Here is a 72,089-nt window from a genome sequence, read left to right on the forward strand (position 1 = left end):
AAGTTTTTAGAAATGAAGGATCACGCCCTACCACAGACCTATTGAATCAGAATCTGCATTTTCACACATACATGCTAGTTTGAGAGGGACTGTGTTAAAAGTCAAAACGTCCATTGTTTGTGTACAAAGTAAAAGACCTTTCTAAAGGCTTGGGAATAAACTGGACATGGGTTATACCAATGAGAATACAGCTTCTCCCCCCTCCCTCCTCACTCAAGTCTTAACCTAATAATTTTAACTGATCTCCCTAACTATTATTGATAATAAAGAACACGAGATGGAATCTAGGCCTTTCTTACTGGATTATCAAGTCCAAGTTGGAAGGCATGGCATTAAAGAAAACGTGACCCGACCCTCTAAACTCCTGTTCAATTTCAACTAAGCCAGCTTTTAAAACAGCACTTATTTTTTTCTCATTCCCTTTACCATTAAAAAAAATTCTACTTGTATACTTTACACACACACACCTTCTATTTTCCACTAATTTTGTTTCTTGTTCTGCCACTTTTTAGGCAATATATAATCTGATTCTTAAAAATATAACAGAATCCCTGACTACCTTCAAGCTGTACAGAAATAAAGAATCCATGGGTAATGCCATGAGCTCCCATGCACTTAGTGTTCAGATTTAAGTCTTATTTTTGACCATATTATCCAACAGCATTATTACTAAACCTGATTCATCCTTTACTGTATGGAATTTAGAGCAAAAGCCACACGCCATTCAACAATGGCTTCCAAACTTGTTCAAACAGCAGAGCACTTTTAATGGACTCAAATATTGAAAATTTAAATCCACTATGAAATCCATTTTGGAACATAAAAAATTATGCTATGTTTTTTGCATGCAACTAGATTCTTTAAATAAATAAGAAATTACATTTGAGTATTATTGATATTTGTCGTGTTTTATTAGCCATTAGAAAATATTTGAAAAACCTGAATTTCTCTTTAATAATGAAGCAACACAATGGAGCTAATCAAGGAACATTAATGCATTTTGCAATTCAGGAATCATTCAGGAAAAATTTTAAGGCAAGAATATTGAAAATAAGGTTCCCCAAAGATACACTTACAACTATGTCAACAATGAAGACTTAGCAAACTGGTTTTTGCCCTCGAATATTTTTAAACATATCCTTGTTGAATCGCAATGTTTTTAAATTAACACTTGTGCTTGTATCAAATTCAGTGAATTAAGTAAATGATAATCATTTTGGTCTCATTTCCTGCTATACTGTTCACTTTCCAAAGAACTTCATTTCACCAGCAAGTATGTTTAGTTCACACGAACAATAAAATATGTAGTCGGGAAATGAGATAATTCTGACTCCTCCAAACACACATACCCATCAGTCCACTAAAAATATATGCCCCTTTACTGTCAAATATTATTTGAGAAATGACAAATACAAAAATATTCCTATATTTCATTAGTTATTTCTTCAAGCTACAACCCTCAGTTTAATAGTCCCAGAATTTCTTTTAAAATCCTTGGTATGTAAATTCAAAACTTAGACCCCCAATATATTTGTAATAATAATAGATTTACAATTATAAAGACACTTAACTTTTATTGTGGCTGGCTAGTGGTCCCCTTCTGAATATAAAAGCTGATTAGACACAAGGATTAAACTTTCTATGACTTGAAGAACGTGTGCATTTTCAAGTTAAGTGTTAGTTCTGAATAAAGTTTGAAACAGGTTGCTCACTCATTCTATTCAGAGAACAAATGAGATCTTCTCATTAAAAACAAAACAAATATGGGGAGTCAGGCACACTAATACTAGTTGGTAAAATTTACAAAAGTTTTAATTATGTACACCCTATTTTTAAAAAGTAGGCAAAAAACATACATATCTCAAAAGAACAGTTTTAAATTTCTTCCAAGTTTGCTTTAGGTGCAGGTGAAAAGAGCACATAAACTAGATCTCTTACAGTCCAAGTTGTAATGAAAATACTCTAACTCTCCTATTAAAAAGAAATGTAATGAGGCATGCTTTCTAGTGGCTGATACTCTCTTCCAAACCAAAAGGAAAAAACGTATAGGTATGAGTAGTAAAACTGCCAAAATACTTTATCATTTCTATAACTTTACTCATTCTGTTTACTTCAGAAAATAAACTTATGTTTTAACTAAGACCATTAACTAAGTACAAAACTATTTGCTGTTTCATTTGTAAATACAGAATCCTACAAACATCTGCAGCAAGTCCACGAAGCATTTCTATTTTCCATACTGATATCTCAGTACTTAATATATACAAAATGTTTCTATTAAACAAAACAAAGGTATTCACAAGAAGCTGCAGAAAAATTCACCTAATTAAAAGCTGAAATTTATAAATTAAAAACACTGTAATCTATACATAATGTACAAATAGTCATGCATTTTAAAATGAATACGTCTCATAAAAGTAAATTTTCACAGGCAAATGCTGCTGCACAAATATTTGCTAACGCAAATAAATGAATGGTATGTATTTTAGTAAATTCTGCTTTAATACTTTAACCCAAAAGCTGAAACTTTCGGTATTTTTCTTAAAAGCAGTCTAAAGTTAACAGCTGTGAACAACATTCTAATTCTTATCGCACATAAGGTATTCTACCAAGAAGAAATTTCTTAAACCTCAGGCACAACAAAGATAAATAAAATAAAATAAAATAATCAAGTATAAACACCTTCTATCAGTTCAGCAAAAAATTCAAATAAAAAATTTTCAATTTTACTTCAGTTAAGATATTTTATATAAAATGTTTCATCAGAATATGCATGAGTTTGAGTGAAATAAATGTTGGCTTGTGTCTAGTTTTTGCTTTCACATTTCAGTAAGATATTTAAATTTTTGGAACTATGCATAGCAGCCAAGAAAATATGTAACATGAGAAAAATGATCTTACAAAACTGAACTTATATAAATCATTGCCCTTCAGGTTCTGAAATGTTACCAACTTTGCAAACATTCAGTCTAAAATTGTGCTATACTTCAGAACTTATTTTATGAAACAACAAACTGTTATATTTTTAAAAACTTCAACTTTGTCTTAAAATACTAAACAGAATTGTCAGGGGATGGTGACCTCCAACGTGACTGCAGATTCTTTATTATAGAGTTTGCCATGCTACCAAGTTTCTCATGCATTTCAAATAGCTGGCTTCCTGAATAATTATGAAGATCCTCTGAATCCAGTTGAAGAGCAAGTGCACTGACCTGTGCCACAAGATTTTTAGATAATGGAGTTTCTAAAGCAACAGAATCAACTAAATCTAAAAAAAAAAAAAGAGAGAGAGAGAAAAAGCACAATTAGATGTATTCCAGATAAAACTTAAATTTTATATATTGCCTTTCAAGTTAATAAAAAGTTTAAGTGCCTAGGTTTGAAATTGAAAGTATAGGCTGAGGTATGTACCCTGTTCCTCAAGAGAACAGGCAGCGGGAAAACCTAACACAGCTTATTCTCTGACATTAAAGAAATCACCAGAATACTCCATTTTTATTAAAAGCACGACCAGAACACAATATTTAGTTCATATCCTCATTGGAGTAGAGTTGACAATTACAGAAAAGCAGCTAAACATACTTGAAGTAAAAACAATTATTTTTTCATGTACTTGGCAACTAGAACGAAAGAAAAACTTGTGTGATTCACAAGGTATGGTCAAATTAAAACTAAAAGCATAATAACAAAATAACTCAAGAAAGAAAGCTGATCTTATAATAAGGTTGTCCCATTTCGCTAAAATATACCTGAGGCAAGTCCTTCTTCATCAGCAAGGAGAGGCTTATTTGCTGCTCCATTTATTGTTTTTTCAGAAAGATTAAAAACTGGAATCTCTTCTAGTCCACGAGATTTCGCCTTGATTATACATTTAGGTCAGTAAAAACAAAACCAACAAATTGTAAGTTATCCTTAATAGAACTAACAACAGCACTAACACCAGAATAGAATCTGACAGCCAACCACCTGATTATTAGCTTAGCTAATATTGCTAAGAAACTCACAAAAAACACACAAAAATCTACATGTGAGCTTTAAAAATACTATGTTCAATGGAAGCCAGTCACAAAAGACCACAGGTTTATATGACCCCACTTTTATGAAATGTCCACAATAGGAAAATTATTGAGGAAAAAGATTAGTGGTTGCCTAGGGTATAGAAATGAGGAGTGACTGCTAATGGCTAAAAGGGATTTTTTCTGGAGTGATAAAAATGTTCTAAAATTAACCATGGTGATGATAGTATAATTGTGTGAATATACTTAAAAAAAAAAAATCAATTATGTGTGTGTGTGTAAGGGGGAGCAATGAATTTTATGGTATTTGAATGTCTTAATAAAACAGCTTTTAAAAAATTATGTAATTTTCACAGACAATTCTCAGGGCCCATGGACCACAGAAAATACTTCAGAAACTAAATTCTTGATCTATGAGACTAGAAATTGCTAGTTTTTGAGTTCTTAAAAACTAGCAAATGTTTCTAAGAATCACAAATAAATAAATATTAACTCTAGGACTTTCAAGTAGTTAGTAAACTCCAGTCTCAAAAATTCTAATCTAGAATGCTAGTTTTCATCTTTAACAGACCCTATTTTTTATTTACTCACAATTTTGAATGTTAATGAATACATAAAGTATCTCTGAATGGGTTTTAGAAAAGTCTCTGAACCCTTCTGAAATAATACATAAAATTGTCCATACATTTTTATAGGGGGCAGAATATTGGCTTTCATCACAAATTCTCAAAACATCCATGACCCAAAACATTTATGTGTAAAAAGGTCACAAAAAGAAAATAGAAAAAAAAGTCCACAATTGTGTTGGTTCTCAAAATCTAAATACTGTTAACTATAAATATGTACGATTTTTATAAATGTTTAGATTTTAACATCAAGGTTTTAAGAAAAGCAGCCATGAAACCAATAACCAGTTTTGTATAAATGAAAGAGAAAAGGTGGTAGTACAGAATTCAAAAATTGAGAAGTGCATGGCATAAGAACAGTTCAAAAAAAAAAAGAGCAGAACTTCTCTGTGGAATTATAAAAGTGATCTTTTAAGTTACTCCTGGCTGCGAGGGAAGGGAAGAAAAGGTGACAAGAAATGGGCTTTTCAGCATGTATAGTTTAAGTACAAACTTATATAATTGTATAGCTAGATAATTCACAGTTACGCACTACTTAAAAACGGGGATACATTATGAGAAATACAATAGGCAATTTTGTCACTGTGAAAACATCAGAGTGCACGCACACAAACCTAGGTGGTATAGCCTACTACACACATAGGCTATGTGGTGTAAGTCGAAAAAGTACACTCTAAAATAACAACAAAGTTTAGTGTAGTAAATACAAAAACCAACATAGTTGTTCATTAAGTATATGTACTGTACATACTCACATGCCCTACATTTTATGACAGGCAGCGTTAAGTGGGTTTGTTCACACCAGCATCACCACAAACACATAATGAATTTACACTATAATGTCAACAGGTAATAGGAATTTTCAGTTTCATCATTATCTTATGAAACCACCACTGTATATGCAGTCTGTTGTTGACCAAAAGATAGTATTGTGTTTATACATGATATATAACTGACATCTAAATTTTTACCTGTTGCTCATGATATACTCTAAGAGCCTTTTTAACATTGGACACTTTTGGAGAACGGATTGGAAGAGTTTTTATTTCAGATGCTGTAAGAGTACTCAAATCACCAATTGTTCTTATATTCTTGGCTCTAATGAGCTGTCCCAGTCCTCTAGCCCTGAACAGATGAGAAAAAGGTAGAATGTTATTATATAGCTTTATATTTACTCTATTTGTGAGTGCCTATCCAGGTGAACTTCCTGATTTAAGGAATTTATATAGGCCCACCTAGCCTACTATGAGGAAAGGCACATGTACATAAAATTTGAAACAAAAAATTTTAATTTGATGTGTATGCCTGGTTTAAGCAACAGCATTGAAATCCATCTAAGTCTAATGTGTGCCTCACGCTTCACTAACATTATGACTGTGACTTTGGTGGATCTTATAAGGTTCCACCTTATAAAGTGGAAAGTTCCTCACATAAAGTAGAAATACTACTACTACTCTTATATGGTTTATATTATGATTAAATAAGATAATGTATATACAAAATTCAGCACAGCACCTGGAAAATAAGCACATAATGATCTTAGCCACTGTGATGAATGCTTCTCTTATTGCCCTATCTGGTCCATCTTCCCAGCTGAATTTTTTATTTATTTCTAAAACATATATATAAAGGTGCATATGAAATCAATCCTAAATATGAGAACCTTGATCATTTAAACAGTCCTCTTAAATAAGTGGAAACTTTATGAATAAGCCAGAAGCCTAAATAACCACTTACCACATGTTTGATGTAATCTGAGGTAAAATGATGTCAACTGGTGCCATACAGTTCACCAAAGCTGGATAAACACTTTCTGTTGGACACGGTATGGATTCTTTACCCATTTCTGTAATCTTAGAATAAATTTCAAAAGCCATTAAACAGAGGTCACCTCACTAAACATGAAAAAAAGTTGCATGAAAACTAAAGCACTTCTTACTAAACATTTCTTTGAGCTCTTAAATTTAGGGCTACGTGATCCTGGGAAGAGAAATCCTTTGCTTGCAGTGGTATTATGCTAGATAGAAGGAGAGAGAAAAAAAAACTCAGAACCCTAGATAACTATAATTTTACAACTTTATTTTCACAACTTAGACTACAGTAATTTCCTAGTATTTTCAGAAAATCTAAAATGTAATAAACTACATAATCAAATACTTGCTGGATCATCATTGCCTCTTACCACCTCTTCTCTTCATGTCTGCTAATCAAGTAGCAGAAAAAGATTAATATATCCAAACCAAGTAAGTTTTGTTCCTTAGTTCATTTTAAGATAAACTATGCAATGCAATTCTGTGTCTGCATAACATATGTACATGTGCATTTTAAAGCCTACACCTTACCTTAGATTGTGCAGTAGGTGAAGTTTTAACACTTTTCACTATGGGAGAATTGTTTGAAGAATGGGCCCTAACAAGAGAACATCGCCTATCGATGTCATCTGCCAATCCTGCTTGATATATTGGATCTGCAAAGGAGACACGTCGAACCTAAAAATACAGGTCACAGTTTTATTTAACAAGATTAAAGTTTTAAAAAAATAACGCTATAAATTCTCATTATAAGGTTACCCAAAAACAGAATATGGGTTTAGAAGCTTAAATTATTTCACTAGAAACCACATATACACTGCTGAAGTTCTTCCGAATGACTGCTTTCACAAATAATAGCTCAGGTCATTCCAATGATCTATGTTCTATAGCAACAAAGACTGAAACAGACAGTAGCAGAAACTTAATGAAAGTACATGTGGCAGTTAAAATTGTATAATCCAATACTAACTTTATGGGCTTAACTGTTAACTACAGTGACTATAAAGAACAAGGTACAGAGATAGACACAGTACTAACTAGTATATCTACTTAACTCTTCTAAAATCTGAGGGTACCAGACTCACAGCAATTGGGTGGCAATTTTTATTTCTTAGCTCCAGCTTGAAGTCATTTTAGCCTATTCTAAACTCTTACAATATGTTCCCTCATTCAGCTATTTGATATAAATACACAACAGAGCATTCACTTTATTAAATATGTATCTAAGTGTTCCTTAGTTTTAATTTTTAATAAACTGGAAATACTCTGTACACATCTGCTATGGAAGACTACACTATGTTGTACTGTTGCCTAAATAAAAATGAAATATAAAATACTATCAAATAAAATATAATTAATTTGTATTAACAATCTACAGCATATTGAAGAGCCAAAAACCAATCCTCACTTATATGATCAATTAATCAACACCAAAGGAGATAAGGGTATTTGATGGGGTAAAGGCAGTCTCTTCAATAAGTGGTGCTGGTAAAACTGGAGAGATATAAGCAAAAAAATTAAATTGGACCATTTTGTTACACCGCATAGAAAAACAAACTCAAAATGGATTAAAGACTTAAATGTATGCCCAGCAGGTGTGGCTCAGTGGCTGACTGTCAACCCAAGAACATGGAGGTCACAGTTTGATTCTGGGTCAGGGCACATGCCCGCGTTGCACGTTCAATCCCCAGTAGGGTGCATCCAGGAGGTAGCTGATCAATCATTCTCTCACCACTGATGCTTTCTCTCTCTCTCTCTCTCTCTCTCTCTCTCTCTGAAATCAATTGGAAAAACAAAAAAACCACCACACATATTAAATATAAGTCCTGAGACCAAAAAACTCCTAGAAGAAACCATAGGCAGTGAACTCTGTAACATCAGTCTTAGCAATATCTTTTGGGTTGTATCTCTTTCGGCGAGAGCAACAAAAGCAAAACTATTCAAATAGGACTACATTAAACTAAAAAGTTTCTGCACATCAAAGGAAACCACCAACAAAATGATAAGACAACCCACTAAATGGGAGAAGATAATCACAAATGATACATCTGATAAGGGGTCCATATAAAGGAACTCATACAATTTAACTCATCCCCCCAAACCTCAATAAAAAATGACAGAGGACCTGAATAGACACTTCTCCAGAGGACAGACAGCCAACAGACACATAAGACACTCAAATCACTAATTACCAGAGAAATGCAAATAAAAACCACAATGATATACCACCACACACCTCTCAGAATGACTACCACAAAAAAAAAAAAGACAAATAACAAGTGCTGTTTGGGGGAATGTGGAGAAAAGGGAACCCTCATAACACTGCTGGTGGGACTGTAAATTGGTGCAGCCACTATGAAAACAGTATGGAAATTCCTCAAAAAAATTAAAAAATATAGTTGCCATATACCCAGCAATTCCAACTCAAGTATTTGTCTAAATAAAACAAAAACACTAATTCGAAAAGATATATGCAGCCCTATGTATACTGCAGTGTTATTTACAGTAGCCAACACCTAGGTGCCCCCCCATAGATAAGGAGGTAAAGATGTGATATATACATAAAAGGGAATATTTGTCAGCAATAAAAAAGAATGAAATTGTGTCCAGCCAGGGTGGCTCAGTGGTTGCGCATTGACCTATGAACCAGAAGATCACGGTTTAATTCTCTGTCAGGACACTGCTCGAGTTGCAGGTTTGACTCCCAGTAGGGGGTGTGCAGGAGGCAGCTGATCAATGACACTCATCACTGATGTTTCTCTCTCTCTCCCTCTCCCTTCCTCTCTCTGAAATCAATAAAAACATTAAAAAAAAAAAAAAAGAATGAAATCTTGCTACTTGCCAACAACACGGATGGACCTTAAGGTTGTTAAGTGAAGTCAGACAAAGACAAAGATCGCATGATTTTGCTTATATGTGAAATCTAAAATAACAAAACAAACCTATAGTTACAGAGAAAAGGTTGTCAAAGAGGGGTGGAAAAGAAAAATGAAAAAATTTTAAAATATGAATTAACAGAAAGAATGCTGAGTAGTTCATAGAATTGATAGGAAGACTGGTGGGCAAAGCTTGGAAAAGGCAAAGGAAACATAAGTAAATAAGTATACTGAAGAAAGACATAAATCTCAATGTACTGCTATCTCCATAAACTTTTCAAGAATGTCTATGGCCTATTTAATTAAACTTCAGACACTGAAAAAAAAATAGTAAGAGCTTTGCCCTGGCTGGTGTGGCTCGGTTGACAGGGCACCATCCTGTGTAACAAGAGGTTGCCAGTGCGATTCCTGGTCAGGGCACATACCATGGTTGTGGGCTCAACTGATACCTGGCAGTGGGGGCATGCAGGAGGCAGCCAATCAAGGCTCTCACATCAATGTTTCTTTCTCTCTCTACCTTCCTCTCTCTCTAAAAATCAGTTTTTAAAAAATCTTTAAAAATAAAAACTAGTAAGAGCCTCAAAACAAAAAACTCAAAAGAGGTGTTAAATCTTTCCAAGGACTAATCTCTGAATTCTCAGTATAAGAATTTTTGCTGACGAAGTACTCACAATGTGCTTGCCAAAGGCAAAATTAAGTGTATCTTTATATCTACATACATGTTTGTATGTATGAACACGTCTTCTACTGTAAATGGTAGGCTCAATTTAAGATTTTGGCGTAGGTAAATGCAGCACTTGCACCTTCCTGCAACCACATCAAAAATACATTCGCATCATGGGGATGCCGGTACGAGAGAGCAAGAAATTGAAAACCGATTTGAAAAATGACAGAAAACTTCCCTAACCTGGTGAAGGAAATAGACATACAAATCCTAGAAGCACAGAGGGTCCCAAACAATATAAACCCAAAGAGGTCCAAACCAAGACACATAATTATAATGCAAAAGGTTAAAGACAAAATCTTAAAAGCACCAAGAGAAAAGCAGTTAGTTACCTACAAGTCTTACCCATAAGACTTCCAGTTGATTTCTCAAAAGAAACTTTGCAGGCCAGAAGGGACTGGCAAGAATTATTCAAAGTGATGAAAAGCAAGGGCCTACAACCAACGCTACTCTACCCAGCAAAGCTACCATTTAGAATTGAAGGACATAAAATGAGCTTCCCAGACAAGAAAAAGCTAAAGGAGTTCATCAGCACCAAACCATGAAATGCTAAAGTATCTTCAAGGAAAAAAAGATAAAGAATATGAACAATAAAATGTTAATAAATGTATTATCAAATACATTTATAAAATGAACAAGCAGAACATACTCAACAGATACAGAGAACATTTTGATGGTTGCCAGATGAGGAGTTGGATGGATGGGTGAAAAAGGTGAAAGGATTAAGAAGTACAACTTGGTACAGCACAGAGAATATATAGTCATTAATATTCTAATAACTACATATGGTGTCAGATGGGTATGAGACTTATCAGGATGATCACTTAGTAAGTTATATCTAGTTATGTCTAATCACTGGGGTGTACACCTAAAACTGATATATTGCATATCATCTATAATTAAAAATTTTAAATGAAATATAGTCAGTCACACTAAAAAGAACTGGTAGGATCGATTTCAAAATTAAGAAATGCCCACATCAGACTTTTACAGAGCATCTAATTTGCTAAATAGAGGACAAGTTAATCTATGTAGGCACATGTAACTTTCCTTTTGTAATTTATTAGTTCAAAAAATTACGTGCAACTTACAAGGCCAGGAGGTGAAGCACATATAATAGATAACACACGTTTATAACTAAAAGGGCTGTAGTTTAGTGAAGATGGGAAAAAAATTATAAATGAAATCATATCCAGAAACTGATGGTCGCACAGCCTAAGAATTTTTTTTAATGATCAGGTATAGAAATAAGAATTTATACGAACACTTAAAATATTGAAACAGACAGTATAATGTTCTAGTATACACAACAGCTAACTAAAGTTGCTTTATTCTTCATATATTACGGTATGAGGAACAGAAAAAAATCGTTGTGAGAAATTTTCACCAATTTTGAAAAAGATAATGTTCATGGTTGTATCAAGATCTTTATATTGTCCTGAAATAATGGAATATCTAAGGCCCTCAGTCTCTTCTTCTCAACATCTTTCCTTCTACCTGTCCTTTTCCCTAGCTACCATGGTAAATATACAAAACAAGTGGTCAAAAACTTAATATTCTGTAATTCACCAGGTATCACTATGTGGCAAAAATATTCCAATTAAATCACATACAAGAAAAGGGTAAAGGAGTTCATCACCATCAAAAATAGTATTGCATGAAATGTTGAAGCTTCTTCTTTAAGCTTTTGAATAAAATAAAGTGACAGACAAAATAGACCCAGAGACACTGAAGCATGCAACAGAATGACGTATTTCACAAAGAAGGGGGTGGGGAGGGAAAGTAACCAGAACACTTATAGGCATATATGCAAATTCCACGGACACAAACAGTAATATGGTGAAAGCCTGGGAGGGGGGAGCGGGGTGGAGGGGGTCAATGGGGGGGAAAGGGGGATGTAATACTTTCACCAATAAACACAAATTTAACAAAAAACAAAACATGGGTCATTAATATTCAGCCTCAAAACCCTACCTTGTGAACAGGCGATGACATCTCATCTTCTTGAGGTCTCTTTAGTCCTCTCTTTAAAATGCTGTTGGATGGAGAAGCCAAAGGAGACCAGAAACAGCGGGCCTGCATGCCACTAGGACTGTCAGTTGTTGACAAAAGTAAAGGATCAAATTCGCTTATCTTTTGAGGAGATAGATTATTGTCTTCTGTTATCAGTTCAGAGATATCTCTTTCAGATGTCTGAGATTGTGATGTTTCCTTCACTTTCTCTGAATTATGAACTTCCTGTAAAATGTCACCATCATTTCCCACTTTCATTTGACTGTCATCTAATTTTGTTTCTTCGGGTTTATTAAGTACAATGCTTGTTTCAGTTTTATCACAGTTAACCTTCCCTTCTTCAGTGCTAATTGTGTTAAGAATGAAGTTGTCAATTTCTATATTCAATCTGTCTGTTTTCCCTTCTGTAGGCTTTGATGCTTTGGTAGTCAAGTCTCCATCCTCTGTTTCACTGACATGGTCACTTTCAACATTCACCTCACCAATTACTCTATCTTCATAATTTTCCATTTCAGCATTCATTTCTTCAGATGGGCCTGGATCAGATTCATCATTTACTCCATCTAGTCCCCCAACTGCTATTTGTTCAGAAACTTCTATCTGAGCTCCTACTTTTATAGGTGTAATTTCATCAGTATGATCAATAGCTGAACTAATTTCCTCAGTTACAGCTTCTTCAGCATTCAGTACTTCAGCTGCATCTGCTTCAGATTCATCACTTCTTGTACTGTTTTCCTCTGGTGCCTCTGCCTCAAAAATACCAGTTGTGGCACTCTTTTGTTCAGAGAAGCTAGCTTCAGATTTGTCACATTCTACATCCAATTCCATAGCTTCTACATCTTCTGGATTGAATTCTGCTTTTACTTTACATGCATCTGCTTCAACATTAACAGTGTTCTCTGTATTTACTTCCATTTTTAGTATAGCTTCTGACTTTTCTTCTTTGGTCTCCAAAGTAGAACATTCCAGCGTATTATCTTTGGAATCACCTAAACATGGACCAACAGTCTTACATTTTTTATTAGATGGCTCTTGGCTTTCAATATCTATGGCTTTCTTTAAATCCATATCACACATTTCTTCTTTAAGATTTACTATTTCAGAAGGAAGTGAGTCTTGAATATTATTTTCTTTCAACTCTGTTTCAGGTACAATTAATGAATCAATAGTATCATTGTCCTCCTTGAGACCCAAATGAAAACTCACACTATGCAGCTCATCTGGAAGGTTAGCCTCAGAGTAATTAGCTTTAGAAGTCTCTGGTATAGTTACAGGTGTTTGCACATCAATCTTTTTGGTTTCATTGACCTTTACATTGTAATTTTCTGTATTTGTAAACCCAAGGGGTGACTTTTCTTGAGGTTGTGAATTTTCTCCACAGCAATCACAACCTTTAGATCTCCTTACCCTCCTACTTCTCTTGTGTCGGCATTCGGGTGTTTGAAAAGTTTTTTCAGAAGGCAAAGAAATGTCTGATGTCCCTGTTTTTGACCATTCTTCCACACTGCTGTTTTCTATGGAATCTCGCTTTTGTACTCTCTTATTGGCATTTCTAGTCCTTAGATTTAATTCTAATACAGAAGAATTTGATAAGGAATATTCTGCGCATTTGTTAGTTTTACCTTTTCCTTCATAACTATTAGATATATCACATACTTTCAATAAATCTGAAGATACTGTAGAATCTTGAAGAGCTACAGCATTTTCATCTTTTTCCCCACAAATCTGAGGTTTTATATTTATGTCCAATTCAGAATTTGCTTTATGATCATGTGTCTGATTTTCAATTTTTACACATTCCTGTTTTTCCATCTTATCTTCCTGATCTTCAATGTCAACACTGTCACTGTTTTTGTTTTTCCACTTTCCAGATCTCTTCTTTCTAGAACCTTCCTCTTTTGCTTCGGAACTATCAGATTCGGAGTTTTCAATGCTGGAAAGTAACCCCTGGGATGCTCTTCTTGTTTGATACCGTGTTCGTCCCCTTACTGGTTTCTCAGAGGACTTCTCTGCCACGTCCTGGGCAGCATCTCCCTCAGATTTAATATTCTCAAGGTCTGGCTTTCTTCTACTTTTGTCAATTTCGGCATTAGTGCTGGTTTCCCCCAAAGTCTTCTCATGTAAAGAATCATCCTCAATTAAAGTTTCCTGTACAATTTGCTCAGAAATCAATTTCTGCTTAGGTAACACATCATCTTTTACATGTAACGGACTCTTCTGAAGAGTTTTTTCTTCTTCCTTTCGTCTTTCCTTTTTTTGATGATTATTTTCTTTATCTTGGCTATCAGTGGTAGGCTCTGCTATTTCTGACCGTCGCCTTAAAGATCGTCTAAGGGTTTTCTGATTTGGAACTATCTGAACATGACTATCCTCATTTACCATTTGATCAGCTGGTATTATGGTTGGGGGTGTATTTTCTTTGGATTCCAAATTACTTCCTAAAGTTTTCTCTTCTACAATACTGCTTTCTAATAAAGCATTTTCTGTTGTTGGTTTAAGCACTGTATCCTCATGTTCCACTGAGGATTCTGAGAGATGAGCCTGATTATCTAACACACATTCTGTTTGATTAAGCAAAACAGCTGGGTTATTTTCTAAGGCTACCATGCTATCAATAGATTCCCCAGTATTTTTTTCCCGATCAGATGTTGTTAAGAGCTTAGACCTTTTACTCCCTGTTTGTTCAGCTTTACTCGACCTTAGGCCTGACCGCTTATTTCCATGCACTATTTTTTCAGAATCAGATTTTGAAAGAGCCACTTCTCTTCTCTTTGCTTTTGGTAGAGTATCTGTTTTATTCGTGCCTTCCTGACTATTTTTCACTGTAACAGCTGATGACATATTATTCAAGGGGGAAAGACTAAAAGGTCTATTTTCTGAACTATCAAACTTCTCCAAAGTAATAAAGGTTTGCCTTCGACTTGTAGGCTGTGGGGATGTTCCAGAAATAGTGATATTAGAAACCGAGCTACTGCTAACACCAAAAGTGTTTTCTGCACTAGATGCACATTCAGTTGATATTTTCTTTGATGAAATTAAAGCTTTTTTTCGGGCATTATTATTACTGCTCAGTATTCCCAGATTGGTTTCCTCAATAGAACCAATCTCATTGGAAACGGAAGTCTTTTTGAGATGTTCTTCCATACCACAGTTTTCCGTAACATCTTGCATAATGTCACTCTTCATTAGTTCCTCCTGCACAGAAATGTACATATATAGGTTAACCAGCAAACAAGTCTGACTTTTGGGGGAAATTTTAGTAATTCAAAAGGCAATCCCCGACTTTCAATATTTTGCAAATACTCCAAAGATGGTGGTAGATGCCCATTTATTTGTTTCTAATTGTAAATATTCAATAAAATTAAATACATCCACATGCCCACCCAATGACTATAATACTGCTAACATCTGCTAGTGTGAGTTAAGAGATTAAACAGAAAATCTTAAAATGAATTCAAGAGCCTGGCCTGGGTGGCTCAGTGTTTGGGCACTGACCTATGAACCAGAAGGTTATGGTTTGATTCTGGGTCAGAGTACATGCCCAGGTTGTGGGATCAATTCCAGATAGGGGGCATGCAGAAGGCAACCGGATCAATGACTCACTCTAATCACTGATGTTTCTCTCTCTCTCCCCCCCCTCTCCCTTTCTCTTTCTGAAATCAATAAAAACATTAAAAAAAATACAAGAGACTCCATAGTGGAAGAAGACTGATTTGAAAACCCCCAAAATCTGTATACCTTAAGTATCATTTTGGAATCTTCCTTCAATTTTTCAGCTAATCTAGGAACCTCCCTGAAATAAATAAATATAAATTAGAGTAGTTTTTAATTACTTTAAAAACCAGTTACTTCAGTGGCTTCCATACTTACATAGATTCTTCCTGAGTATATTGAGAAAATAATGCATCTTGTGAAACATCCAGATTATTATACATGGCAGGAATATCACACCTGGAAAGGATTTTATAAGTTCAATATCTGATATTCCTACAATTAGAAAGTACAACCTAAAATTCTACATTTAGTTCTCTTTTAAGAACAATATAAAATCAATGCTTAGATGCTTATTTTCCATGAAACCATCTTCCATACCCCCACGTCCACTACCTCAATAAAGGAATCCAGTTTATAGTTTGCTGCAAAAAATGTGACTACAGATTACTCGATTCAAAATAAGACTACAAACCTCTTTGTTTTGAGTACTTCTTTCTGATGTTCAGTTAGTATTCTCTCCTTTGCTTCTTTTCCTTCTGGAGGTATAAATACAAATTCAATAGACTTTTCTTCTTCCAAAGGCATTTCACTCTTTATTTTGGGAGATGAAGATTCTAGTTTCAACTACAAATTTTAAAAAAATGTACATTTGAGTTGCCAAATTATTTTTCCAATACTTCAATAAATCTCAGTTCTAACACTCTAAGGTTTTGATAATGAGTAGGAATTTTTAAGTTCAAACCCATATAAGATTTCTCATTAATAAGAATTAGCACAATGTCCCTCCCTTTCTTTGTAGCTCTAATACTCAGAAAATAAAAATTATTAAACCTCTCTAAAAAAATAGGCATGTTTACCAATATAGCATGGAAAAATATGTTTTTCAGGCCAACACGCAGAAATTAACTTGTTTGACAGGAGAAGAGTACATCTGTGGCTCTCAAGGTGAGGTATAAACTAGTCAAGTTTCAGTTGCCAAAATAATATGCGCAATGTATCAGTAACATAAATCAGCTAAATGTAAAGTAGAGAGATATTTAGTTTTAGATTTGATGTTAAAATAGATTACCTAGGCATTTTGTTTCTATTTAACAACAAGTTCTAAAAAATTTTCCTCTTATGCTATGTTACAGCTATTCATATCTATTTTCATTCCATCTCAAGAAGGCTGCTACTTAATGGGTGCTAAGTATTATGCAGACCTAACTTAACTAAGAAGAAATCATCTCCCAAAGCTCCTACATATCCATGCCATCCTAATATGTTCTTTCTATACCAAATTCATATTCTCCTGCAATCCTACATTTAGTCTTTAACCAATTTTTCTTCAAAGTAGAAGTTGCGTGCTTTCAAGCTACCATACACTTTACTTTTAAAAGTTCTGTGAAATAAAATTTGAAAAAACATACTTTGGCTGGTGATTTCATATTTTCTTTTGAACCCTTTGGTTTTGCCAAAAAAGAATCTCTTTTTCCACTTGATTTTCTTTCCATGCCACTTATCTTCATATTTAATTGTGAGTTTTCTGTCTGTTTATGGCAAATAAAACAATTTCAATAAGTACAACTGTTCTACTTTATTTCCCTTTTCACGTTTTAAAATTTCCAATGTAATGTATACTCATTTCAAATTTCTTTTCACTATTCAACCCTAGCAAAATCACATCAATGAAAAGAAAGGCAATGTCAATTTCAATAACAGCAAATAGATTTGGTATCCCCAACTTAAACAACAGCTGTTTTGCACCACTTAATTTTATGAATTCTGAAAACAAGATATACCATATAAATACAGAAATAAAAATAAAAATCACTAAACTCAAAATACACCTACTACTGGAAATAGTTCTAAAAGAAAAACCAAAGCCATAAAACTTTAAACATTAAACAATAAGGCATGTATAATAGAAAATACTAACTATCATATCCCTCTCAAAAGACTATATGGGTTTTTCAGGCCAAATTACAATAAATAAGCCTCAGCGTTCTAGACTTATTTATTAAATCAGTTTTATTTCAGCCAAAATCCAAAATTAAATAGGGTATTTGGCAAGCTATACCACCTTCTGTTTTTTACAGGTTCTAAACAAAACACAGCTAAACTACATTGCTATTGAAGAAAAATGTTGTCTAAGGGTGTTCCACTTCAATGGGGTATACATGCCTTTACTCCTTCATCTTCAAATAGTAATCAGGTTATCATTAGCCAAAATAACAATTGTGCAAAGATGTGCTTTTCTGACAGAAGGAATGATTCAATGCAAAGAAATGAGAAAATAAAGGGTAGCTCTTGCTTAGACGTGGACAAGTAACTACTACTCCTAGTTTATCTAAAAAGCAACATTTAAACATGTATTTTAATAATTTACAGCCTTTGCAAAACAGTTCACATGAGGTACAGTAATTCAAGAGATCATTAATGAACAGGCACCAGAAATTTACACAAAAATCTAGGATGAAATTTTCTGCCCTTAAGTCATAAATGTATTTCAAGCCAATTAATTGACTTTATAGAAAAAAATCCTTTATTATGAAGCATCTGTCCAGGTTGTACTTACTTATCACTTCAATAAAACAGTCTAAGTTTTTGACCTTTTAAAAATCACATTAAACAAACTGATCAAACATCATTCAAAAGTAAAAAGAACAAACTCACTGCATCTGAATATGGTCCACTGGATTCCTCCATAATTTCAACACTTTCCAAACCAGGCAACAGCAGTAGGAATTTTTCTTTGGCTTGTCTTAGTATAGGTCTTTTTAAAAAAACACATAAACATACATATTTTGAATCAAGTAGTGCTGGTGAATATTGATATTAACAAGAACACTTTAATTTTAAGTGGCAAAATACATCCAGCTTAAAGACTATTCCATACTCTCCATATATAAAACTGAGAGAAATTACTGGCAATATTTAAATTTTTTGCTAAATTCTTCTGATTTCAATTTTTTTTAAAAAACTTTTCAAATTTTCCAAATTTTAAATGTAGAAAATTTGAAGCAAAGGCAGATAATTACATTAGGTACCCATGTGCACACACCTAGATTTAATAACGAACAATTTCCTGCCTTTTCTGTTTGTTTTATTAAGGATAATTTCAAGTTGCTTTTTATGTTCCTAAAACCAAGAGGTTACTAGTCTAAAACCAAACAAATGGTCAAATAATGTTTAATGACTAGCATAACAATATTTCAACTAAGAAATTCTCTGCAATAATTTCTGGTAAGAAAATTTTATGTTAAAACCAAAAAGTGAATTTACATGATCAAAATAGAATATATAAGAATTTTGCAGTTAGCATACTTTAACTCTTCAGGATAAATCAACGCCGTCACTTTAGCAAATGTGGCATTCCAGAACTGAGCACTCTGTTTTCGAATCTGTTTATTCTTGTGCAAAAATATTATGCATAATAATGGGGAGATCTGTTCAAGAAGTTCAGTGTCATAAGTTCCAGTGTAATTGAAGTGTAGACAAGCAATGATTTCTCCTAGTAGCTTTTCTAACTAAGAAAGAAAAATGTGTTATTAGGGCAACATTTGAAAATGTTACACTTAAAGCAGAAAAAATAAAAGCAGAGCGTACTAAATTAAAATACACAAAGAATATGTGATGAAGTCAATTTTTAAAAATCATATTGCTTTTGAGAACGTTCCAGGTACAGAGTCGTTAGGGCGAAGATCCTGGGGAACAAGAGAGATTTCGAGGGATTTGGCGGGGTCTGGGCGGGGCTTGCTTCCCCTCCAGCAGCCCCCAGGCAGGCGCAGTATAGGGTGCTGGGGGGGGGGGGGCGGGGTCCGGGTTTGGGAAGGGTGAGGGGACCAAAGGCCTGGCTTTGGGATTAGGGACGCAGGGAAGCTGAGGTTCTACTGTGTGGAACATTTCAGAAGTCGGCTCGGGTGCTGCAAGGACAGCGAGGCAGGGCCTGGCCCAAGGCCTGAGGTTAAAAGGCATGTTCCCACCACGTGCAGTCGGTAACAACCCTGCACACAGACATGTATGTTTGTTCTTCTGTATGGAAAAATGTAAAAAGATTCCTAATGTAATAACACTACCGAAAAATGGGATTAAAAGTGGTTTTTAAAACTTCTTCTGGCTTTTAGTATTGAATCCTAAATAAAGTTGGTGGATGAAAATTTTAAAAATGTAAAAACTCAAATGGCTTTTAAAAATCTCCCAACCATTACCTTCAATACATACTTCACTTTATAAGCTGACAAATTATCACGTGAGTTTACTTTAGTAATATTATAACCTTATTTCAAGCTTATTTTCCATTAACAGAAAAAAATTGTTTTTATATCCATTACAACTGTTTATACAGTTGAACATATAGAACAATTGAAACCAATTACCCTCACATAAAGAGGTAAGATAGGAATGAACGAGTTATATGAATTTAAAGCAACATTATTAAATCCTCCTTTAAAAAACTATCCTTTGAAAAAAGTAAAAACTTTATTGTGAACCAGCAGGAAGAAAATGTGGTCCAGAGGGTACAGATCATTGTTTCTTAAAATGTGGGCCTTGGACCAGCAGCAACAGCGTCACCTGGGAACTTGTCAGAAACGCACATTCTCAGGCTCTGTGCAACAGGGCTAAAGCCTTTAGGTAATTCTGGTGCAGGAGAAAGTTTGAAGGCCACTGGGATAAAGCAAATCGATTTCAGAACAGGGAAAGAGGTCCAGAGAGCCTGATTTAATTCTGGCAGGCCCAGATTCCTTACCTGAAAACTCTGTGAACGTAACTTGTTTTTAACAAACATACAGAATAAACTATCCTTTGATTGTTTCTGTCATGTTATTATATTTCCATTAGTGTCAAAGTATTATAATAACCCCTTTAAAAATCAGCAGAATTATATTTAAGGAAGACAATTATTTAAGCCCTAACATTTTCTCATTATAATAGTATGTTTATGGGTAATTGTCTGTTTTTACCTTGTTGTTCATACAACTGTACACTTTCGGAACTTGATCAAACCTGTGAAGAAAAAAAACATGCAATACCATTTATATTTTAGAAAGTTAAACCTAAAATACAGTAACGCAACCATAAAAGTGAGACATGCATGTATAGTGATATAAAAAATTGCCCTAAGACTTTAAAAAAAATGCCAAATTATCAAACATAAAGTATGATACAGACTTATCTTTAAAAAAGGAATGAAAGAAAAATATCTGGAATAAACCTCAAAATATTAATATCAATTGTTTCTGTACCCTTTTTTAAAAAAAAGGTTATGAATTATTTCTGACGAAGCTTAAGAACTATAAAAAAATTTCCAAAATAATAGATATGAATTTCTATTTTGTTCTTTATGTGTTCCTAAAACTTTCTCTGTGAATTTAATCTATAAAATATAGGTTATATTATGATTGAACAATATGAACTTGTTATAAAAAACACTGATGAATCCTTGCAACTGCTTTTTAAAAGTATGTTATCTGCAATTTTTCAGATTTTTTTAAGGCATTACTTGTTTCACTTAAATGTACATTAACACAAACTTTGGGAGGTAATTCAGAAAATTAAATGTGTGTACCCTTTTGAACCAATAATTTCACTTCTAGGACCTTATTCTGCAGAAAGTAGCAAATGTAGACAATGATTTATGTACAAGTACGTTCAACTGCAATATTGTAAGTTAAGCAGGAAAAGGCTAGGAAAAAAACATTCTGTCCAGCAACAGAAATATAGGTAAGTTTCATGAAACCCTATGCAAACATTAAAAAGAATGAGATTCTTACGTGCATGGTGCAAGCAAGGTGCACATAATATACTTAGTCCATACCATATACTTAATTGCAAAGTAGCATGTCGAATATGCTTTCATATTCATACATTTAATAGGTACGCTTGTTTGTATTAAAAAATGTAAAAAGATATGCACTAAATGGAAAAGGGGGTTGGGCTAGCACATAAAATTAAAAGGCAACTAATTCCTACCTTATATTTATGTACTATTTCAACTATTTTTTTAACAAAAGCATGGTTTAATATATTATCCTCTCCACTAAAATTTAAAAAATTACTATCAGCAAAAAAGTTGACAGGAAAATCACAAAAGTTTGCTACCTAGATCTAAATTATATACATATACTTCAAAGCTATTAAGCCCACATACTTACTTTGAGTTGTCATAAAATAATGCCAGAGGTCTTGTTAAAGTTGCAAATATTTTTCGGATCATAGAAGGCAAAGAAATATGGCCAAGTACATTGGAAAGAATACTGGTGATTGAGTTCCCAACAGCGAGGAGAGTATCAGAATGTGCTTCCTTGAGGCTCAAAGTGTGGAAAGAATACATGACTCTCACAATAAGTTTAAATAAAGAAGCCAATTTTCCCAGGGGTTCCTTCTTCTTTTTGGACCAATCTGAAGGTCTCTTCAGTGCTAAGATAAAATTGAATTTATTAAAAACTCAAGTACTATGAAAAGTATCACTGTCCATCTTTATATCTAACATTTAAATGACAGATAAATCTAATATACTTTCTTCTTTAGTAATACCCACAAATCTTAAAATTATGTACATACCATTAATGGATAAATATCATTATAACATCTTTAAAACAAAAGTTAGAGATAAAAGAAAAAATGAATCTTATTTTCTCTAAGGAAGCATTTCAAATTTTTATTTTATGGTCTCGGAATTACAACAACTAATTTGTAAGAAAGTACTAAATTATATGATAGGTTCCAAAATTAGATGTTAAAAGTCAGTTTACAAAAATAAGAAAAAAAATTGCCTTAGAAACTATTGCTTCTTGGCTCATCTATATAGTACATGAACCCAGAAATAACACTAAACAAGTTAAGAGATCCAAAAGTTCTAAGAATTAAAAAAGAAAAAGTGGCCTAGATTTAAAGAAAAAACATGTCTCAAAAGCGCTGTCCAACATCCTTTTGTGCCCTTCTTAGACTCCATCTCACTTAAGATACCTACCTACAGGGAAAACCAGGTATTTGTCCTCTAAAAAAAATTGAACCCATTCCAAAATTACCTTTGTTTCCCTAACAGAATCTAGTATTTTAAGGTTAGATATGTCAGATTCAAGAGAAATCTATAATCTATCAAAAAATATCATGTGGTAAAGTAAAAAACAAGTGTTGCTACTAAACGGAAGTCAATATTCCTTCCTAGAAACAGCAATTTCCCAGACATGGGAATATAAATTGGAATGGCTACCCCAAAATTCTTGGCCAGCATGCTGAGGCAAAGAAGACAGTCTGTGAGTCAGGAGATACATACAAGATAATTTTTAAACAGTAAATATATTGAGGGTAATGGGGACTGGGAGTCTCACTATTAGAGAAGGTAGGTAAATAGAGGAAAGGGTAAGACTCAAATATCTAGAGAAACAGGTTAACTGTTTAGTTCATGAACACACCTATTTCTTCCACCTCTGTCCACTGAGATGATCTAGGAGCAGTGATACCTTAGTAGCAATGATCAGATCATATAGTTTCTAAATGCCATTCTCAGCTAAAAGGAACCATGTTCCTTGGAAATATAAATTCTCACTTTGGGAATCATCATAGTGTTTCAGGCAAAAAGCATCAATGAATGATAAACTCATGGCTGTAAGTTTGCTGAGGAACAGGGTATTTAAATATCTCAAAGTATCTGCCACAAAACATTAATTTCTTAATTACAAGTATTTACTAATTTACTTTACAGTGGAAAACTTGGCACATACCATCTAAACATACAGTATAATGTTAACATCACCAGTAATGAACAAACTGGAATTGTGTGCCTGTTGACATAGCACACTGGGGGGAAAAACACACAGCATTACTTCTCTAGTATCATTGTGAGAGAAGGAGAGAATGAGTGCACTTCAATAAGTGTTCCTAACATAGTAACTGACATGGTTATACAATGTCCAAAGTAGGTAAAATGAGGTGGGGGAAAAGATTAAAATTTGCCATGACAACAATTTAGAGACATGTTTAAAAAAATGTTTAACAAATACAAGTAAAGAAAATACTTACATTTAACTCGGGACTGAATTTTAATATTATATGGTGAGAAATCGATGCAATCAACCACTACAGTAATAATATGAATGATCCTATCCAAGAACAACAAATTCTAGGAAAAAATATTTAAAAGTATTAAAACATTTCAATTACTGACATAGTTCTCAAAACTAGTAAGCATCAACAAAAGTTTTAAGACTTTGACTCCTGTATATAATTTACAATAACATACAAGTCATTGCTTATACCATGTAAACTACATTAAACACATAGTTACAAACATTTCTCAGTTAAGTGCTGTGTGCCAAGTACTATACTTTTGTTTCTCAAGATACAGAGAAAATTATTCAGCTTTAAGATGGCCAGAAAACTCAGCATACAAATAAACTGAGAATGGAAGAGCTACATTTATAATAAGATTCTTTATCAAATTCCTCTTGAAAATTTCGTCTTCACTAAACCCTGAGAAAAAAAATCAAAAGGTTGCTAAGCTTCCTCATACCCTTTCCTCCTCCCCCTCCAATCTAACTGAAATAAAAATAAACCCATAAAGTATCTGAAATTTTTCTGGAAATTTATGTAAAGGGGAGGTTAGGTGGGGATGTGGTGACAGGTTTCAGGGGAAAGACTAAAAAAGGAAGGAAATCCCCAGCAAAATGAGTCAAAAAACACCTCAAAAATAGCTTTCCTAGCAGAACCTGAGAAATGGAAGACACATTGAGGGTTCTGGGAAAAGACGTGACAGTTATTATAAAAACAAATGGTTAATTAAAAGACTACTGAAATTAAAGATCTATAAAACGGTTGCACTTTCTTTTTCCTTTAAATGTCCATTACCTTCCATTTGTCCACTTCACTGGACTAATTCAGATGTTTGCCCCCAAAGACAGCCTCCCCCAATGGTGTTAAGGGACAGGAGAAGGAAGGTAGTGCCCCAATTAACCTGTGAAAACCAGTGGAAGGTCAACCCAGATGACAATCTACACACTCATACAGAAAATGTGCTTCCTTGCTCACAATGACAAGGTAAAAGATGCCTGTAACTATACCTTGCTATGAAGCCAGAAAACAGGGACTCTCTTGGATTAGAAAACATATTCCAAATACCAGTATTACTCAATATTAACACCCTTACCACAATCAGGAGAACCACTACTGTGAAGGAATGCTAAATACCAACAGAACTAATCCATGAGGAAGAGCTAATAACAGAAACAGAGGAAACTAATATCCCTGAAAGAGGAAATCACATCCACTTGAACTACTAAATGTAAAGACAAAAACATTATAAAAGTAATGCAAAGGAATGGACACAGAAATATCAAGCTCCCAGAAAGCAGTACCAAAAACAAAATACAGTCCAGCTGGAGTGGCTGTTGGTCGAGAGTCATCCTGTGCGCTGAAAGGTTGCCAGTTGGATACGAGGTTGGGGCTCGTACAAAGAAATCTCTCTTTCCCTTCCCCTCTCTAGGCATGTTCTCAGGTGAGGATAAAAAATAAGAAAGCAAAACACAAACATATGTAGAGAAATAATAGGGACACAAGGTAAACCCAAAAGTTCTAAAAAACAAGTAAAATGGTGCTTAAGGTCTATCAAGTATTTGAAAGAATAATGTAAAAAGATGCCAAGACAGACCCTGGTGAACTGTATATATTCCAAACAAAGGGGGAAAGCCCTAAAGCTTTACAGAACAAATAAAAAATTAATATCGAACTGTGTATTTGCAACAGAAGCTATAACAAATTAACTTTACTTCAACATTTTATGATACAAATTTTCTGGGACCTACAAATCACAACTAATGAATTGACTGCATATTGGATAACGCAGTATCAGTCATATAAATATAAGTTTGCTAACAATTAGTCCTTTTTTCTTTTTAAATGTTTTTATTGATTTTAGAGAGGGGGGAGGGGGAGAGGGAGAGACAGAAGCATGAATGATGAGTGAGTCATTGATCGGCTGCCTTCTGCATGCCCTCTAGTGGGGATTGAGTCCAAAACACAGGGCATGTGCCCTGACAGGGACACTACACGACAACCTCCTGATGCATGGGAAGTTTCTCAATAAACCGAGCCACACCAGCCAGGGTTGTCTTGTATCTTAACCCTTTGCGGTTGTATTAAATTTGGACATGGGTGTCGTACTGGTCGGAATTAATTTCCATTGAAAGAGCAGTGATACATAACATGCAAGATTATGAAGGATAAACAAGAGAAATTATGAACTGATACATGAATGACTAGAGTTAAGATTCGTACGGTTCCTTGCTGTGGTGGCTGAGAGCAGACATACGACCGGAACGGTAAAAAAGCTTTGGTGGCTGAGAGTAGACAAACGACCGCAAAGGGTTAAAGAATAAAATATGGTAAAGCAAATCAAGGAAGAAAAACTGGGATATAAGAAACAAGGCCGAGCCCTGCTGGCCGTGGCTCAGTGGTTGAGCGTCGACCTAGGATCCAGGCGATCAGGGTTCGATTCCCGGTCAGGGCATATGCCTGAGTTGAGGGCTCGATCAGTGACTCTCTCATCATTGATGTTTCTCTCTCTCTCTCCCTCTCCTTTCCTCTCTCTGAGGTCAATAGAGATATATTTTGAGAAGAAAAAAAAAAAAAAAGAAACAAGGCTGAGCCCTGCATGTGGCTCAGTGGTTGAACATCAACCCAGGAACCAAGAGGTTACAGGTTCAAGGTTCTATTCCCAGTTAGGGCACATGCCTAGGCTGCTGACTCGATCCCCCATCAGGGGCATGCAGGAGGCAGTCAATCGACGATGTGCACAAATGTTATTTCCATTTACTTAAAAATAATCCATTAAATAAAAAGGTCAGTATCAGGATAAACTTACTGAACAATCTTCATCTTCCAAATTGGCCATTATCTTGGAAGAAAGCTCCTCACAACACAAATTCTCTTCTGCAGTTGCCACCAAAGCAGCACAGCGGGCAAATGCTCTATATAATTCTGACCAAGTTCTAAGTAAGGTCTTCATGGTGGCCTAACAGTAAAAATCAAACAAAAAAAAAAACCACCACCAAAAACTTAAGTATTTATTTACATGTTAAACACCTAATAGAATACATCTTTAACATTTTAATAAACACTAACATTAAATTGTCATAGAAGGAGCTAGTGTAGGGTATTTAAGTTTGCCCCACCCCCCAACAAAGCTCTAATGCCACAATAACAACAGTTAACAAGTGTTAAATGGAACTTCTCTCTTCCTTCTCCATTTTCCTTTCCCCTATATTGATTAAGTCATAAGAAAGTCTTATTTTAGGAAAAACTACTGTAGGAATAAGAGATGAAATGACCTTTTCAGAAAAATGCAAATTCTTTAAGTAAAAATTTCACATTGCCTTACCACTGGAAATTTCTGTACTGAAAAAATGTGATTTATTGGTAAAGTCAATGCACCATAGATGGCACTAAAATTATGTTCTAAGGCATCACCTTGATTCACTTCATTGGTCTGAAACAAGAAAAATTATAAAGAAGTTAGATACACTATCACCTAATTCTAGTGTAATAATCATTAACATCTTACTATGTGTAGTGAACAGAATTATGTCCCTCAATGTTGAGATGTTCAAGAGATGGTAAACTCCTCACACCCATAACCGAATGTGATTTTATTTGGAAACAGGGATTTTGCAGATATTTAAAAAAAAAAAAAAAAAAAAAAGTCAAATAGGATTAGGATCACCCTAATCCTATTTAAATGAGACAGAGAAGATATAATAATGCCAGGTACTGGCTTGAGTAGCCACATTAAAGGCTATTGCGGTATCGCTTAATAAATTCTTTGGAGTCATCACTTCGTTTGAGTCATGGTGAAATATTTCCCAAAGAATAATACCATTTAAAGATTGACAAACCACCAATAGTGACAGAACGTGAGCTCTACACCCTGCCAATATTGCCACATATTTAACTGTAAGGGTTAATCAACTCTCAACATATTACTGATTTAGGTTCTACTATATGACTTCACCAACATGGCTTGATCATGGGAATCCTAATATACAATCTACTCAAGATGAGTTATTATTCCCCATAATAGAAATACTGAAAGAACCTGAGATATATGCATAAAAATTTCTATCATATGTGAGTCTTCTAGGTTTATAACCTCTATTGGAGAAAATAGACTGGGTAAGTCCCTCATAAATTACACTTTCTTGAACAATCAGGCAGAATTCATCTAAAGAGTAGAAAATTAACCAATCCTGCAGGAAAAAATATTTAACACCTACTCAAATGCAAGCTTCTATTCATTTCTCCATATGCTCGAACAAGAAAAAAAATTCTTTAAATTTTGGGGGAAACATAAATATGTAGCAGTTTTATATCATACCTGATTAATCAATTCAGTCAATGGAATGACTATAATACTCCAGATTCTCCAGAGATGCTCCTTGTTTTCCAACTGTTTTGCATTTTGATCAATAACATTTAAAACAGAGTCACTGAAAGCTAGTGGTGAAGTTGGACCAGAAAGAACACAACCTACAAGTGTTTCCAGATTAAGAAAAAACCTGAAGAAAAAATTGCAAACCATGGGTTAACCTGTACTTTTTGACAAAATGCATTAATTACACTGCAACAAAATTCTAAAAATAACTGACAAGGAAACAAGAAATGAATTCCATCTTATTTTTGATTTTTTACAAAATTTATGATGTATTATGCTAACCCAAAGAACCTCATTCATCACAGTCACCTTTCTAAGATGAACATAAAAAATATTTTCAGTTTAAATTACCTTTCATCTTCTACACCATATCCCAAGAGATTATTGTTGAAAATTAACTGAATTAAGAACAAAGCGGGAGTTCCCTGAAGAAAGATGGAAGATTGCAGTCAATTTTCTTGTTATAAAGAGTATTATCTTCTTGTTACACTTCTTTTCTACAATCAGTTATGTGAAACATGATCCTTTTAAGGTTGAGAAATTTAACATGACATTACTTACGATATGACAAAAAAGATAACAAATGTATTTGAATAAACTGCCCAAAGAAGTAAGCTCTTTATATTTTAATCATATCTGTTCCATGTACACTGAGAAATTGTGAGATTCCAGATATAAAACAGTTCCATTAATAGTGCCATATTTAATTCTTTACATCAATTTATTAATTCATCTATCAATTTTTTCTGTAACATAATCATCAAATCCAAATCTGTATCTCTCAAAATTTTACAATCTAAACCTCATCATTTTAATAAAGGGAAATCATGGAACTTTTTCTTTTTGGCTTGTTTTAATCACATAATTACATTTAAGATACTTGCATTAAGAATATCCATATTAGCAACCTGATATGCCGGTGAACCTAAAACTTTCTGAGGAAGTCCTTTAATTGTAATTTCCATGAGGACCTAAGAAAAATAAAGGTTATATTGTAAGTTATCCATAAAATATAGTACTTTATATAGCAAAAACCTACATAGCATTAACTCTATTTTTAATTTAACAATGTTATGATACTTTCATTTAACACATTAGCTAAAAAACTTCAAGAGGTTATTATGTTCATGTATTAATGAAAATACATTTGCATTAATTTAAAAAGTTCAAATACAGAAATGGAAAAACTAAAATGACAAAGTCATCCTTCATTTCCAGGGATAATCAATGCAAGTTTTGAGTTTATTTTTCTAGACCATCCAAATTTTCAAATAGGTAAGTAAACCAAAAAACCGTATCTTTGAGGTGTGGCTGTCATATTCTTTTACACCATTAGCAATATTATACTGAGATACTATGAAACTAACCTTCTTCACCTGTCTGTGTTGTGGAATTTTCACATCAATGTATGTAGACACAAACCTAACTGTTATATGAACATACAAAATTTATGCAAACATTTTTCTATTAATGGCTCTTGAGGCTATTTCTATCTTTTTGTATTGCAAAAAGAAATTCGTCAATGAATTATGTACTCACTAGTACCAGAAGCAAATATTTATAAGCACTGCTAACTAAAAGCTGAATCTAAGACACGGCTCTCAAATATGACAAAGCCTAGAAAACTGCTGTCCCAAAATATTACTATTCTGATATTAATCTGAACTATATAACTAAAGTGACATAATATAACAAAAAGGGTTGTTAGTAAAATACGCTTCACATATACTCTACTCATTTGAAGCAGATACTAATGATAGCAATAGCATTTGTTAACTCATTTTATTTTGTTCCTGGCCTTTAGTGCTCTCCACCTATCAACACATTTAGTTAGAACATTGTATTCTCTTTACAAAGAGGAAAGAGTAGATAAATCAGCCTACTTCACTCAGCTAATAAACAGGTTGAGATTCAACCTAACCAGCTCCAGAGCCCTTGCTATTAATCACTGTGCTCTACTGCCATAGATACTTCCATAACACATACAGGAAACAGACTCAGAATTTATGTAAGGGTATAGTTTGCTCCATCTGCAGCTTATTTGGGAGAAGATTCACTAATATAAAAAAATGCGTCTAATTACCTTTTTAATTCTCTACTATATAGGATAAAAGAGATGTTTAATATCAAGGTCATTATGTTGGTTAAAAAGATTTCATTTAATGCTCTGGCCAGTGTGGCTCAGTTGGTTGGAGCGTCGTCCTGTACAGTGAAGTGTGGTGGGCTCGATTCCCAGTCAGGGCACATAAGGGGTTGCAGGTTCAATCCCCCCCGGCATATGTGGGAGGCAACCAATCGAAGTTTATCTCTCACAATGTTTCCACTCTCCCTTCCTTTCTCTAAAATCAATGAAAAACATCCTTGGGTGAGAATTTTTTTTAAAAGGGTTCATTTAAAACACAAAAGCTCTACAAGATTACCATATTTTCTTAAGTGTATAAAGTAACAATTAGTGGAGCTTAGCAATCTTGTCATAAAATTAGCGTTCATTTGAGTTTCTTCAATTGAAGTATTATGTCCTTTACCTCATGTTCCCTGTGTAGCTTTTCCTTTTTCTTATCACAATGTAAGATTTTTATAGTTGTTGTTATAGCCATTTACTTTATTCTGGCTTCAAATGACTCTTACATCAATGGAATAGCATTTATCACAGGGCCAAACTCCTGATTAATACTTGATATGTTTTCCCAATTCCTGATCTGTGCAAGTATCTTTGATATAAACTTCAATTCCAGAGCGCAGTTCCAGCATATTGGTAATGTACTTACCAGTGTTTTTGATAGAGGAAATACTTCTGATTTCACTATGGCTTCCAAAGATTTTAATAAGAGGGTCAAAACCTCAGAACCTGGTCTCTCTTTTTTGTTTCCTATGAACAAGAAAGAGGAGGGATGTATTTTTAGGGTTAAAATATACATTTAAGAGAGCTATGAAAATGAATCTTTTACTAAATCAAAAAGGTGCTTTGTGCCCTGGTTGGTGTGGCTCAGTTGGTTGAGTGTCATCCCATGCACCGAGGTTGCTGGTCTAATTTCTGATCAGGACATGTGCCCAGGTCTTGGGCCCGATCCCAGGTAGGGGTCACGCAGGAGGCAGCCGGTGAATTTTTCTCTCTCTCTCCCCCCCTTCCTCTCTCTGTAAAATCAATAAAAACATGTATTTTTTAAGAAGTGCTTTGTTAAATAGTCTGGAAGCTCTACTTCAAAAAATTACTTTAAAATAAATTCTATATATAAAAGTCAAATAATTCACTGAGTGCTATAAAAATCATTTGATTGGTATTATGGTGCTTACCTGATTCAATAACTGACTTCACCAAGTTAATCAGCTCCTTCCAAATAGAACTAACAACTGCATCTGTCAAAATAAAATGGAAAGTTCTTCAGAACAAAGTAGATACGACTATAATGGCACCCCTCATTCTTATACTAAAGAAATTGAGCAATACTTAATTTAGAATATAATTCTCCTTATAATATTCAACTCTGTAATCAGTTCATAAAACACTACCACCTTATTTTTGTTAAAAGCAAAACATGTTTTTGTTTTTTTTAAGGGACTGTATGATATTAACACTGGGTCATGTAACTATGGTTAATTCTTTTCTTTCTTTCCCTTCACCTGTATTTTCTGTATTGAAGATCTTAAAATTTTGAGACAAGAAAAAAACTATGATCAGGATACCTGAAAACCACTAGAAAAAAATTTCCCAAGCCAATTAAATAACAGTTTTATTTATGACATTTCTTCTCTTCATTTGATAAGCTATTGAACACAGGAGTTTAGGTGTAGATGCTGGTGCAACAGAGCCTGGGTTTGAATCACATTTCTACCACTTACTACGTGACTTTGCAGGAGTTATTTACTTCTCAAAACAATGGAGTATCTGCAAAACTGACTAACACAAAAGATTACTGTGAGGATTAAATGAATTATATCTTACAGCACAATCTAGTCAACAGATGACACTATATAAATATTTCCTATTTTATTTTCTTTTTGAAAAATAATTTTTAAAACTTCTCTTATTTACCAGAAGCATCTTTTCCAACTGCAACAAAGCTATCATGAACAGCAGTTATAAGTGTATTCGCATATTTGGAAAAAAAAGAAGAGTTGCTGATTAACGGATGTTCGAGAGGCTCTAGAATAAAAAAGAGACAATTGTGTAAAACAAAGCTTTAGTAATTAAACTTCTCAATATATAAAATTTTAGGTGGTCTGACATGATTTCTATTAAAAAAAACTTATACTTATTTCATAATTACAAAACATTTTTATTAAACTGTATTTGCCTTAAATGCATACTATCTATAAATTTCAGTTCTAAATTCCAATTACACACAATTTTTGCAAATAATATCTACCTAAATTTTAATGCTATTGGTAGATAGGCTCATTTAAAGTTTTTCAGAAACACATGTTAAAAATAAATGAACTAAAACAACTTCAAACTCATTTCTAAAATCATCCCAGTACCAATTGAATTACCCCAATGGACTGTATTCTAAACTGTTTTAATAACTGAAATTATTTTTAAAACAATTAAATACCTAAGCTCAGTACAAGTTTGTTTTCCTTAGCAAAACTCAAAACTTCAGGACCCAACAAAAAATGAAGTATCATTTCAAGTCCTAAAAGTTGAATAGAGGGGATTGTGGCCATTGCACCAAAATTCGAACTCAAGTTCATCCGGGTGGTTACAGAGGCTCCATATGGGGAAGCACCTTTAAAGCAAAAAAATAAGTTATGTAAGCTTAAATTATTTGCCCAAATGAATATATTGGTTACTTCCTTCCAATGAAATGTACCTTCAAATGTAAATAGTGTGTTTCTCAAATAAGAGTTGAAAATTTTTGTTTAAAACCCAGAGAGTTCCAATTAAATAATATTACTAGGTTAAGCACAAGATTAGTGTTACATACCATTTAAATTAATATAATTCTCGGGCACTAATCCATACTGTGAATTATTACTACGCAGGCATTCCTTAAATATAAAAATCTGGCTCAGAACAGCTAACAGAAAATAATAATAGCGAATAATTTTCTTTCAATGTTGTATATGCTAAGCCACATTTCTTACACCTGTTATGATCTGTTGTTTTTAATAATGTCTCTAAAATTCTGGATCTGAAACAAACACAAGAGTCCATAATGCACCTCACATTATATACTGGGAAAAGGCTGATCTTTCCCAACTACAATAATAAGCATTAACACAGAAAACATAATCAATTATATGTAATGGCCCAGCCATCTTGGCTCAGTGGATGAGCATCGACCTATGATCCAGGAGACTGAGGTTCGATTCCTGGTGAGGGCACATGCCCAGGTTGTGGGCTTGATCCCCAGAAGGGGGCATACAGGAGGCAGCCAATCAATGACCCTCTCTCATCACTGATGTTTCTATTTCTCTCCCTTCCTCTCTCTGAAATCAATTTTTTTAAAAAATTTTAAAAAAAGGAAAAAAAAAGAATATGTAATGGACTTTGTGATAGGGGGGCCAAAATTATGAAGTTCCTCCATTTTATGCGAAGAACACTGAACAAAGCCTTCCATCAACGCAATTTTTTAAGAAGATAAAAAACAAGTATGTCTACCTCTTACCTTTGTGTTGAGGGGTCATAGGGTTTAAGCCTGCAGAAGTAGCTACACGAGATGAACTGCCCTGAGGTGAAGCATTAGCGTCAATGCTTATTGTGCTTTGAATTAGAGGCACACAAACCTATTGGGGTAATAATAAAAGGATATCTGTAAACTGCATAATTTTCATATCTTTAAAAGAGCCTTGCATAATAGAGTTGAATTTCTTTAGGAAGCAGTCCAAATTCTTTTAATATGTTGAATTTTATGGGCTGTTTCTATGCACAAGCTAAAAACTGAAATTTGGAAAAGTGAAAATTTTTATTAAACTGTATTTTCCCCTAAATGCATACTACCTATAAGTTTCAGTTCTAAATTCTAAATTATACACAAATAGTTTTTGCAAATAACATCTGAGTTTTAATGCTATTGGCAGACAGACTCATTTTAAGCTTTTCAGAAATACATGCTAAAAATATATGAACTAAGACAACTTCAAACTCATTTCTAAGACCATTCCAGCACCAAATCTAGCCAGTGAGAATAAATTATGCCAATGAATGTGTGGGACAACTGGGTAAGGATAGCCTAATAGGACGTTATAATGGTAGAACTTTGAAAAATTATGATCCCAATTACATACTACTATATCAATGTCCAATTTTAATTAGTTCATCTTCTACCAAGTTTAAAAGCCTTAATATATTAAAAACTAAATTTTTTTTTAAACTTGCTAAAAAATTCAAGTATATTTAAAGTCTCCCTTTCCAAGAATACACTCAACTGCTTATCAGATATTTACATAAACTAGAAGGACTACAACTCCAAAAGTAAAATGTACTTGAAAATCCAGGATAAGCAATAAAAAAGATGAAAGTTATCACACCTGTCCTTCTTTACTTAACTATAAAAAAAATTCAGAAACAAAGGATGGGATTAACTGCAAAAACAAAGAAGTACAGATAAGATTAAGCCTGTGTCTAAATGCCCAGAAGGATATCAAAATCTAAAGAAATTTGTAAAATCATTTGCAACAATATTGAAAAGCTATGATGAGATTTAAATGACTGGCTATCACTAAGTAGCCTAGAAAAAGGAAACAAAAAATAAGAATTAATCCAATTTTGTTATCTGCCCAGTACGGGACTTGATTTCAATTTTAGTAATGTTGACTCTACTCACAATTATATCCTAAGCCCTATGAAATTCCTTTTTAAAGATCTTCATGTCTCTAAAAAATAGATATTTGAGTGTTTGCTGATTTAAACGGCTTTAGAGGCTCCACTGCATGCAAGTAGAGAATATCCTTTAAGTGAAAAATAACACTAAAAGGCTGGATTTAAGAACACATTAATAAAACACAAAATATTATACTCAACACTTATTACGTTACCTGTTCAAAATTAGCAGGAAGATGACGTCCAAGTCTCAATATTAAATACCACCAGACTTCTAGTTTTGTTAGTGCTAGAGCTTCTGTTCTCACGTGGATGGAACTCAAAGGCTGCATTAACAACTTTAGTCTTTTCGCACTACATAGTATTTCTTAAAAGAAAATGAAATAAGCACCCAGGTAAAAACATTTAAAAGCAAAAGATTAAACTTTAAGAATGAGTATGCAAGTCTTTTTTTTTTTTTTTACCATAGCAAGCGAGTAACTTTTAAAAAAAATTTTTTAATCAACAGCCGCTCCTGTTTCACCCTAAATTTTCATCTGACAAACGAACTGCAGTACATCTAGACCAGAACACTTAAGAAGGCAATCAAAAAAGGAGCAAGTGCTATTTATTAAATACTGTGTGCAAGGGGTGATTTTGCCATCAAGGGACATTAGGCAATGTCTAAAATATTTTGGGTTGTCACAACTTGAGAGGCCAGAGTGTGGAAAATGCTCCTGGCATCTAGGTGAGGTGCATTCAGAAATGATGCTAAACTTTCTACAATATACAGCAGTCCTCCACAACAAACTGTCTAGCTCAATATTCCAAAACGTTGAGAAGCTGTCCAAACTGCTTTGGTATTCTTATTATCCCCATTTTACAGGAATATTTTTTATATTCTGTCAAAAACTGTTATTTTTAAATTTTGCTAATTTATTTTATCAAGCATTATAACTCTTATTGTCATTAGATTTTGGACACCTAAAGCTACAATAATAATCAGATTACTAAAATTCAGTATAAAATTAAATCCAATTCTTTAAACAAAATATTTACATCAGAAGTGTATAGTGTGTGAGTGTGACTGGGAATACATAAAAAAGTCTGTGATCAAGTAACTTAACAAAAAGACTTAAAAAGGGCTTTGAAATATCTGTCAAGCCATGTATTTGGTGAGATGACACTCATCAATGTTTTTTACAACTATTTTGCCATTTAGTTTTCAATTAACTTCTCTATAATAAGAAAATAAAGTCAGAGCTCTGTGAGAACAAATCCTGTAAGTACTCAAGAGGGCAGTTCAACAATAAAACCCCTATAGCAGAGATTGCCAACTGCTATACCATAATCCATTTTCTTTTAGTTACAAGACCTGCTTTCACTCATGACAATGAGTGCCCAATTTTGATTTCATCTATTCTCCTGTTTAGCCATTTCTAGCCAATGAGATTTAAGTGGCAATGTATGAGGAATTTCTACAATTCTCATTATAGATAGCCAGCTCAACTGAGTTCATTTCTACTCTCTGCCTTCCCTCTTTCCTGTAGTCTACAACGAAGGCACGCTGTAGATGACAGAATAGAAAGCCAGGCACTTGATTCCTCAATGACTGCCTAGATCTATACCAGTCATAGACTTTCTAGCTCTGGACTTACTTTAGCTTCTTTAAGTCACTCCTATTTTATGCTATAACACTCAACCATATATAATGCCAACAGATTTAGTCCTGAACATTAATAAGCTCATGCTGATAGTTCCTAAGCAACATCAAAAAGTGATGTTTCCAATTCTAACTGGTGCCTAGAAATGCACTTTTACCAATATGTTCAATAAAAGTAATTATAGTTAATGTAAATAATCACCTTATAAAACACAATAAAAGGAAAGGATTAAGTCTTTGGTAGGAAAAAAATAGGAGGAAAAAAAAAAAATCAATCTACTTGATTATACCTATGATTAATTACCCAGTTAGACAGGTATACATACTGACCATTTTTGGGCTAAATATTCTTCTTCATGTATATATCAAACACCTTCACTGGGATAACAGGATGTTGAGGTTAAGGAAAGTCAAAAGGAATCATTTATATATATTAATGTTAACCTACTATTAGGTACAGTTCTAAAGGTCCCGAAAGACCAAAATTCATCAGTCACTGATATGTTCATTCACTCCATAACAATCACACTGGTTTCCTAACATCTATTGGCCAGGCCATGTGACCTTTGATAAATGACTTAATCTCTCCAAAATAGTAGCAATACTTAGTATCTCAAGTCCATTGTGATGAGTAAATGAGATAGGTGAAGTGCTCAACTAAGTGTTGGCATGTACTAAGAAAGCCACAAATGGCATCCTGTCACTTTTTGAACATTAATATTCAAAATTTTTAAATATTACTTACCAGGATTTAATGCAAAATTATCTATTAAACTCTTCCAAGCAATAAAAGCTATTTTTTTAATTATGGGTGCTCCACTACGAAATCCCAGTTCTTCCAACTGTAATAGAGAATTAATGAAACTCCCACTTCGATGTAAGGTCTAAAAAGGAAAAATCATTAAGTTATTTTAATACTTCAAACAATACAAAAGGCACTAGTATCATTCACTAGTCTAATTCATTCAGTTTGAGCTATGTAAAAGTCTTAAGAATTAAAAATTTTTAAAGTACCAATTTCTGTATGCATATTCAGAATTCAAGATCACAAAATATAAAGCTCCGTGAAGCAAATAATACATAAAGCATTTCTAAAACATTAGACAAAATTAGAAAGGTAAGATAAATACCAAATTTTACCAATATAATACCAAAAAGGGAATACCTATATGAAAAAAATACAATATTAAAGAAAAAATAAGAAATGTTAAACCCTGAAACTAATAAAAAATCTTTTGAAATATAGTAAATAGGCAAGAAAAACAATTAAGGACAAGTAAACATGCATCCTAAAAAATACACAAAAAGATAAAATATTAACAGTCATAGGTGGCTATAAACCATATATAATCTAAACAGAATATAAACAATAACAGGAAAAAACTGTTTTTAAAATCACAAGGAATTCTTAAGAAAGCTCCTAGAGCTAATGAAATTAATTCAACAATGTCTGAGTACAAGATCAACACCTGAAAATCATGCCCAGCTGGGTGTGGCTCAACGGTTGAGCATCTACCTAGGACCCAGGAAATTTCGGTTTGAATCCCAGTCAGGGTGCATGCCCAAATTTGGGCTTGATCCCCAGTTGGGGGCGAGCAGGAGGCAGCCAATCAATGACTCTCATCATTGATGTTTCTCTCTCCCTCTCCCTTAAATCAATAAAGATGTATTTACAAAAAACAAAACAAACCAAAAAAAAAACCACACCTGAAAATCAGTTATATTTCAGCAACAATCTGACAAGGAAGCTAGCTAGGAAAGCAATTTCATTTACAATAGCACCTAAAAGAATTAAAGACTTTTTAGAAATAAATCTAATCAAGAAAGTGAATGAGTTGCACACTAAAAGCTACAAAGCATTGCAGAAATTTAAAGACACTTAATATTTACTATCATTAAAATATCAATACTACCCAAAGCAATCTACAGATTTAACTCAATCTCCATCAAAATTCCAACTGCTTTTTTCACAGGGGGGGAAAAAAATCCAATCCTCAGATTCAATATGGAATTGCAAAAACCCTCAAATAGCCAAAACAATTCTGAAAAATAAAGCTGGAGGACTTTGCACTTCCTTGACTCCTACACTACTACAAAACTACAGTAATTAAAACTTATAGTGACATAAGAACACAGAATAAAACAGAAGTCCCCAAATAAATCCTTCCATATACTGTCAATTGACATTTTACAAATGCGTCTAGACCTTTCAATAAGAAAAAGTCTATTCAGCAAATGGCGCTGAGAAAAATGAAATATCCACATGCAAAACTGAAGCTGGACCCCTGCCTTATATACAAAAATAAATTCAAAATGGATCAAAGATGAAAACATACAAACCAAAACTATAAAGCTCCTAGAAGGAAAAGATTAATGTACTGATTTGGCAACAACTTCATGAATATGACACCAAAAGCACAGAAAACAAAATAAAAAGGTTATCTATTTACCTAATTTATATGTACTTCATCAAGTTTAGTTTTTATTCATCAAAGGATACTATCAAGAAAGCAAAGACAACCAACAGAATGGGGAAAAATATTTGCAAATCATATGTCTGATAAGGAATCAATATCCAGAATAAAGAACTACAACTTAACAACAAAAACCAAACCACCCAATTTAAAAATGCACAAAGCTCGGGTTACAGGACAGCACAGGAAATACAGTCAATGATACTGTAGTAACTATGTATGGTGCCAGGTGGGTACTTGAGACACCAAGGGAGGCAAAATCACAATGTAAAACATGGTTTTATCAGTTTTAACTAATACAAAATAATATTGAATGTAAACTATAATGACAAAATTAAAATAGTAAGTACTACTTTCATAGCAAAACCTAGAAAAAGTGAATTAGAAATTTAAGAAAATAATAACAAGACAAAAATAAAGGCTTTCTTGTTGTGTGAGTTGTGTGGAGTCAGCTCCTGGATCTCTGAGATCCAAAAAATTTAGGGCTTCTTTACCAAACAATCGGGCAGCCATCACCATGCCACAAAACAATATACTGAGCTACTACCATAAACACTATGGGTAACACTGGGATTATTATGAGAAGTTGAGGGGCTCATAAATGCTCAAAAACATGACTGGTCTGAGGGCTAAGCTCTAAGATAAATAGGACCACATAAAGAAAAGAAAGAGCCCAGCTGGTGTGGTTTAGTGGATTGAGCATTGTCCCATGCATCAAGCGGCCAACATTCGATTCCAAGTTCAGAGCACATGCCCGGGTTTCGAGCTTGATCCCCAGTAGGAAATCGTGCAGGAGGTAGCTGACAGATGTGACCCTTTTCGATGATTCTCTCTCTCTCTGTCTCTCCCCTCTCCAACTCTAAAAAAAATTTTTAAAAAATCAATGATTAAAAAACAGAAATTGCAGCTACTTTCCCATTTCAATTTGAAAACTTAAAAAAAAAGAAAAAACTATAAGATGCATAAAAAGAGAAACACAAAACAAAAGAATGATGAAAAGACTCCATAGGAAATAGTACCTGCCATTCTGCTGGACACAGAGAACAGTCCCAAGGTTATTTTGAGTACTATCAAATAAAAACGAAAGAAAGGAGAACCCTCTGCCCAAGGTTCATAGCCATGGAGACGCACAAATATTGTTATTTGAACAGGAAACAGACAGGAAAATGCATGAAAGAAGTTGGTTATTAAAAGCTGCTGAAAACGGTTTTATCTAAAACCCATCTAAATATGAAAGATTCCTTAAGCCAATGGACTTACATTTCAGTAAGGCCGTGTAATTCGTAACTGAAAGTCATCTTTTGCTTGTCAATACATAGTGTACAGGAAAATCCCTCATCCCCACTATAAAAAACTAAGGGTATTACTACCAATACTGTCATTGAGGTGAATGTGGGCAAGTTAGGCCTTCTGACACAAGGAAGCAAGGTTATTTAGGGGAAATATGCTTAAGTTACTAACAATCCTGAAAACAATGGATGGATGCATAAAGACAGTCTTATTGGCTTGTCAGCTGTTTCAAACAAGAAACTCCTTGTAATTACTGAAGACTACAATCCAGCCAGGAAAACCACCATTACTATGTGTCTGAATACTACCCAAGTCTTCCATGTCCAGAATCAAGAGAACTACTTATCACATTGCAAAGAAACATTAAAATGGCCCAGTTTTACAAAAAACAAACATTTTCCTGGAATGGCTATAGCCAAAAGCGGGAAAGTGGCAAGTTCTAACAAGGATGTGGAGAAATGTGAATGCTCGTGCATTATTGGTAGGAGGGTACAATGATGCAGCCACTAGAGTTTGCAGGTTTCTCTATAAAGCAATGGGATTGTAGTATGTGCTACAATATGGCTTGACCTTGAAAAAAATGAGGCTTACTTAGTGAAATAATACACAGAAGGGCAAATAGTGTACAATTGCACTTATATTGAGTACCTAGAATTAGCAAATCCATAGAGACAGAATGTAGAAGTTACCAGGGGCTGGAAGGAAAGGATAAGAGGGAATAATTGCTTAACATGTACAGTCTGTGTTGGGGATAATAAAGTTTTGGGTATAAATAGTGATTTTTACACAACCTGTGAATGTATTTAATGCCACTGAACTATATAGCACTTAGGATGGTTATAAGTACTATATTTATTTAGCACAATAAAGAAAAACACGCCCCCTTCTCTCAAGAAAACCAGGCTTACAGAAAGAACATAGTCAAGTCTCATTATTCACCATAGTAATCATCTTGAACACTGTATTAAGGAACACTGAGCCATCACTCCTAGTAAAAATGCAGAGTTAGGTTCCTGGGAGCCTCTGGTAACATTTGCATTAACCAATCAATACACAACTTTGTTTTATGTTTAGTTTTTAAAAGACACCTTATTAAACAGTCATGCACTGCTTAACAACAGAGATATGTTCTGAGAAATACACCAGGCAATTCTGTTGTTGCGCAAACATCAGAGTATACTTACACAAACCTAGATGATATAGCCTACTGCACACCTAGGCTATATAGTATAGTCAGCTTCTTGGCTACATACCTGCACAGCGTGCTACTGTACAAAACATGAGGTTAAATCAAGCACAGTAAAAAAATGATGCAATCAAGAGATGAGGTAAGCCCTAGATGTATGAGGTTGCTGCAAGGGTAACACAGTACAGTATTTTACAGCAAAGTTTTTGTTAATAGGTAGAAAGAGTACACTCTAAAATTGTGAAATATAGGACAGTAAATATATTAGCCAGTAAGTCATTTGTTACCATTATCAAATATTACATCCCGTACATAATTGTATGTGATATACTTTTAAGCAACTGACAATGCAGGTTTGTTTACACCAGCACCACCATGAACATGTGATATCACTAGGCAACAGGAATTCTCAGCTCCATTACAATCTTATGGGACCACCATTGTATATGCAGTCTGCTGTTGACCTAAACACTATTAGGCAGTGCACAACTGTGTATCGCTAATTCACTAACACTGAACTCATTGCCAACAGTATTATAACTCAGGTCTGAACAGAGCTTATCTGACACCCATACTTTCTCCATGGGACTTATCAGCCTTCTTATACTTAGGAACCATAGGCAGCCCTTCAACACTATGCTTGGGGGCCATTAAACAATGCAATCATCACGAAAAAGCACAAAATGCGAAAAATGTGGCACTACATGGGTCATGAAAAGGACATTTGTTTAAAGGATATAAAAAGCTCAAGCAAAATAGAGAGCATAACCTTATTCATGGTCAGCTGGGAACAAATGCACTGGGGGACAATTTTTTTTTGCCACCCAGCACATCTGTTATACACGCTGGTAGTTAAGTTTAGGAAATTATACAGCACAAGTACTGATGCTGGGTTTACATATAAATTTTAGTGAGCAGGTAAATTTGCATATATGGTAAATGAATAATAAGGATCGACTGACTATACTATGTAAATAAAGTTAAGAAATGAATGCCTGGCCAGGAATGGCTCAGGGGTTGAGCATCGACCTAGGATCCAGGCAATCGGGGTTCAATTCCCCATCTGGGCACGTGCCCGGGTTGCAGGCTCGATCCCCAGTTGGGGTATGCAGGAGGCAGCCGATCAATGACTCTTTCATCGTTGATGTTTCTCTCTCTCTCTCCCTCTCCTTTCCCCTCTCTGAAATCAATAAAGATATATTAAAAGAAAAAAGAAAGAAATGAAAAGCTGTGACATGTAAAACTGAACTATTCTTTAGATGTGGACTTACCTTCCCAAGAAGTTTGACAAACAAAGGCCATAATTTTAAAACATAAGTCTCATTTTTACTCATAAATAGCTTGTGGAGTTCTGAAAGTAATTTCTGCAAACAAAAGCAAAAATATTTACCAGAAGGACTCTTGGAAAGAAAAAAATATGCAGTATCAAATTGGCTGATTGTCTCAGCCAAATAACTTTACCCAGTTTTATCAGGAAAACTTTTATAGCAAAGCTGAGAGTTTTATAATAAATGTCCAAATATAAATAATCATTAACATTTTACTATGCTTTTCTAATCACAATCTGGCAATTCTTGCATCCATTAACACAGCTTAATTTTTTCTACCAATATTCTTTTCCCTAAAAACTTCACCAGTTATATTATTAATTAGAGTTCAAATGACAATGTTTTAACTCCTCACTTTGATAACTGTAAAAATATATTAATGGCTTCATGGATAACTGACTGAGAAAATTTTAGTTCAAATTTATAAAGAATTTTAAACATGCTCTTAAAAATTAATAAACTTATCAGAATAAAAAACTTGCAAAGACAAGGGAGATACTTCATTTGACTCCGAACACTACCATGAAATAACTTAAAAATGAACAAAACTGCCAGGTCTTAGAATCTGGAAACCTCCCTCACTGTCTGGATTACTGCAGTATGTCCTAACTAGTTTCCCTGCTCCTACCCAATCCCCTTTAGCGTGTATTCTCAACAGAGGCAGAGAGATCCCTTTAAAACCCAAGTCAGTACGTATACCACTCCTAGACTCAAAACCTTCAAATACGGTTTTCTGTAGAACCCAGTCTTACAATGACCCCCAATGTGATTTGGCTCTCTGTTTCTCTGAAATCATCTCCTACTCCTCACCCTCATGAACTTTGCTTATACTGCCCCAGAGTTCGCTGAACACAACCATCAGAGCAGGGCCATTTGCTGTCATGGTTCCTCCAAAGAGCTATCTCCTGTACCACCTTTAAATCACTGTTCAAATACCAGTTTTTTTCTTCCCTGATACTTCACCCTTCCTCTCCAATGACACTCTCATCTAGTCCCTGCTGTTCTCCACAATGTTCTTCACTTAATCTACTACATGCTTTATATCTCTACCACTAGAAAATAAGCTCCAGAAGTTCCTTTTGTTCACTGGTATATTCAGTGTCTAAAACACCCAGCATATAATAGGTGTTCAAGAAATACATGTTTCAAGAACAAAGTTTGAAAAACCTAAAACCTGGGGGAAAAAATAATAACTTTAGGAAATTTTACACAGTTGATGCACTTATGTGCATTAAATTTATATCCATTGGGATTATGCTACAACCACCCAAATAACACTGAAATCAGTATTTCCCTTTCCCAGAAATGCAATCCCTTTCAATCACCATTCACTAGGGATGGAGTAAAATGCCTGGATCATAGTAACACTGAATAGACAGTTCCCTTCCTTACTGTAGTGTAGGAGCAGTATGCCTACACTAACTTAAGCAATTCTTTGTTTTAATTCAAAGAGGAATTGCCGAGATCACAGTACAATTATACCAATATGAGCCCTAAGCAGAACCTTACAATGCAGTATTCAAAAAATCCTGATACACACAAAAAAAAATCCTGATAGAAAGTAATACTTACGGTAGTCATAAGCTGCTCTGTGATAGAGGCTATTTCTTGTTGTTTCTGAAGCAACAACGGCATTCCCATCTCTAGAGCAGTCGCTCCCCGCAAATGTACCTTTTGGGCTGAATGAACAACTAAAGGTATGACCAGTTTTGCCCATCTAATTGACTCTTCTCCCATTTGAACTGGGGCTTGTTCAATTAGCCTGTAATAGAGAAATCAATTAATAAATTATTTTGGCCTCACCCTTTACATCTAAACTACCAGGAAAATAAGCAGCAGATGAAGAAATAAGCACAGTATGGTCCATTCATTGTAGAATATGTACATATATGTACACACACAAAAAAGATCTAATTTTTACTGGCTAACTTTTAGATTTCTGTATTATTATAAGTTTTTAAAATAAGAACAACACATTTTGTCTTTTAAAATTTTTAAAATACTAATTATTTTTATACAATTAAATTCAATATTTTTATAGGACAACCAGAGAACTGTGATATAATGTGAGCATCAATCAGGGCATCAGAACATTAAGTAGTTAGAGCAAACAGCTCAACTACTAAAGAAAACTTTAAAACAAAGGTAATACAAAGCATATCAATGAAGAGCGTGCTGATAGCATGCCCACTAAAAAGAGCAGGGATGGGAAGGAAGAAAGTAAGAGATTTTCTTGTTCTGCCATCTCCTGCTAGGCACTGCTAATGACATCCTAAACTATAACTCACTTGGGAGTCTATACTACTTTTCAAACTCCTGCAAAAGCTTTAACAGGAATAATTTTTAAACCCAGAATTGTGTTAGCAGCAGCAGCCTAACCAAGACTTTATTTTTAAGACTATCTCGGTAAAAATAAACAAAGGCATACTAACTTAAACACATCTAGTTCCTTTCCTTCCTGTTACTTTTTCTTGAGACTTTGTCTAGAAGACATTTCCCTCTTTTAATGTCTAACTCATAATCAAGCCCCAAAAGTCCACTCCTAAAAGTAAATTCTAAATTTCCTAAAACTATTCTTCCAATTTGCAGAGCATCCAAATTCATACCTTATGATGACATTTAATGCTTCATAATCAACAACAGCAGAATGCATCTCTCCTCTATTAAACACTATTTCTAGTGAATCAATTATACTGGGTACCTAAAAGACAAAACAAAATAAATACAAACCAAGTAAGCCTGAATTTTTTAAATGGCATGTAGCTAAGAAGACATATAAAAACTATACTCACTACTTTGCCAATAACTTCAGTGGGAAACGTCTGCTTGGATAGCACCCAAAGTGCCCTAGTACGTACATTTTTGTCTGAACTCTTAACAATATCATTCAATTTTAAAAGCAGTTCTTGCATACTTTCCTCTGAAAAACAAGCAGCTTTCATTATGTGCAATAGTTTACATCCTTTAAAACGTCAAATACAAAAATAGAAAAAAAATTAAATGCATATCCAAGAGAAGGGCCAGAAACCAATAGCGATAGTAAACTGCTTCCCATAACACAAAAATAGGTAAGATGGTTTATTTAGAAAACAGTAGACTCTAGATCAGATATTCTGAGCAATTAAAATAATTTTATAGGTATCATCAGTAGGTTTGAACATACAACATAATTTTTGGCAAGATGTTATGAACCCTACACCTCTGCCTCAAAATGAACTACTTCAGATTGCTAACATTTCTATACAGGGTGGGGCAAAAGTAGGTTTACAGTTGTGACTGTGAAACAGTTTATTCTTGTATTATTTATTATTATATTATTTTCCATGCAAACGATTGTAAACCTACTTTTGATCCACCCTGTATATTAAAAAGAGCAGAGACTTTTCCCTCAGAAAAAAAGATAACTTTATGACTTTAGTCCCTAATTCCTTGTTTCCCTTCTCTAAAATTATCTCCTAGGTTTCCTTTACCATGTCAAACTGCTACCTTTACGGTAACAAGATTAGCTGAAAACATAGAAAGCATCAGTCTTATGTTTTCATTACCACTTTTAGTTCCAAATTATCCCACTTACCACTATGTAAAAACTTTTCAATTCAACATATTCCTTAGTGTATATGCTTATACAAAAGAGAAGACCAACTAAATTAACTTTTAAAGCAGATAAGCGTTTACAAAGGAGAGTTCAGGTTTCATAGCAATTATTTATAAATAAGCTTATTTTCTTTTAGAGCAAATTTTATAATTATCTAAGAACTATGTCTAAAGGAAAAAAAACTTTCCGATGATAATCTAAACTATGTTATGAGCCCTGGACAGTGTGGCTCAGTTGGTTGAGCACTGTCCCATGCACCAAAAGGTCACTGGTTTGAGTCCCAGTCAGGGCACATACCCAGAATGCGGGTTAGATTCCCCGGCCAGGCTGCACATATGAGGCAACCGATCCATGTTTCTCACATAAATGTTTCTCTCACCCTTCCTCTCTAAAACAAACAAACAAAAAAAATTAAAAAAAATTTTTAAAAACTAAAAACTATGTTATGAATCTAACAGAGGTTAACAATACTTTTCACAACATCAGAGTATATACTTATAAACTCTTAAAATATTAAGTCTTAATAAATTTAACTACCTGATAATCCTGAGGTAATCTTGGGATTATATAAGCAAAACCCCAAGGCCTGTAGAGCAGCACAACTGAGCTCTGAGTTTTGACTGGAAATGTGAGTCTACAAAATACAAACACACACTTGTTATAAATGAGTACAATTGTGAATCGATATTTAGAGAGCAAAATTTGATTAAAAAGCAAAACTACATTTTAATGGAATCAATCAATAAATCTTTGAAAGTAGATGAAATAAGATCAGGAGCCCATGTATACAGCTTGGCAAAGAAAGAGAGAAACTAGATAAAGATCAACTAAATAAAGAATAGTTTTCTTGGCCCTGGCCCGGTAGCTCAGCTGGTTAGAGCACTGTCCCGATATGCCAAGGCTGTGGGTTCGACCTCCAGTCAGGGCACATACAAGAAGCAACCAATGAATGCATAAATAAGTGGAACAAATCGATGTCTCTCCTTTCTTTCCTCTGTGGAACATCACTTTGTTCCACAAAGGGTAAGCAAAAGCTGACATCCTTGCATTACCATGGAGTGACACCTCTAAAACAAGGGTAAGGGTGTGGAATGAAGCATTTACTGAGTATCTGAAGTGCTAGGAGCTTTAAACATTATCTCAATCTTTTTAAAAACATCCCTACTTCACAGACAGAATTTGAATCTATGTCCATCTGGAATTCAAAGCCCAACCCATATTATGTATGTAAAAGCTATAAAATCCCAAGCTTGTAAAATACAGGGTGTTCCCCCAAAAATGTATACACTTTAACTTCGGATAGCTCACCTGATGTTTCAGATTTAACCCATTAGAATTAATAATGGGTTAAGTGTATACATTTTTGGGGACATCCTGTATATCCCCCAACGCTATGTTACCTGAAACCCTGTGTTTTTCCTATTCCAAACTGATTTATGTTCAAATCCCTCTATTTCTCTGAATCAGATATCCAAGGAGACTTCTGATATTTGTTACTCTTGAGCAGGAAGAATAAATGTTAGTAGCAAATATATGAACAGGGACTTCCCTGGGACATCTTTTATAATTAATCAAACCAAACAACATAAAAATCAAACCCTGGGGCATAAGGGATATTAAAGAAATTTATTCAAACACAAATAGATGAAGTCTTATATCCTTAAGACTTTGAAAGCTACCACTAGATCTCCTGGATAATAGCTAGCATGTAACTAACCAACTTTAATACATATTGCCTGAAAGGTTTCCTTAAGTGCTGTGTCTTGCCTGGCTAATATGACTCAGTGGTTGAGTGTTGACCCAGGAACCAAGAGGTCACCAGTTTGATATCCTATCAGGGCACATGCCTGGGTTGCGGGCTCAATCCCCAGTAGGGGGGCATGCGGAAGGCAGCTGATCGATGATAATTATTTCTCTCTCTCTCTCTCCCCGTCTCCCATCCTCTCTAAAAATCAATAAAAACTTTTTTTTTAAGTGGTGTGTCTTATTTCAAGAATGTTGTGGATTCTTAGAAATAATATTAGCGGAATTCTAAACAGTAACACATTTTGCCTACTATGATTCCTGTTCTAAAGGAATTTACATATCCTTTTAGTGCTTAGTAATTCACACAAAGCTTCTGTTGACTGTCCTATCAGTACATATTGTACTCACCCAGGTGTTTCTAAATATAGTTAAGTTATAAGGGAGTCAAAAGTTGTATGTGCATTTTTCACTGCCAAGGGGGAGAGGGGCGTGGTGCCTCTAACCGGAGTTGTTCAGAGTCAACAGTAATTATTCATTAGGCATTTTAGTTACAAACCCTATTTACAAACTGCAACTTGACTCGAAATGCGTGCAATTGAGTTCCTGACAGTACACGTTGTCAAGTACTAAATATATAAAGATGCATCTTTTTATCACATCAAATACAGTCTTGTGCAGCTTGACAACGGGTATGTTCCAAGAAATGCATCATTAGGCAATTCTGTCACTGTGCAATCATCATAGAGCACACTTACACAAATCTAGATGGTATAGCCTACTGCACACCTACGCTATATGGTATAGCCTGTTGCTTCTAGGCTACAAGCCTGTACAAAACATGAAATTAAATCTAACACAAGAGAAAATGATGCAGTCAAGAGATGTGGTAAGGGATATATGAAGGTGCTGCCAGGGTAACAGCATACTGCTTTACAGTAAACTCTTTCTATTAAGTAGAAAGAGTACACTAGAAAATAATTATTAAAAAGTATAGTCTAGTAAATACATAAATCAGAAAGTCATTATCAAATATATGTACTGTACATAACTGTATGTGATATACTTTTACAGTACTGGCAGCACAGTAGTTTGTTTATACCAGCATACCACAAACAGGAGAGTAAGACGTTGCGGTTTTTCAGCTCCATTTTAATCTTATGGGACCACTGTAGTATACTGGGCTGGTCCAAGTTGTTGACCAAATCATTATGCAGAGCATGATTATACTACTGGAATGTGGAACTTGACAAAGAAAAGTGGGACAATAAATAATACCACTAATATTTTATAATAATACTATTAATGTCTTGAACTAATTGCTAAAGTAAGCTCCTGCTTACATGAAAAAAAGGCACTGATCACTGTAACAGGATACGTAAGTAGACAGAACCTAAAAGGCCTCAACATTTAGCCAGAAATCAAGCTAAAATGTACAAGGAATATTTTGATGGAATACTTCTATTTAAAAACACAAAAACAAGATCATAAAAACGAGAACGCAATGGGACTTTGGAGATTGAGTTCAACCTCTTAATTCTAAAAACAAGAAAATTCAAAGTTAAGTGTTAAAGGAGGTCACAAAGCCACAGTGTACTCAAGTGAGGACAGGAACATAGGTCTTCAAGTTTGAGGTTAAACTACATCACAAACCTATAAACAAGCAGTACAGATAACCTTAATAAAGGTTTTTAACCAAGCAAGAGTAGCAAAAACTAAGGGCATGTGACCATAAATAAAAACACCAAAACCAAAATTATAGAATCATTACTTAGGAGTACATTCCTACAAAAAGGAGATAAGACAGATTAAATAATCTGCTGATTACTGCTCTTAAATTAAGAGTTAAGGTTTTGGATTCAAATGGTCTTGGGCAACTTTAGGCAAATTAAATCAATCTTCTGCAAAGTGGGGACTAAAGAGTAATTTCATTGGGACCTGTTAGGTGAGAGAAAACTATAAAGTAATTGAGAGTACTATGATCTGCTTTTATTTAAATTCAAAGTTTTTATGAGTAAACTGGTAAAACTTTTCCCCACAAATAAAATATTACTTAATACGCAGCAGAAACACATACCTTTAAAACTTCATATAGCTGAGGAAGTTTTTTCTCAATTTCTATAATGACTTCTTTTCCATCTTCTCCAGTAATACGGCTTAAAAGCAGAGATAAAGTTTATGTTAGAATTCTGGCAAATTAACTTGACCTAGTGCTTAAAATACAGAAGTATAGAATTCAACATACAGCTGAAGAAAATTAAAAAATCCTCAGAATTCCTTTCCCACCCAGTATACAAATTCCGACAGTTTTACTACGGGAAGAGGAAACTGAGAAACCTATCCCCTTAGCAACAAATTTACTATATCATTTTATTCCAGTGGTTATCCTCTCTCAATTTCCCCAGTCACTACAGAAAACTCAGTGATTTTTCTGGGGGGGAGAAGAAATATTACGAAGCATTTGCAATTAAAACAAAACTCGAGTTCCTGCTCTCGATTAAAAAACCAATTCTGGGTGGCCACCCCGTCCCAACACGGACGCGACTTACCCCGAAACCCACTCCTCCAGCGTGCCCACTTCCAAAGCAACTTTTTTTACATTCTTAGACGGCAAGACGCGGGAGCGGACTTCCTCATTCCCCACACCCCCCGCAGGCGAGGCAGCAGGGCCCGGGACCCGCTGGGCACGCACCCTCCCACCCCGCGCCCCCCGCGCCCTCCCAGCGGGTTCACTTTCCAACACGCACCTCGCCTGGCGCGCCGCACCCCAGCTGCGTTCTCCCCAAGAGCCGCCGGAACGCCCCATCCCTGCTCCCCGCGGGCCTCACTCACCTTGTCAGAGCGAGGTAAGCGTCCGTCTGCTCTCCACCGGAGGCGGAATGGTCTTCCAGAGTCTCCAAGAGCGGGGCGACTGGGCTCTGTCCCCCCCGGGCCGTCATGTTGGCCACCCTGAGGCACCGACCGGAAAAGGAGAAAATCCAGGGACCCATGGAAACAGCCCCGCGCCGGCCCGGGCTGACCCCGGACCCAGGACCCCGGGCCCCAGACCCGCGCGCCCGCCCCGGGCCTCCCAGTCCCCCCGACCACGTCCACACCCCCCGGTGCACTAACGCTCGGCCCTAACCTCCTCCTGCGCCCCGCAACCCGCATCCAGGCCCACAGCGCTCCGTCCCGCGTCCTCTCCCGCCACCACTTTTCCCGGGCAGCTTTCAACAGGGGGAGGAGACCGGCGTGGGGCGGGAGAAGCCGGGAGTAAAGGCGTCTCACCGCGAGGGGGCGGAGGGGGCGCCCGGCCGAGGGATCCCTGGGGCCTAGCGCGGTGACCCCGACACTCACCTCCACGAATGAAGATCAGAACTACGTCGTCTCCGCCGCTGCCCGCACCACAGGGAGGCAGGCCGGCCTCGACTTTCCCGGCGTGGGCTGTTTACTCACGCGTGTAGCCCGCTCCTCCCCAAACCAAGATGGCGGCGGGCCGGGCGCAGGAGCGCGCGCGCGAGCAGGCTGCGCAGCGGAGCCCCGAGCGGGTCCGACGGGCTGCGGCGCGCCGAGGGCATCGATCGCGCCCGCCCCGCCCCCCGCCGCTCGGCCGCGCCGCGGGGCTGGAGGGCTCTGGCCCACCTCTCACCAGCGAGGGACTCGAAATCCGAAGTGTTAGTGAATCCCGCCAGTCACCGGACTAAATGTAACGGGCGCTCAGGCTGTCTTCGAACTCCGAGTGGAATGCTTGTTGAAGTATTAGCAGGAACTCATTTGGCCAGAGGACGTAACTCTCCTGCGTCTAGGTTGGTGTAGATCCCGACCCTGGCTCGGCGTGGCCTTCGCGAGTTCCCAGCCTTCCGATGCCTCGGTGTCCTCCTCCGTGAGACAGGGGCAATAACAGCACCACCGCGGGTAGAAGTGAAGCTAGGGAAGGAGAGAGGCCAACCGTTCTCAAGTGCACATGACAAAGGCCTGAAGATATTCCTCATTAAACTGCTGATTTCTGGGCCCCACCCTTCCCCTAGACATTGTGATTCAGTCGATTTCGGTAGCTCCCAAGGTCCGCATTCTTTTAGGCCCCAGGTGTGCAAGGGGGGGGTCTTGGCTGGGACTTCACACCTGGAGAAACTGCAGTACACCCTTAAAGCCTGTTCGTACTATTAAGATAGTAAGATTCCCTCTTCATAGGCCTCTGAGCACTCTCCGCAGCACACAGGATTGTATTCACTTTAATTTTTTTTTTTTTATCGATGATTTTAGAGAGAGAAAAAACATGGATTTGTTGTTCCATTTATGCATTCGTTGGTTGATTCTTCTATGTGCCCTGCAGGGGATCGAACCCACAACTTTGGATTACGGGGGTCACGCTCTAACCAACTAAGCTACCCGTCGTCCAGGGCTGTGTGCTCGTTAAGCCAGGCTCCCTAAGTCCAGCAGCAACAGGCCCTTGGGCTCTGGCCTCCTGGTTCCAGGCATCTGGCTTGAGCCTCCGCTTACCCACACAGAGTACAACTATCAGCTCCAGAATTCTGGGCTGTTTTGCCCTCCTCTGTGTTATTTGCACCTAGCAAAGTGTCTGCCAAGCCAAGCACTCGATACATAACATGTTTCTTAAATGAAAAAATAAAGGAAGAGAGGGAAGGGGACATACACGTTCCTGTGAGCCAAGCTATAGACGTTCCATGGGTGCCGTTGCAGCACTTAAGGTGTATGTTTGCAAAAAGGAAGCCTGCATGTGGTCGCCGTTATTTCCTGCCTTACCTCCACTTAAACCAGGTTCTGACCAGTCTATCAGGATCTCTAGCTTTCCTGTGTCTTTGAAGGTCTATGTTGTTCCTTTTTTGTTGTTTAGAACATTAATTCAGTTTTTCACGTGTGAGAAATAAGAGTCAACTGAAGTCACGCCGTTTTAGGAAATCTTTCCCTCTACACCCCCCACCCCCCATGGAGAACAAATTCTTCTACCTCCATGGGAGATAGCTCTTTGTAACAGATCTGTTAAAACGAGTATCTCCTTATTTTACTATTGTTTGGCTACTTACCTCTACAGCGGCAGAGTAGACGATTAGCCTGAGGGGAATTAGTTCTAACCACCATCTCAATCAGTGCTCCTCCCTGTTCTTTGGTATTTTCTGAGTCTGATCTAAAGTGCTAAGAGATTGCAGTCAAGACAAATCCTCTTCTACCCAGACCCTTCCAACCAGACAATCCTTCACAATCCTTCCAACCAGATTACTACTCCCAAACTTCACTTTTATAGAAATTCTGGAGCCACCACCATGGATTTGCTCGCACTGAGCAAAACATCCATAGCATCTGGCACTCAAATAGATTTTGAATTAATTTGTCTATGTATTAATTCATCTATCTTTTCATCTAGTTAAGACAGGTCAGTAAACCGGGACAAGCAGAATAGGGAAACTGAGACTATCATTAAACAGCAGTTTGCAACCATCTAGTAAATCCTATCTTCCCTAAACCAAGGACACTTAAGAGTAAATGGTTTGCATTTCTCCTCCCCAACCAGAGGGTAAATGGCTTAAATCACGGTTCTCAAGGAGATAGCAGAAATCCCATTAGTGCAATTTGCCAACCACGCCCAAAGATAGAGGAAGTTATGAGAATAAACCTCATTTTGGTACATCGGCATAAAGCCAATGAATATTCTTTTAAGATCCTCCCCTAAGACCACCCCTAAACTCCCAGCCTTTAAAGCCTCTCAAAACAAAGGCCCCAGTGCTAACTTTCCCTCTAAGGAGCATGCCTCCACCCCTCTTCCTCTGCTTTCCCCTACAGACATGCATCTCCTAAACTCTAAGGGACCTGAAGAGGCTTGCAACCAGGGCAGCAATGGGCAGCAGCAGTTCATCCCAGGCAAATCCCCTGAACCTATCCCCAAGGCCCTCTTTTCTCTGACTTCTTAGTGAGCCAAAGCAGATCAGCCTAGGCTCATTTCCCCAGTCCTTTCTTATTTCATTGTCCCCAGCTTTAATAAACATCCTCTAAAATTCACCTGGACTCAACTTGTGAAATTTTTCCTGCACAGAGTCAAGAGCCCTCACATTTACCGGCTGGCCTTAGGCAGACCCACTCAGGGCCAGGTCCCCTGTCTGGTAACATAGTTGTTCAACTAATAAATAATTTCTATCTCCTTTGCCTTTCAAAGCTTATATTTCTTTTTCTCCTCAGAATATCTTCAGGAGTAAAAGCCTTATACTTTCAATCCAATACTCCTTTCTAACTTCCCCATTCTTGTCTTTAACCACACATCAAATATCTCACAGCAAATATCGTCTATAATCATGCCTATCAGACTGCTTTCTCCTACTTTCCCTATAGCCAATCAGCAATAATTTAATATTATGTTTCTCTCTCTTTCTTCCTCTCTATCTCTAGTGGAAGTGAGAGGGAGAAAGAAACAAAGATGTGAGAGCAGAATGTTGATGGGCTGCCTCCTGCACGCCACCTATCGGGAATCTAGCCCAAAACCTGGAAATCCAGCTAGCAAACTTTTGGTGTATAGGACAACGCCCAACCCACTGAGCCACACCTATATTTCTCGAAGTTTGGTTCCAGGATCATTGTATCAGAATCACAAGGGAGCTTCTTTATGTAAATTTCTAGGCCATACTGTCAGACCTAATGAACCAGAAGTTCCAGGGCAAACCCAGCAATCTGAAATTTTAGTATGCACTCCAAGCCGAGTGATTCTTTTCAGTTTGAAAGTTTGAGATTCCTACTGTGCTCAAGGTACAAATTTTCATAACATTAAAGGATAGCTCTTAACTATTAATTTTATTTGTATTTGGAACACAGTTCTTTCTGTTTTTGAAAGAACCCACCTATGTATAGCAGAAATCCGTATCTATATCTCAAAACATATGGAGAGAAAACAAAATCTTTTAGAAGCTCGGGAGCTAGAAAAATAATTTAAACTGACAGCCTGAGGAGCCAAAAGGGAAAGTGACTCATTGTGACGCTTCAGACCTTTGTGGAAAAAGGATGTGATCACGAATTTAGGAAATTAGTCCAGTTTGAATTCATCACCAGGCAGACTCATGGGCAGGATTAAATGCCCTACTTTTCTTGATCACTGGGTTAGGAAAAAATTTTTGAAACTGTCCATTCTAGCAAACTAATGTAATTGAAAATTTTAAATCCTCTCAATGTACTATTGATAGAACAGAATTTTGATCTAAATTTGTAAGCTTGGTTGTCTGCTTTCATATGATACTGGTGGAAGGATAAACCAGTACAGCCTCTACAAAGGACATTTGCAGTATTTATCAAAATTAAAAATTCTCAGTCTTTAATGTAAAAATTCCCCTTCTAGATAATTATTCTACAAATATACTCATTCATGTGCAAAGTAAAGTATGGAGGCTGTTATCTTAAAAATAAAAAGGCCTTTCAGAGTAAGAGGCAAGCAAACATTTGTTTGAGATCAATAAGAATAGCTATTTGGGAATCATTCATTCAGGCAGAAGCCCATACAATGTTCCATTAGGAGACAAAGGCAAAGGGTATTTATGAGAAAGGGAAGGCGAACAATTACATGAATAGAAGAAAGGCATTTCTACTGGTGCAGATAATGTAATATAGTGACGCTAATTCTAAAAGATATTTTTATTTTTCAGTCTGGTAGTCATCTGTCCAGTTGTCATAATAACTGCTTTCTTGTTATCTTTGCAGAACACTCCTTTGGAGTACAGTGTTGCCGTAGGCCCAGACCAAAGGTTATTTTGCCCTGTTTTAACATTCCAAAGGTGTGAGACGTAAGATGTGCAGGGCAATTCCTCTGGCAGCTGCGTTTTAAAGTGGCTCCATTTATATTATTTTGACGAGACTTTTGTTCATTGTAGAATTGCTTGAAAAGAAAAGATTAGAAACAATTAATGCGGGCATGTTAAATAGATTATGGTACATCTTTACTGAATAATACCATGCAGCTATCTATGTAATAATATATAGTGGCATTCAAAATATATTTAATGGGGGGAAAAAGTTTTACTAAAGAAACCAGATTTTTTTTAGAGAAGTGGCTAATTCCAGGGCTGCGATGGAGAAAATATAAGAAAAACCTGAAATATTTTTGTGTGCCAGAAAGTAAACAAGTGCTTAAAAAATGATGGGCAGCCCAGGCCAGGCAGTTCAGTTGGTTAGAGCATTGTCCCCATATGCCAATATTGTGGGTTCAATCCCCAGTCAGGGCACATGTACGAATCAACCAATGAATGCATCAACAGTGGAACATCAAATTGATGTTTCTCTCTCAAATCAATGAAACAGTAATTTTTTTTTTTTTTAAATGATTGGAACATGTTAAAAGGACTCAGGAGCCAGCTTGAAGGGCTCTCACTGACTGAATCTGGAACAATGGAGTATAAATCATTGATAAAAATATAAATGAACCTTCTCTGCTTTTGCTCAGTGGTTAGAGCTTTGGACCTTGGACTGAAGGGTCCTGGATTTGATTCCAGCCAATGGCAGGCTCCACCCCTGACCTGGGTCAGGGCTCTTGCAGGAGGCAAGCAATCAATGTGTCTAAGGTCAGCAAGGCATGAAAGAGATCTTAATTCAGCTTTGAAATTTTTTTGAATAAAAAAGAAAATACACTACCTAAAGCAATTACATAAAACTTTTTTTAAAAGTTAGACCAAGATTCAAAATTGTTAACATAAATAAAACTACAAAATAGACTTCAGGAAACTTTCAAACAGTAGTCTGGGTTACATTCAGTATCTTAAGTAAAGGGAGCCTTAGTGTCTCTTTTTATAAATGGACTCAAACCTGACTTAGGGGATTTAATAAAATAAAATAAAATAAAATAATAACTAAATTTAAAATGTGAAATTGCCAGGTTAGAAAATATTGAATATGTGGCTTAACATTGCCAGATAGCTTTGAAAAATAAAAAGATAGAAAGTAGTATGTTTTATGGCTCTGTAGATAAAATATCCCAAAGTGTCTCTGTTCCCTAAGATGTGATAACTTACATGTAAGGATATTTGTAAAAACAGCAAGCAGAAGGGTCATTAAACTACATACCACACTGGCTAAAAAACATAACTATCCAGAAAAATCTATCCAGTGATACAGCTCCAAGGTAGACAAGAAAACCCAGCAATTGCCAATTCTTTTTTTTTTTTTTTTTGTATTTCCCAAGGGGAACAAAACAGCTTTCTTATTTGTATAGGTATCATTTATTTACCATTAGTTCCATCTCTATATTATAGTAAACATTTAAGTTGTCTAAAAAGCAAGAAGAAAGACAACTTGACTTTGCATTAAAAAGAAAACAAGAAAAAAGTTTGTATTACAGTAAAAAATAACAGTGTCAGATTGTTTGAAAAAAAAAAAAAAGACAAGACAAATTTGAATATATACAGTAATTGTGACAAGCCTGAGGAGAAATAACTTTATTTACCTTGGTTTAGTAGAACTGCTCAAGTTAAAATCTCTAACAGCTCAATGTCTCAGCTGTAACTGATATATTTTTACTGATTTTTAAAAATTGATTTGAGAGTGAGAGAGGAGGGAAGGAGAGAAAGAGAGACAGGGAAACATTGACTTGTTTTTCCACTTATTTATGCATTCATTGGTTGCTTCTTGTATTTTCCCTGACCAAAGATCATACCTGCAACCTTGGTGTATTAGGACAAAGCTCTAACCAACGGAGCTACCTTGCCACGGCTGTAACCTTGCCATGGCTGATATTTTGAGGTCATTATCAGAGGAATATTCGTTATTCTTTGTGATACAACACTGTGTAGAATACAGTCAACGTAGCAGGCTTGAACTGCTATCCTTGGAAAGAACTGTTTGTAAAGTTAGCCCTTGGCTGGCATCTGGGAACTTTGGGAGATTCCCAACATTAACTGATAAGAGTGACTCACTAAACACTTTATAGAAACAAGATGGTTTTTGCTGAACACTTGCTTTTCCTCCTGGGAGTCTAGAATTTGGGCAAGGTGTGCCTATGTGATTAGCCCCCAATAGAAACCCTGGGCACTGAGCCTTGATCTTCCGAGGTTGGCAACATTTCACACATGTTGTCACAACTCAGTGCTAGGGGAATAAAGCATGTCCTGTGTGACTCACTGGAAGAGGACCCTTGGAAGCTTGTGTCTGGTTTCCCCCAGACTATGCACAGGTGCCTTTTTCCTTTATTGATTTTGTTCTATATTTTCTATACTCCTTAACCATGAATACAACTGTGTGCTAAGTCCATTGAGTCCTGTCAGTGACTTGTAGTCTCTGTTTCAGCTGCTGCTGAATGAAACCAAAAGAGAGGAGTGAGAATAAAAAAGTTCCATAAATGGAGGAAAAACCTGCTTGTTCAAAAGCCATGATAAAACAAGTAACCATTAGAACTGGTCTCAAACCTGTTCAATTAATTGACAATTCTTTTTAGTGAACACAATTTTAAAAGCCAACTAACCAGCATCAGCTCATCACTTCTGGAAGTCTGCCGGTCAGGTAAGAACTCACTCCAGGAAACATGCCTTGGAGCGCCCAACAATCAACAGCCTCAACTGACTCACCACACTTGGACTGATAGCATTAATCTATGTATGCCTCTGAAAATCTGCCAATCCCAAAGTCTTAATTAAAATCCTTTCCTACAGGAAACAGTGAATTCAACACTTTTTATGTCAGATGTTGAGTATTGGCCTTATCATCATATGACAAATATTCTTTTTTTTAAAGGAAGTTAATTAAATTTTATTTATTTTTAATTTTTTAAAATTGATTTAAAAGAGAGGAAGGTAGAGGGAAAGATAGAAACATCAATGAGAAGGAAACATTGATTGGCTGCCTCCCGCACCCCCCACACTGGGGGTTGAGCCTGAAACCCAGGCATGTGCCCTGACCAAGAATGGAACTGGCAGCCTCCTGGTTCATGGGACGATACTCAACCAACTGAGCCACACCAGCCAGCGGGATATATAACTCTATTCTTAAAAGATGGATACATGTGAAATACTGAGAGTAAAACATGTGATGTCTGCAACTTCAAGGGGTTCAGAAAAGTTTATTTATATGAAAGACAGAGAGATAAAGCAAATGGAGCAAAAATATTAATATTTTGTTAGCAAATCTAGGTGAAAGTTCATTATAGTGGTCTGTAACTTTTCTGTAAATTTAAAATATTTTTCAAAGTTAAATAATATAAACAAGAATGGTGACATCAGCAAGATGGTGGAATAGGAAGTTCCAGGCCCTTGTTCCCCCATGGAGACACTGACTTAACAACACTATAAGTGCCAAATTACCTTTGTGAGAATTCCAGAAAGCAGTTAACAGGTTGCGGCACCCTAGGAGAGTGCAAAGCCAAGAAGAGCCCTGTGTAAGCAGGCAGGAAAGTTTTCCCCATGTGTCTGTCCTAGCCCTTACCCTCCTAAGCATATCACCACGCTAGCTATCGGAAGAAAACCCCCAACTCCCAGCTTCTCCCTTGGGAGGGAAAGAGAAGATGGAATGTGCATCTAATGTTCTGACTTTTCAGTGGGCTGCTCAAAGGGTCGGCTTCTGTCTTGCCTGACTTAGGGTGCCAAAGAGAAGGAAAGTGTAGTTTGGATGCCAGATTGGGGGCATCTGAGAACAATGGCCAGGACCACAGCTTGTTACAGCAACAGAGAGACCGCAGTACTGCAGACAGACACTAGGGGGCAAAGGAGATTATGGGCTCGTGAGATACAGCAGGAGCAAACTTCTTGTTCTTTGTTTTTTCTTTATTTTTTACCTGAGGATATGCTTTTAAAATTGACTTTAAAGAGAGGAATGGATAGAGAGAGAGAAAGAGAGAGAGAGGGAGAGAAACATCAATGTGAGAGAGAAACATCAATTAGTTGCCTCCCGTACATGCCTCAGCTGGGGATTAAACCCACAACCCAAGTGTGCTCTCTGACCGGGAATCAGACCCACCACCTTTTGGTGTATGGGAGGATGCTCCAACCAACTGAGCCACACTGGCCAGGGTGGGGCAAACCTCTTTATCTGGGAAATTAAAGCCCTGAGAAGACAAATCTCCAGAAAAGGTTTGAGTGGTCCCCAGATTCTCTAGCCAAGCTGATTGGTTTTTCAAATGCCTAAATCTCAACAAATGAGCATACAAAGAAACAGTGAAAAGTAGCCAAATCAAAGGTACAACAATAACAGACAAGATACTAGCTAAAATAATTTTGAAAAATAAGCTGAAATTTGCAAAACTTTCTAATTTCAAAAGTTGTTATAAAGATACAGTAATCAAGAAAATGTGGTATTGGCATGAAGGTTGACCTATAGGTCAATGGAACAAAATAGAGTCCAGAAATAGACCAACACATGCATGGCCAATTAAATTTCCTCAAAGATGCCTATGCAATTTAGTAAGGAAAAGGGTAGTTCTTAAGGATAGGAATGCTAGAACAATTGAATATCTATCTGCAAAAGAAAGAAAAAAAGGAGAGTTTCTTTATACCATTTAGAAAATTAACTCACATTAACTGACTTAAATGTCAAATAAAACCTACAAAGTATTTGGGGGAAAACAGGAGAAAATCTTAGTAACTTTGGAGTAGGCAGATGTTTCTCAAATAGGCACAAACCAAATAAAAAACACAAACCAAAAAAATAAATGATAAATTAGACTTCATCAAAACTTAAAACTTCAGATATAGGCTTCCAGTAAAGATAGTGGAGTAGATAAATGTGGGACTTGCATTCTTCCATGACCACATCAAAATTACAACTAAATTATAGAACTACCATCAATGAGACCACCTGAAGTCTAGCTGAACAGGAGTCCTATAAATAAGGATATAAAGAAGAAGCCACAATGAGACTGTAAGAGGAGTGGAAACTTTAAAAGGCTGAAACCACACCCACAAGTGGTAATTAAAAATCAGGAGGCATATCTCAGCTGTGGAGGTGTGCCCAGAGGAGTGAGGAATCTCAGCCCCTCATCAGGCTCTCCAGCTCAGGGTTCCAGTGCCAGAAAGAGAAGTCTCCATAACTTCTGGCTGTGAAAACCAGCAGAAGTTGTGGCTGAGTGAGACAGAGGGCTTCTGGAGTTCCAGACATTTCTCTTAAGGGGGATATGCACAAACTGACCTGTGGATGGATACACTCACTCTGAGCTCCAGCCCTGGGGCAGCTCAAAAAGCACCAGGGACATAAGGGGAGAAACTGAGTTGTCTGGCTTTGGGGTGAGGACTGGATGGGCAAATTTCTCCCAGACAGAAGTACTGGCAGAAGCCATTGTTCCTTTGCTGACCCCTCCCCCTGCAGGCAAAGGCTGGTGCCATACCTGAATCTCCATCAACCTAGCTAACACTGTTCGCTTGGCCCTGGAATTCCCTGAGACCCCCGCCCCACCCAGCTTGTGGGCCCATCTAAGCCACTTCTAGTGGCTTTTCTGTACAAATGGCCGGTCCTGGCTCAAGCTTCAAACTTTCCTAAAATCTCTCAAAGGTTAACAAACTCTAAACCAGAAGCATCTGGCCTCTGCAAGTTATGTAGCTCTTGCTAAACTGCCCCAGGCATGAGCAGCAACCAGGCTCAGTTCACAGCTTGGCCTCTCTCAGGAACCTCCAAGCCCAGCACAAGTAGCAGCCATTAGCAGATTGCTCTATAGCTCATGCCAGGTAGACTTAGGCAGAGCACAGGCAGAAGCTGACCTTGGTCTGCACCTCCTGTGAGGACCCAGAGTCAATGCAGCCAGTGGACAGCTTCAGACCACAGCAGAGCACCATCTAATCACCTCCACAGCAACACACTCAAAGGGCAGACCAGTCAGACACCTGAGCCTCACTGAAGCAAGTTCTGTTCCATGGGGTCAGCCCCTGCACAGCAGCTCCTCCACTGTAGTCCTGGTCAGTCCTTATGTTGACTGGCCTGGGGGGTCAATTCCTTCCATTCACATGCCAACAACAATCAAGGGTCAACTACAACAGGAGGGTGCACGAAGCCACACAGGGAAGGGGAGGAGAAGTACACTTGGAGCACTGGACTTGGGGAACCAGGGAGGCTGTACCAGTGAGCCCTACGGCGGGACACCTATTACTATCATAAGGCCACTCTACTGACACTGGTAGTTGTAGCAGCTCTATCTAATATATAGAAACAAACACAGGAAGGGAACCAAAATGAAGAGACCAAGAAACATACCCCAAATGAAAGAATAGGAGAAATCTTGAAATAACCTCTACAATAAATTTAAAATGTTATAAAGCTTTTACAAGGCTTAGCTTCAAGTAGGTTTTTTTGTTTGCTGGTTTGTTTTGCCTTGCAAGGAGAAAAAAAGCTTTTCACGACATTGAGGCTGGCATGTGTAGGAGGGGAAGGATAGAGATAGAAAAAACAAACTGTGTAGAGACCGAAAGTGTGTGGTGAGAGGAGGAAGAGGAAATGAGTGTAAATCAAGAGAAAGAGGAAGCAAAAGAAAGCCATCTCCCTTGCCCAACAGGAAAACAAGCATGCACAGAGATGCAACATTTCCCCCTGTCTTCATCCTCTCCTAATATATTTATTAGTAGTGATGAAAGCCAAGAGAATAGACTGGATGGGAGAGTGCAGAAAAGAAATCTAAATTTAGAATAGATGGCCAGGACACAAATTTGCATAGCCATTTACAATTCTGAATTTCTGGGACTTATTGTTCTCTACAGTGTGAATGCTTCACGAAATCTCCCTGCCTGAGGGTGACATACCAAAACAGGACAATTTCAGCCGGGCAATTGGTGAGAGAAAAATATATAATAATTTTACTGGGAGGCCTCTATAAGAGAAATACCAGAATAAATGAACACACTCATTCCTCTAGGGTCATGTGCTCCTTATTATCAACCATAAACTTGAAAAACCTTCAGGGGTTATTAAGAATTGTTGTTTATTTTAATATAACAGGACAGTGGTTGATTGTGATCAAAATAGTTAGGTAAATTCCCTCATTTTTCTATGGTATTAGACCTAAATAGCAAACTTCTTTTAAGCCCTGAGCTGAGAGGTTAATACTGGTTTGCACGACTGATATGTTCAGTAGTTACATTGAGTCCACTGTCAGAAACTACAAAATATGTTGTTAGCTTCTTTATGCACTGTTGTTCTATTTTAATGAGCATAGATTAAAAGAGATTTGAAGAATTTTGCCACATTGCTACCAAATAAATTGTTTTATTTTGCACATCTCCCCACAAAAAGAAAACAAACCCAAAAACAAAACAAAAAAACAAATAGGAGAAATCTACAGAAAAATAACTAAATAAAACAGAAACAAGCAAACTACCAGATACAGAGGTAAAAACAATGATTATAATAATGCTCAAGAAACTTAGCGAGAATTTCAACTTCAAAAAAGGACATAGAAACCATAAAAAGGGACCAGTCCAAAATGAAGACTACAATAACTTAAATGAAGAATACATTAGAAGGACATAATAGTACATTGAATGAAGCAGATAATTGAATCAGAGGTTTGGAATATAAGGTAACAGAAAATACCCAATCAGAACAGCAAAAACAAAAAAGAATCCAAAAAAATGAGGATAGTTTAAGGGGCCTTTGGGACAACATCAAGCATATCAACACTCACATCATAGGGATACCTGATGGAGAAGAGAGAGAGCAAGGAATTGAAAATGTATTTGAAAAATAATGGTGGGAAACTTTCTTACACTGGCAAAGGAAATAGACATATGCGTCTAGGGAGTGCAGAGAGTTCCAAAGAAGATGAACCCAAAAAGGCCCACATCAAGACACATCATAATTAAAACGCAAAAAGTTGAAGACAGAGAATCTTAAAAGAAGCAGGAGAAGAGCAGTTAGTTACCTACAAGGAAGCTTTCATAAGACTATTGGCTGATTTCTCAACAGAAACTTTTCAGGCCCGAACAGAGTGGCAAGAAATATTCGAAGTGATATAAAACAAGGACCTACAACCAAGATTACTCTACTCAGCAAAACTATCATTTAGAATCAAAGGACAGATAAAGAGCTAAAGGAATTCATCACCACCAAACCAGTATTGGAAGAAATGTTAGAGTCTTCTTTAAGAAGAAGAAGAGAAAAAGCAGTGGCTGGGTAGCTCAGTTGGTTAGAGCATCCTCCCAATATGCGAAGGTTGCAGATTCGATCCCTGATCAGGGCACACACAACAATCAACCAACAAATGCATAAATAAGTGGAACAGCAAATCGTTGATGTTTCTCTCTTTCTCCTTTCCCTTCTCTCTCCAAAATCAATTTTTAAGAGAAGGAAAAAAAGATTAAAAATATGATAGTAAAATGGCAATAAATACCTATCTATCACAATTACTTTAAATGCAAATGAATTAAATGCTTCAATTAAAATACACCAGGTGGCTGAATGGATAAGAAAACAAGACCCTTACATATACTGTCTATAAGAGACTCACTTCAAATTGAAAGACATACACAGACTGAACACAAAAGATGGAAAAGGATATTTCACAAAAATGGAAAAAAAAATCTGGGTAATAATACTTAGTATACCAGACAAAACAGACTTTAAAACAAAGGCTATAGCAAGAGACAAAGAAGGACCCAGCACTTCCACTTCTGGGTATTTATCTGAAGAAACCCAAAACACTAAATTGAAAAAACATGTGCATCTATATATGTTTATTGCAGTGTTATTTACAATAGCCAAGGTCTGGAAGCAACCTAAGTGTCCATCAGTAGAAGAGTGGATAAAGATGTGGTGCATAGCCCAGCCGGGCGTGGCTCAGCGGTTGAGCATCGACCTAGGATCCAGGTGATCAGGGCTCGATTCCCAATCAGGGCACATGCCCAGGTTTCGAGCTCCATCCCCAGTTGGGGGCTTGCAGGAGGCAGCCAATCAATGACTCATTATTGATGTTTCTATCTCTCTCCCTCTCCTTTCCTCTCTCTGAAATCAATAAAGATATATATTTTTAAAAACCCAATGTGGTGCATATATATAATAGAATATGACTCTACCATAAAAAAGAATGAAATCTTGCCATCTGCAACAACATGGATGGACCTAGAGGATATTGTGCTGAGTAAAATAAGTCAGAAAAAGGAAGACAAATGCCAGATGATTTCACTGATATGTGGAATCAAAAAACAAAATAAACAAACAAGCAGAACAGAAACAGACTCATAGATACAGAGGACATTTTGACGGTTGCCAGATGGGAGGCAGGTTGGGGGGATGAGTGAAAAAGGGGAAGGGATTAAGAAGTACAAATTGGTAGTTACAGATTAGTCATGGGTATTAAAGTATAGCATAGGGAATATAGTCAATATTGTAATAACTATGCATGCATCAGGTGGGTACTAGATTTATCAGAGGAATTATTTCATAAGTTATATAAATGTCTAATTACTATGTTGTACACCCCAAACTAATATAGTATTGTACATCAACTGTAATTGAAAAATAAAAAGTATTTCAAAAAAACTTAAAACTTTTGCTTTTCAAAAAACACTATTATGCTTGGCCGTTATGCTGTGAATTGAGTGTCTTCTGTCGGCACATTCATGGGTTGTGGACTCAATCCTCAGTAGGGGGTGTGCAGGAGCAGTCGATCAATGTTTCTCTCTCATTGATGTTCCTATCCCTTTCTCCCTCTCCCTTCCTTTCTCTCTAAAAAATAAATAAAAACATATTTTAAAACAACAACAACAACAACAACACTGTTAAGAGAATGAAAGAACAGATTGATAAAGCCCTGGCTGGTGTGGCTCAGTGGTTAGAGTGTTCGCCTGCACACCGAAGGGTCACAAGTTCGATTCCCAGTCAAGGGCATACACCTGGGTTGCAGGTTTGGTCCCCTACCCTGGTCAGGGCACATGCAGGAGGCAACCAATCCATGTATCTCTCTAACATGGATGTTTCTCTCTCTCTCCCTCCGTCCCTTCCACTCTCTCTAAAAATCAATGGTAAAATATCTTCGGGTGAGGATTGACAAGAAATATTTGCAAAACATCTAATTACCAAAGGCCTTGTATCCAGAACAAAGAACTCTTACAACTGAATAATAAAAAGACAATAAAATTTTTAAATGGGCAAAGATTTGAATAGACACTTCACCAAGAAAAAAGGTATAAAGATGGCAAATAAGCGTATGAAAAGATGCTCAATATCTTTACTCATTAGGGAAATGCAAATTAATACCACTAGATATTTGCTTGAATGGAAAAAAAATTGAAAAATCTTACCACACCAAGTTTTGATGAGGATATGACCAGCTAGAATTTTTATGTATTATTGGTAGGAATACAAAGTGGCAGATGTTTTAGAAAATAGGAGATTCTTTAATAGTTAAATATAAATTTACCATACAGCCCTGTAATTTCAGTCCTAAGTATTTTTCTAAGAGAAATGAAAATATCTATCAACACAAAAACCTGTACAAGAATGTTCATAATAGCTTTATTCATAGTAGTCAAACACTGGAAAAACTACATATCTATCAACTGGTGAATACTAACAAATTGTGGTATGCAATGGAATACTACTCAGCAATAAAAGGAATGTTACACCTGGCTGGGCGTGGCTCAGCGGTTGAGCATCGACCTAGGATCCAGGAGATTGGGGTTCGATTCCTGGTCAGGGCACATGCCCGGGTTGTGGGCTCGGTCCTCAGTCGTGGGCATGCAGAAGGCAGCCAATCAATGACTCTCTCATCATTGATGTTTCTATCTCTCCCTCTCCCTTTCCCTCCCTCTCTCTGAAATCAATACAAATATATTTAAAAAGGAATGATTCAAGCAGCAACATGAACAAATCTCAAAAGAACTGTGCTAAACAAAAGAAGCAGTCACAAAAGAATAAATACTCTATTATTCCATTTATATTAAATTCTCAAAAAGACAGAACTACAGTGATTTTTTGAAAAATTTTAGTTATTGTCAGGGTCCAAGGAATGGCAGGAAAAGATTGACTACAGAGGCAGAAAGTCATAATTTGAGGAAATAGTCTATATCATGTTTATGGTGGTGGTTATACAAATGTATATATTTATCAAAGCTTATTGAATTGTACACATAAATTTGGTGAATTGTAGTTTATGTATAATATATCATAATATAGCTGATGGACCTAAATAAAATTGGTTAAGATAGAAGTATGTATAATATGCTATCAAAAAAGTGGAGTGGGAAAGGGAGAAAAGATAATATATATATATGTATTTAAGTAGACAGTCTTTTGAAGGATATCAAGACACTGGAAATAATAGCTCCCAATCAATAGAAATGGGTAGATGGAGAACTGGATAGAAGGAAGAATATTCATAATATATAATCTGCAAATTCTAGGTTCTGTAAATATAACCAGATAAAGTACCCCAATATTAAATTAAATTGAAAGAAAAAAATTTAGTTGATTAGATACATAGGTATATAACTGTGCTAAAGGTACTGCTGTTTAAGCAGAGAGCACATGTTGCTTTCCCCCCCATAGCATTAAAATGTTAAATAGGACATTAATATTTGTCTAGCATTGCATCATCTTCTATAGCTCTTTAAACTTAACTGCCTATAACTTTTTAAAAAAATTTATCTTTATTGCTGAAAATATTACAGATGTCCCTTTTTCCCCTCATTGATCCCCTCCACCCTGCACCCCCCCTTCCAGGCCTTTATCACAGTATTGTCTGTGTCCATGGGTTATGCATATATGTATATAAGTTCTTAGGTTAATCTTCCCCCCTGTCCCCCCCCCCCCCACCTTCCCTCTGAGATTCCTCAGTCTGTTCCATGCTTCTCTGTCTCTGGATCTATTTTGTTCATGGGTTTGTTTTGTTCATTAGATTCCACATATGAGTAGGATCATGTGATACTTGTCTTTCTCTGGCTGGCTAATTTCGCTTAGCATAATATAACTTTTAGATTGGGGGGAAAAAAACCCCCACACATCAGGGGGTTGGGGGACTTGGTGAAAAAAGCAAAAGAATTGAGAAGTACAGTTTAGTAGTTACAAAATAGTCATGGGGATATAAAGTACAGCATAGGAAATATAGTCAATATATTGTAATAACTGTGTATGACCCCGCTGAGCACTGGAAATATCAGGGGGAACACTTTGTAAAGTATGTGATTGTCTAACCATTATGCTGGGCACCTGAAACTAATACAAAATAATAATGAATGTAAACTGTAATTTAAAAAATTTTAAAAAGAAAAAACATCACAACTCTAATAATTTTTTCCTTCTAACCTTGCTCTTTCTGGTTTTGTAAGAAACGACTCATACACTGGAACAATTTTTTCTAGTTCTGCCTAAAATGTGTGAATAAACTATTGATGAGGCATACTTCTCTGGTATATAAATATTTTAGTAATGTGGGAAAAGTTGATTTCAAGTGCAACAAATCTTCCAGACTCAGCCTTCTGGGTTTGCCAATGACTTATCCCTATGTACTCCTCCAACATCTGATTTTCTGTGGCATTTTAAAGCCCTATTTTATCTTATATTTTCAGATTGGTTTTAGGGCAGGAGCTATATCTAATATATCTTGAGTAAACTCATAAAAAGAAGAAACTGGGATTCTCGGGAAATGTTTTGAGTGTAACTGTGACCAAGAACCTTTGAGAGAGAATGTTTAGCAGCCTTGTCCAAGAACATTCTGGTCATTTTGGATTGCAAAGAGACATAACAAATAAAAATTTAAGTTAGTAGAAAATAGGCAATTTTCACGCCTGATGTTATTATAATGGACCCAAGTTTTCTCAGAGTTGACATTTCTTATACTTCTGTTCAAAGCATACCACAATGTTTTAAGCAAATCTCTATTACTGTGATTCAAATATGGAAACTTAACACCAAAAATGACAACATAAAAGACATTTTGTAATTGCTGCAGTTAACATTAAATGCTTCCAGTTCTAAAGAGTCTTCCATTTATCCTTTTATCTTTTTACCCTTGAACTTACCATTCCTGAACAGCTCATTAATTTATTAATATAGCTACCACTGGTAAAACTTGAATGGGTTTGTCCAGTAGACTCTGAGCACAGGTGGCGTTTTCAATTTAGGAAGTCCAAATACTCTGAATGCCTCATCTACAGCATGCTAATGCTGTCCTTAAATAGACAGACAGATAGTTCTCTAGCAAAATGAGTTTATTTGGGAACAAACAAGGAATTGCAATTCAGGACAAACGGCCTAATGGTGAACCACAGCACAGGTCCAGAGACCAAGGAGAGGAACAAAGGGGAGTTCTTTCTTTTTTATAGGAGAAAGGGGGAGTTCAGAGGGGCTGTTGTAAACAAAGTGTCCAGCAGAGGAAACTGGGAATTTGAGAAGTGTAGTGGCCTCTCATTGCCTGAGTTATAACAGTCTTTCACTGGCTGAGCGTTTGCTGGTTGGGGAGGTCCTCCTGCTTCCTGCTGGAGTCGTAGGGGAGATAAAACATCTTTCTGTTGGAGATGAAAGTCGGGCCCTTCCTGTTTGGGGTAATTGCTGAGGAGGGGTAGGAAGGGAGAGCTACTCCTACAAGCCCTCCCAACTCCAATTTAAGTGAGGTTTCTGTTTGTTAATCTTCACATCAAATAGTGATAAGCTCTTAGGATAATAAAGTAGGGAAGAAGACATGAGATTTTAGAAAATAGTTGAAATAAAGGGCCCAGGAAGACACAGAATGTGATTTTTGAGTAAAGAGCTGAAAACAGTGAGGGAGTGAGCCATGTGGCTATCTGGGGAATAATTTTCCTGGCAGAGGAAAAGCATCCATAAAGGCCCTAAGGCAGGAGTGTGCTAATGTTCAAAGTCCATGAGGACACCAGAGTGGCTGGGGTGGAGATAATGGTGGAGGAGGGGGTGAGGGGGAAATGAGAGATGACATGAGGGAGGTTAGAGGGGGGCCCAGGTCATGATGGGTCTTCTAGGTCACAGGAATAATGGGCTTTTCTTCCGAGTGAGATAGGAGACTATCTCATAGCCATCATCGATGTACTATTATTTTAAGTGCAATTGTTCGTGTTTGAAAAACATCGATTACTAAAATGTTTGGTATTTTAGAATAGAAAAACTAAAAGAACCCTTTGAAGATTGTTTTGCAAGGGCTCCCCATTCACTCCAGCAGAGACAGAATTTCAGAGAGTCATGTGAGGATTATTTTTATACTGTTTCACACATATGATTTTATTTCTTTTTTATTTTAAAATCCTCACCCAAGAATGTTTTTTGCATTGCTTTTCAGAGAAGGTGGAAGGAAGAGAGAGAGAGAAAGAGAAGTATCAGTGTGAGAGAGACACATTGACCGCTTGCATCCCGCATGTGCCCCGACCGGGCCGGGGCCGAGCCTGCAACCTGGGTACGTGCCTTTGGCCGGAATCAAACCTGGGACCCTTCAGTCCCCTGGCCGACGCTCTAACCACTGAGCCAAACCAGCTAGGGCCATATAATTTTATTTTAAATGAATGTCTTGATTCAAGTAAATCTAATATCATGTAATTTTTCTTTTGACATAGTGAGAACCACTCTGGGGTTACGAATAGTTAGGCATGGATGTCCTATTTATAATTGTTTGACAGTCAAATAAATGCAACTGTTTTGTATTTTATAAATACTCATAAGGATGTGGCTTTTCCAGTGAAGGCCCAAGAGCCTCTGTTATTAGGGAGTTTACTTTTACACATTTAGGTTTTGTGGGATGGGATTACTTCTAGTGGTTTTCTTTGCTGGCCATTTGTTCAGAAGGAAATGATACATGTTTTAGAAATTTTAAAAGCAATGGAAGACACATAAACAACTTGCCTTCACAGTAACAGAACCTGAAAAAAAATTTTTTTGAGGGAGAGGAGTTTAAAGCATATTTATAAAAAACTTTCTTTTCAAAAAATGTTTTTCCATAAAATGTGAACTTGAATATAATATTAAATAAGACACTGAATATATACATATACCAACATCAGTACATTTGTTTTATCTTCAGATAATGATATGGATATAAAGATCACATTAAACTGAAAAAACTGAAAAAACAAAATCTCCCAAACTCACACATAAACATGACAAAGAGAAAAAAGTTATAAATGCACCTGAGCAGGTTTTATATGGAAAACATTAAAATAAAGTGGAATTAGTAGAATGTAAAGAATATTAAAGTAGACATACAAAAGGATGTTAAATTAAATAAAGAAAATCAAATTTTAAAAAAGATTCTACTAGGTCACTTAGCAATTTACTAAAAAATTTATCTATATATAACTTTTCCTTTCCAACTATTTCCATAGATTTTAGAATATAATCATAATGTATCCCAAACTTTGGTGGAATGGTTTGGAAATGATTCAACCAAATCTCTAGAAGTCATAACCCATCTCTGACCCTGTGTATACTACTCTTACTACACTATTGAGATATAGAGAAATATAAGTCAGTGGTAATAGATGGCATTTAATATCATTCTAAATATTTCATACATCTGAGTATTTTCAGGAAAACCTTAGAGGATTTACATTCATCATCTTTATGAAAAATAATACCTTATATCCTAGAGTGCATTATACTTTTCAAATTTACACACATTCTTCAATTTCCTATTTAAGCCCCGTTCATCAAAACTTCCAAAGGAAACCATAAAAATAAAATAAAAAATTAAAAAAATGGTGAATTCTGAAAGACCAAAAAGCTTATGGAGGTAAGGAAAAGAGTAAAGAAAAGAGTGAAAAAATTTCATGAGAAAGGAAGTAAAAAAATATTAGACGTAGGCAGGAAAACATATTAACAGAGATGTTCTACTAGCCTTAAATATTATTCACCTAAGTTAATTTCTCCAAGTTTAGAAAAATAGCTATCTTCTTTTATTGCTGCTTCTTGTTTATGCTTTGTCATGTAGAATTACACTTTAATTCCTCAAAGTCTAAGCTTGCATGAAACTGATTAAGAGGTGTATTCATTTTTTATCACTACCACAAAAAAGT

General features: G+C 36.1%; 1 protein-coding gene across 4 annotated transcripts; it reads right to left on the reverse strand.

Annotated features, from left to right (window-relative positions):
* Nucleotides 1-685: 685 nt before the first annotated feature.
* Nucleotides 686-51,649, reverse strand: RIF1 (replication timing regulatory factor 1). 4 transcript variants are annotated; one of them, XM_016205719.2, is made up of 36 exons: nt 51,544-51,635; nt 51,040-51,156; nt 50,285-50,363; nt 47,002-47,098; nt 45,662-45,789; nt 45,476-45,570; nt 44,442-44,631; nt 42,813-42,905; nt 37,337-37,475; nt 35,165-35,316; nt 33,796-33,913; nt 32,740-32,913; nt 32,220-32,330; nt 31,481-31,543; nt 30,955-31,055; nt 29,071-29,157; nt 28,538-28,611; nt 28,130-28,310; nt 27,137-27,244; nt 26,621-26,770; nt 23,785-23,884; nt 21,915-22,179; nt 20,724-20,766; nt 19,087-19,289; nt 18,436-18,535; nt 17,190-17,309; nt 16,253-16,404; nt 15,937-16,017; nt 15,805-15,859; nt 12,028-15,261; nt 6,985-7,131; nt 6,582-6,659; nt 6,380-6,495; nt 5,614-5,767; nt 3,750-3,858; nt 686-3,268 (listed from the first exon to the last, which is right to left on the reverse strand). In XM_016205719.2, exons 2-36 carry the CDS (start codon nt 51,144-51,146, stop codon nt 3,054-3,056), a joined length of 7,419 nt encoding a protein of 2,472 aa, XP_016061205.2. In that variant the 5' UTR covers nt 51,147-51,156; nt 51,544-51,635; the 3' UTR covers nt 686-3,053. The 4 variants fall into 4 exon arrangements, with proteins under 4 accessions (XP_016061205.2, XP_087675985.1, XP_016061223.2 ...); XM_087819859.1 differs by having other exon boundaries at nt 3,221-3,858; nt 29,095-29,157; nt 51,544-51,649; XM_016205744.2 differs by lacking the exons at nt 686-3,268; nt 3,750-3,858; nt 5,614-5,767; nt 6,380-6,495; nt 6,582-6,659 and adding an exon at nt 7,862-7,947 and having other exon boundaries at nt 7,042-7,131; nt 51,544-51,649.
* Between the last annotated feature and the right edge of the window lie 20,440 nt (nt 51,650-72,089).

Source organism: Miniopterus natalensis, chromosome 8 (genome assembly GCF_054644295.1).
Source record: "Miniopterus natalensis isolate mMinNat1 chromosome 8, mMinNat1.hap1, whole genome shotgun sequence".
Lineage (NCBI taxonomy): Eukaryota > Metazoa > Chordata > Mammalia > Chiroptera > Miniopteridae > Miniopterus > Miniopterus natalensis.

Bases quoted from the DNA above. Each gene is read 5' to 3' on its own strand.
- RIF1 (XM_016205719.2), bottom strand. From the start codon at position 51,146: ATGACGGCCCGGGGGGGACAGAGCCCAGTCGCCCCGCTCTTGGAGACT. The intron at 22,180-23,784 runs GTAAGTATTTTC...ATTTTATCTTAG, and splicing joins AATTCAGTCCCGAGTTAAAT to CACTGAAGAGACCTTCAGAT. The intron at 19,290-20,723 runs GTAAAAACAGAC...TTTCTTTCTTAG, and splicing joins ACAGTTGTATGAACAACAAG to TTAGAAAAGCTACTAGGAGA.